The sequence below is a fragment of the Staurois parvus genome, unplaced genomic scaffold, assembly GCF_062004578.1.
Source record: "Staurois parvus isolate SC_StPar_1 unplaced genomic scaffold, SC_StPar_1.0 ptg000454l, whole genome shotgun sequence".
NCBI classification, from domain to species: domain Eukaryota; kingdom Metazoa; phylum Chordata; class Amphibia; order Anura; family Ranidae; genus Staurois; species Staurois parvus.
In genome coordinates this window covers 4,510,856-4,582,944 of record NW_028318250.1, presented here as the reverse complement: position 1 = coordinate 4,582,944, position 72,089 = coordinate 4,510,856, and the positions used below count along the sequence as shown (strand labels likewise).

The window sequence follows — 72,089 nt, the reverse complement described above, 5'->3', positions numbered from 1 at the left end:
TGTACACATGTGAGTAATAAAACTTCATTTTTGTAATATTTTTTCTGCTAAACGTAAAAGAGGGCATCATAAAACTAGTACGATATTTGACACTGTTTTTTATAAAATAATGCATCAATATCTGATATGATGGATGTAGTAGTAATTCTCAATGACTTCTCAAGGTGCTCATCAGATATTTTGGTTCTAATATTGCCCTTTATGTGCTTCATCCTTGAAAATAGTTGCTTGCAAATAAGTGTTGCCGAAAACGTATGATATGAAAAAGGCGTGATTGTGAAGAGTGGGATATTTTTCTTTGGGAAGATAAAACCTATAAAAGTCTAGTAAAGGACTCAAATTTTTCTTCAGCCGCTTGTTTGCTAAGTGTAAACACATTTTTACAAAAAAAGTTTTAAAAAAATCAATATTTTTAAGTAAGTTTGCGATTTTGTGTTGGGCTGCATTCATAGCCATCTTGGACCGGAGATTGGACACCTCTGCTTTAAATATTCATAATGCAGATTTACTGTGAATTCTCCTACTAGTGGCAGATGTGCCAGTGACAGCTAGTGGCAGAAGGGAGAACTGACAGCTAAACCGCATTAGGGGTAACTGAACAAGAAGAAACTACAAATTAGTACTGGCTGGTTACAGCAATGCAGATTAGATTTGGGAGGCACTACTGTATATGGCAGGGTGGCTACAAGTGGTAATTTAGTTTTACAGTGCAATTGTCCCATAATTGTCTTTGTCCAGACTTTGGCTCCAATTTTGACTTTTTTTTATATAGTATTGGTTGATGTAGCCAGTTCTGCCCCCTGGGAAGGGTACTTCGGCAGTGTCTTCCAGGGAGTTCCCATAGGAAAACAGCAATGAGAACTTGGGGAAAAAGTTTTTTTGTTTTCTTTTTATTGTTCATATTTTGCCATTGTTTCAGCAACATACAGTAAGTGTAGAGTGCATAATGATGCTCTTGTCAGTGGTGTCACTATGCCAGGGTCCGGCATGTGGTGAAAACGAGTTGATAAATTACTGTGAGGGGCTGGGAATGACCCAGCTGTCTTGGTCCAAGTTGGAACCAATGACAGAATACATGGAAGGTTGAGGCTCCTTAAGAACAACTAGGCTGCAAGTTGAATGGAAGGACCTACAAGGTGATATTTTCTGAAATATTACCTGTGCCATGCGCAACTCAGGAATGACAGTGGGAGATAAGAGAACTAAATGCATGTCTAAAGACCTGGTGTAAGAGAGAAGGATTTGGGTTTCTAGAGCACTGGGCTGACTTTTCGTTTGGGTGCAACCTATATGCTAGAGATGGTTTGCACCTAAATGGAAGGGGTCTGCTGTGCTGGGAGAGAGGTTTATGGGGAGGCTGGAGGAGTATTTAAACTAGGATCAAGGGGGGAGGGAGAATTAGATTATAATGGAGTAGACAGATCAGACAGGGGTCAGTTCTTATTGGTGGGTGGAATGGGAAAAGATGGGGGGAGGGCTATGACAGATGATAAGAAGGTTCCCATGTTACAAACAACCATTGGAATTGGTACCATTTGTAAGAAAATACAAAATATGCTAAATATATGTGCACAAGGTGTCAATGAATTCAAGTGTTTGTTCACCAATGCCAGAAGTCTGCCAAGCAAAATAGGTGAGTTGGAAGCTTTGGTGCAAGAAGAGAACTATGATTTAATTGGTATTGCTGAATCTTGGCTTCATTCTTCACATAACTGGGACATTGCTATTCCTGGCTATGTTCTCTTTTGGTGAGACAGGGTAAAAAGGAAAGGTAGTGGTATCTGTCTCTATGTGAGAAGTGATCTCAGAGCGAGTGTGAAAGAGGACCTAGTTGATGGAGAGTGTGATGAGGCTGAAGCATTATGGGTGGAACTGCACATAGGAGTGTGTACTACAAAGGTTTTGGAGTTTGTTATAGGCCTCTGAGTGTTAATGACGAAGTGGAGGCTCAGCTTCTTGCACAGACAGGGGTGGACTGACCATTTGGAAACTCGGGCACTGCCCGAGGGCCCGGGGTTAGTAGGGGGCCCCATGAGATGCCCCTGGTCCCTTTTTCATAGGCTTTTTTGAGTTTGGGCAAGGACACAGGGGTCCCATGATCCCCTATTGCCTGGGGGCCCCATGAGTTGTCAGTCCGCCCCTGTGCACAGATCAAAAGGGCTGCAAGGGCTGCAAGGGCTGAGACAGTGATAATAGTGAGGGATTTTAATTACCCGAAAATTCAGTAATGGTACTGCAGGAACAGTTTAAGGGCAAAAATGTTTACATCTACTACAGGAAAATGTTATGGTACAGTTCATAGAGGCCCTAATTAGGAATGATGCTTTGCTGGACCTGGTAATCTCAAACCATGCAGAGCTTATTACGAATTTTTATATAAAAGAACATCTGGGTAACAGTGACCATTACATGATTTTGTTTATTGTTAGCTGTAAACAGCAAGCACATATGAGAAAAATAAAAACACTCAATTTTAAGAGAGCTAATTTTCCAAGGCTGAGAGCTGCTCTCCGAGACTTAGACTGGGAGGGAATATTGGCATCGATGAACACAACACAGAAATGGGAGTTCTTCAAAAAGAATGTGAACACACTGAAAAATATATTCCCATGGATAGTGATGTATTTTGGCTTTGTGCTGCCCTAGACAATACTAAAATTGGGCGCCCCCCCCCCAAGACTAAAGTCAGGCACCCCCCACCATCTGAATTTGTCCCACGCCAGCCATGGTATACCATTTGGTGCCAAATTATGGTACCTAAAAATCTCCATAGGCAACATTTTAAAAGCCTTTACAAGTTACCAGTTTAGAGTTACGCAGGAGGCCTGGTGCTAGAATTTTTACTCTCACTCTGACATTCATGGCAGGACCTCACATGTGTGGTGCGATCTCCATTTACATATGCGTGAGGGACCTATGTGCGTGTGAGCATGGGGGTGCTTTAATTTTTTTTTGCTATTTTATTATTTCTTTATTTAAATTTTTTTGTACACTGTACCTTTAACTTTTTTTTTTTTTGATCAACTTTATTTCTATTACAAGGGATGAACAATATCCCTTGTGATAACATGGGCCTTGACAGTTCCTGTTTATGGACAGATCTAGGGTCTATTAAACCCCAAATCTCTCCTCTGGCCTCCCAATGCATGCAATCAGACACAGATCATTCTGATCGTTTGGGACTTCATGGTAGAGCCTGGTAAAGGCATTGGTGGCAGGATGGTGAGGGACACCATTCTGCTGTCTGTAAAAGTAATCCAGTGGCTTGTTAACCCCAGATTACGTTTATCTTGTGCAAAATGAGAGAAAGAGATAGAGAGTGAGAGAGAGAGGGAGAGAGAGGAGGAGAAGAGAGAGAGGGGAGAAGAGAGAGAGGGGGAGAAGAGAAAGAGGGAGGGGGGAGAGAAAGCCGGGGGAGAAGAGAGAGGGGGGAGAGAGAGGGGGGAGAAGAGAGAGAGAGGGGGGACAAGAGAAAGAGGGGGGGGAGAGAGAGGAGGGAGAAGAGAGAGAGGGTGGGAAGAGAGAGAGGGGGGAGAAGAGAGAGGGGGTGGGAAGAGAGAGAGGGGGTAGAGAGAGAGGGGGAAAGAGAGAGAGGGGAGGGAGAGCGAGGGGGAGAGAAGGGAAGAGAGAGGGGAAGAGACAGAGAGGGAGGAGAAGAGAGGTGGGGGAGAGAGAGAAGGTGGTAGAAGAGAGAGAGAGAGGGGGGTAGAAGAGAGAGTGGGGGAAGAAGAGAGGGGGGAGAGAGAGGGGGAAGAAGAGAGAGAGGGGAGGAGAAGAGAGAGGGGAGGAGAAGAGAGAGAGAGAGGAGAGAGAGAGGGGGGAGAAGAAAGAGAGAGGGGGAGCGAGAGAGGGAGACTCTATTTGACAAGTAATGGAGTACGTGGTGTCTGCGGCTGCACTGATACCTGACATGCAGCGATGGTCTCCTCTCCTGCACAACCTCTTCGCGGTCAGCTGACCTCTAGGCTCCGCCCTCTGGCCCTATGCAGTGAATGGAATAGATGGCCGGCTGGCTGCAGAGAGGCTGGGTGGGCGGAGCATAGCTGCGATGGTCAGCCCTGGCCTGGGCTTCCTGCCAGATCCTATTGATGTCAGTGGGGGCAGCAGGGAATCAGTGCTCTGGGAAGGCACAGAGAGGGTAAGACAGCCAGCTTTCCATAAATTCAGGATGGCATAAGCTGAGCCCACCTTCCCCTGCTCAAGACTTACTGAGCCTGCCCCCCTGCCTAAACCCTGCCTTCCGCCTGAGCTGTGCCGAGCTCTCCCGACCTGCCAAGCCCTGGTCCCTTGTCCCTTTTGCCTGGGGTCGGTGCTGCCCCCCCTGAAAACTGCCACCCTAGGCAAACACCTTGTTTGCCTCATGGCAAATATGTCCCTGCCCATGAACAACAAGCTTAAAAGGCTAAAAATCAAACCTATGTGGCTTACGGCCAAAGTTAAGAAAGCTATAGATAATAAGAAAAGAGCTTTTATAAAATATAAAAATGAAGGAATGCTATTATCATTTAAACATTACACAGAATATAACAAAGTATGCAAAAAGGAAGTATGCAAAAAGGAAATAAAAATTGAAAATGAATGACAGATTGCAAAAGATAGCAGGACAAACCCCCAAAAATTCTTCAGATATATTGATAGTCAAAAGGTCAGGCCCGAGCATGTAGGCCCTTTACAAAACAATCAGGAGTGATTGACTGGGGACAAAGAGAAGGCAAATTTATTAAATACCTTCTTCAGCTCTGTGTATACAAAGGAGCATGGGGGAGCTCTTGTCCATAATGGGCATGGTATTGACACAGCCCCAGATGATCCACATTGGCTCACAATTGATATGATCCATAAATATTTAGACAGAATAAAGGTGAATAAAGCACCTGAACTGGATGGCATACACCCACGGGTCCTTAACCACCTCAATACCGGGCACTTTTACCCCCTTCCTGCCCAGACCAATTTTCAGCTTTCAGCGCTCTCATACTTTGAATGATAATTACCCAGTCATGCAACACTGTACAAAATTAATTTTTTGTCCTTTTTTTCACACAAATAGAGATTTATTTTTATGGTATTTAATTAGCATTGGGTTTTTTTTTTGCACTGTAAATGAAAAAAAACTGAAACATTTGAAAAAAAAAGCATTTTTCTTTGTTTCTGTTATAAAATTTTGCAAACAAGTAATTTTTCTTCATAAATGTGGGCCAAAACGTATACTGCTATATTGCTTTGGTAAAAATAATCCCAATCAGTGTGTATTATTTGGTCTGTGTGGAGTCTACAAGCTATGGTACCAATCATTGAAAATTGATCAAACCTTATGTACTGACGGCCTATCTCATTTCTTGACACACAAACAAGCCAAAACAGTACAAAAAATCTCCCCAAATTACCCCTTTTTGGAAAGTAGACATTCCAAGGAATTTAGTAAGATGCATGGTGAGTTTTTTTAACCTGTAATTTTTTCCCCACAATTCTTTGGAAAATGAAGAAAATAAATAAAATTAGTTTTTTTTTCACACAACTGTTATATTAACAGGTTATTCCTCTCACACATCATATGCATACTTGCAGCTTCACCCCAAAATACATTCTGCTGCACCATATGTGTAAGACCTTTCCACAGCCTGGCCACATACAGAGGCCCAACATCCATGTAACACCTACAGGCGTTCTGGAGGCATAAATTACACATCTTATTTCCTGACTACCGATCACATTTTTTAAGGCTCTGGAGCACCAGGACAATAGAATTACCCACACAATTACCCCATTTTGGAAAAAAAACACCCCAATGTATATTCTATGAGGCATAATGAGTCTTTTGAACATGTCATTTTTTTCCACAAGTTTTCAGAAAATGTGGAAAGAAAATGAAAATGTATTTCTTTTACACAAAGTTGTCCATTTATAAGATATTTCTAACACATAGCATGTACATACCAAAAATTACACCCCAAAATACATTCTGCTACTCCTCCTGAGTATGGGGATACCACATGTGAAAGACTTTTCCACAGCCTGGCCAACATCCAAGTAGGACCTACAGGCATTCTGGAGGCATAAATTACACATCTCATTTCCTGACTACCTATCACAATTTTGAAAGCCCTGGAGCACCAGGACTATGGAATTACCCTTGGATGCCTGCCTATCTTCTGAGAGTGCTGCTCTGCTTGTAGTCGCCACTGCGCTACTGGTGGGTACCTGCTCCTCCTCAGATCTCCTGAATCTCTTTGTTTGGACTCTCTCCTCCTCAGAATCCGTTGCTGACCCACTGCTTTCAATTGGCTCATACTCAGAATCTGAGTCTGACAAAGAGAGTTTCCCACTACTCTCGTCCGTCATACTCTAGAAAGCCTCCTGGCTGGTGTATAATCACTGGTACAGATGTTGATTTGACACTGGTACACTGTGACAGATATTGAGCACTGGTAAACTGTGACAGATGTGGCTTTGACCCTGGTAAGCTGTGACAGATGTTGATCACCGGTACAGAAGTGGATGAGCACTGGTACACTGTGACAGATGTGGATCACTCGTGCAGATGTGAATTTTACACTGGTACACCGTGACAGATGTGGATCATTGGTACAGATGTGGATGACCACTGGTACAGCGTGATGGATGTGGATCACTGATACTGTGTGACAGATGTAGATCACTGGCACTGTGACAGATGTGGATCACAAATGTGGATCATGGGTACTGTGATAGATGTGGATCACAGATGTGGATCACGGGTACGGTGACAGATGTGGATCATGAGTACAGTGACAGATGTGGATCATGGTACGGTGACAGATGTGGATCACTGGCACTGTGACAGATGTGGATCACTGGTACTGTGACAGATGTGGATAACAGGCTCTGTGACAGATGTGGATAATGGGTACTGTGACAGATGTGGATCACGGGTATGGTGTCAGATGTGGATCACGAGTACTATGACAGATGTGGATCACTGGCACTGTGACAGATGTGACTCATAGGTACTGTGGCAGATGTGGATCACTGGCACTGTAACAGATGTGGATCACAGATGTGGATCACGGGTACTGTGACAGATGTGGATCACTGGTACTGTGACAGATGTGGATCACGGCTACGGTGATAGATGTGGATCATTGGTATGGTGACAGATGTGGCTCACGGGTACTGTGAGCCTTTCAACTGAATGGCGGCTTTGTTGACATCACATGACGACTGTGATTGGACACAGCCATCATGTGATCAGAAGGGCCAATCAGAGGGCCCTTCTGCCGAGCAGTGTTGTGCTGTGTTCAAGGGACACAGGCACACCGAGAATGCGCAGCTGCGCGTCCACAAGGCCGCGCTTGTGCGCATGTTCTGAAGGATATTCCTGAACGTCTGCTCAGAACAACGAAGCTCCCGCCTGTCCATTTATGTGCAGTGGCCAGGTGGGAAGCGGTTAAAGAATTGAGCTCTGTCATTTCAAAGCCATTGTTTCTAATTTTTAGGGACTCTTTAATGACTGGTGTAGACCACTGGATTGGTGTAAGACCAATGTGGTGCCTATATTTAAAAAGGGGTCAAAATCTTTACCAGTTATAGACCTGTTAGTCTATCATCTATAGTTGGGAAGATACTGGAGAGTTTAATAAAAGACCACATAGATGAGTTCTTGCTGGAAAAAAATATCTTAAGCAACAGACAGCATGGATTCATGAAAGACAGAAGTTGTCAAACAAATCTGATTTCTTTTTATGAGGAGGTGAGCAGAACCTTGAACAGAAGGGTGGCGGTGGACATGGTATACTTGGATTTTGCAAAAGCGTTTGACACAGTTCCCCACACACGGCTAATGTGCAAAGTAAATTCTACAGGCTTGGAAAAATCCGTATGTAAATGGATAGAAAACTGACTAAAAGATTGTATTCAAAGAGTAGTAGTTAATGATTCATACTCTGAATGGTCTAGGGTTGTCACTGGTGTACCCCAAGGTTCAGTGTTGGGACCCTTACTTTTTAATATATTTATAAACAATATAGGGTCTGGGATTCAAAATACTATTTTAGTCTTTGCAGATGACACCAAGCTGTGCAGTGGAATAATGTTCTTACAGGATGTCTCCAACTTTGATAAATATAAGGTTATGCACTTGGGGGCTAAGAATATGCATGCATCATACATACTGGGGGGGGTACAACTGGGGGAATCAATAGTGGAGAAGGATCTGGGAGTTCTGGTAGATCACAAGCTTAATGATGGCATGCAATGCCAAGCTGCGGTTTCTAAAGCAAGAAAAATCCTCTCTTGTATTAAAAGAGGTATAGACTCCAGAGAGAGAGATATCATATTACCCCTGTACAAATCATTAGTAAGACCTCATCTGGAATATGCAGTTCAATTTTCAGCACTAAATCACAAAAAGAACATTGGGGAACTGGAGAAAGTACAGAGAAGGTCAACCAAACTGATACGAGGCATGGAGGAGCTCAGCTATGAGGAAAAATTAGAGGAACTGCATTTATTCTCTGTTGAGGACAGGAGATTAAGGGGGGATATGATCAACATGTATAAATACATCAGCGATTCATATAGTGAACTCAGTGTAGAGGTCATCACAGAGGACAAGGGGGCACTCTTTATGTATGGAGGAAAAGAGATTTAATCTCCAAATACGGAAAGGTTTCTTCACAGTAAAAGCTGTGAAAATGTGGAATAGACTCCCTCAAACGTTGGTTCTGGCCAGCTCAGTGGATTGCTTTATAAAAGTCCTGGATTCTTTCCTAGATACACAGAATATAACTGGATACTAACATTTATAGGTAAAGTTGATACAGGGAATATCCGATTGTTTCTCGGGGATCAGGAAGGAATTTTTTCCCTTGCTGGGAGCAAATTGGATCATGCTTTGCTGGGTGTTTTTTGCCTTCCTCTGGATCAACCGTGGGTGTAGGATTATAAGTTTTTGGTTTTTTTTATGGTTGAACTGGATGGACTTTTGTCTTTTTTTTAGCCAGACTAACTATGTAACTTTATGTAACTATGGAGGTGTTGGGGGTGCGAACCACTCAGGTGACACCCGCCAGAGGGGTGACACCATTCCGAGGACGGTGACGAGCTGCAGGGTTTTTATTTAGACTGAAAGTAGCAGAACAAAGTTCTGCCACCTCCAGCACTAGCCCTGTGTTTTCTTCAGGCTCTCACTAGCTGCTGTCACTTCTAAATACTTCTAAAGTCCATCTTTTGCATTTAAAAGTGATAGAACAACTTTCTGGGCGGTGCGGCTGCACTGAATCCTCAGCTGAGCTGGTGTGATGTTGGGGCACTGGGTGCCCAGCGTGGCAGGCGGCCCCCCCATCCAAGCCTGTTGCCAGGTTGCCCACCGCGATTGCCGGCACCCACAAAATCTTCCCTGTGGCCATTCCTATCCAAGCTGATCCCATAACATCACTGAATGCTGATGCAGGGAGGGCATCTATCCAGGCGTTGTCTGCTGCATGCAGTTGCCGTAACCTGACTCATAGCACCTTCCCTGCGGGGCTGCGGCCATCCTATCAAGATCCTGATTCCAACTAACCATTCAAGTCAGTTCCAGTTCCATCCAGATGCCCCTACCCCCCTCACCCCCCTTCTCTTTCCCACCCCCCCTTTCTCTCATCCCCTCTCTCTTTCACCCCCCCTCTCACACACCCCTCTCTCTCTCTAACCCCTCCTCTCACCCCACCTCTTTCCAGCCTCCCTCTCTCCTTTCATTTCTCTCCTTTTTTATCTCCCCCATCTCTTTCTCCTTCCTATTCCTATCTATATCCTATACCTAACGTATGTGTTGGGGGGGAATGGGTGACACCATGTTTCACAACACCAGGTGACATCAACCCTAATGAAGCCTCTGGCTTATGTTGCTGAAGCTATAGTAATGAATAAACAATAACAAAGGAAACAAAACAGGGCACCACATGATTGTATGGTTAAAAGCAATACTTTAATTCCATTTCTCACATACATCTGAAAGACCTGTAGACTGCTCCAGCTGCTATGAGGAAGGCTTTGGCCGAAACGCGTTATCTATTATGGATCATAGATTTTCCATTGTATACCAATAAAGATTCTTTGAAGAAGTGACCGAGTTGCCAGCTATATTACTATATACGTCAGACTGCTCCATGTGCCAGAGTGGTGGTGCGATATAACAGCTCACAGCAATCTAGAAGGACTGATAGCACTGCATAGCACAAGCAGAGACCAGCTGCAAGATGATAGATGAGTGATACAACATGTTTCAGAGGCCCTGCCTCCTTTTTCAAATGCTCTTCAACCACTACCACTGCTAGCTCCACCTTGTGTAATGACTTCAGCACAAGCTTTGTTTTTTTTAAAAGCCTGTGCTCACATGTGATTTATCCTTGTACGTATGCTAGTAGATGCACAACTACTTATAATAAATCTGCGGTTGCACTATGGAATGCTTGCTTATGGCTTGCATAGCTTAATGCAAGCCACAAAATTTCCACTCGCCTGCTTGCATTTGGCGAGTGGAACTAACGTGGGGGCAAGTGTGTCCACTATACTCACCCAGCTCTCCTCCCCCAGGTCATCCCTTCCTGAGTAGGTGATTGCCCCCAGATGTTCCTGGCTCCTCTCCATAGCCCTGCCTTCCTGTCCCGAGTAGGTGATTGCACCAGAATGTTCCTGGCTCCTCCTGGAGGCCTCACCTCCCTGTCCTGGCTCCCGAGTAGGCAATTGCCTCCAGAATGTTCCTGCTCCTCTCGGTGGCACCACTTCTCCAGCCCAGCTCCCAAATATGGTGATTGCCCCAGGTGTTCCTGGCTCCATCCCCAGTCTCACCCCGGCGACATTGCCTTCCCATCCCAGCTCCCGAGTTTGATGGCTGCCCCCAGGTGTTCCTGGCTCCTCCCAGTTGGTGGAGTGCTCACCTCCTAGCAGCTCATCTGACTCATTGTCCCTATCTCCCTGTCCTCCTCTCCAGGGAAGGATGCTGGGGATATGAGGACAGTCAAAATCTCTGAGGATCTGACCTTCCTCTCCAGTACCCAGGATTGTCCTCTACTAGGGTGCAGCACTGTGGATGGGGAAGGACCAGGAGTTTCTCCAGCCTGTCAAGGCTGAGGATCTGGGCATGGTGCTGCAATGACCAAAGGCAGGAAAAGCCAGTAAGTGCACCCACCAGTCTATCCACTGTGTCCTGGGAGGTGTGAAGGGGAGTAGAGGACATGGCTGTGGGGGGTGGGGGTGTGAAGGGGGGTAGAGGACATGGCTATGGAGGGTGGGGGTGTGAAGGGGAGTAGTGGACATGGTTATGGGGAATGTGAAGGGGGGTAGAGGATATGGGGGTGGGGGTGTGTGAAGGGGGTAGAGAATATGGCTGTGGGCGGTGGTGTTGTGTGAACTGAATTTTCCTTTGCTTTATGTTAATAATTGGCAAACTTCAGATGGGCCTGGACATGTGATGACTTGAACAGGGGAACCTTCCGTGCAATGCATGATTTGAAACCATGACGGCGTAGTGTTCTACCGACAGTGACCTTTGAAACTGTGGTCCCAGCTCTCGTCATGTCATTGACCAGCTCCTCCCTTGTAGTTCTGGGCTGATTCCTCACTTTTCTTATCATCAGTGATACCCCACGAGGTGAGATCTTGCATGGAGCCCCAGTCCGAGGGAGACTGACAGTCGTCTTTAGCCTCTTCCATTTTCTAACAATTGCTCCAACAGTTGATCTATTTTCACCAAGCTGCTTGCCAATTGCCCCGTAGCCCTTTCCAGCCATGTGGAGGTCCACAATTTTGTCTCTGGTGTCTTTTGACAGCTCTTTGGTCTTGCCCATGGTAGTAGTTGGCGTCTGACTGACTGTGGGGTGGACAGGTGTCTTTAAAGAGCTCAGACAGGTGCTACTAAGTTAGATTAATGAGTGGAGTAGAGGTGGACTTTTTAAAGGCACAGTAACAGGTCTTTGAGAGACAGAATTCTTGCTGTTTCTCAGGTGTTCAAATACTTATGTTCAGCAGTGCAAGACAAATAAATTCTTTAAAAATCATACAATGTGATTTCCTGAATTTTTTTTTAAATTCTGTCTCTCGGAGTGGGAATGCACCTACAATGTGAATTTCAGACCCCTCCATGATTTCTAAGAGGGAGAACTTGCAAAATCACAGGGTGTTCAAATACTTCTGTTCCTCACTGTAGGTGGCGGCTTCCATCAGCATCTATGTTTATATATTTATTCATTCTCATTTTTTATTTTTTGCATCACTTTGAAATAGTGGTGTAACCCTTTGAGTTGCCATTGTTTCTATTGTATTTGGATTTATGATGTTAATACACATATTACATTCATTTTTTGGATAAAAATATGATCCTTTGTGTTGAGATACATGCAACTAAAGTACATTTAATTTAGAAACACAGCGCAACATTTGTATTTTATTTAATTTGGGTTCAGCACTGGTATTATGTGTTGTTTGTGAGTGCAGATGTGGGAGTTTTTTAATTTGATTTTTATTTGATGCTGAGCACCAAACACAGTTTTTCTATCTTTTAGTTATGAGAAGGATTTACCCGTATTGTGGCAAAGGGCAGAGATTGGGCTGGCTTGGGTCTCTTTAACCACTTGCCCTCCGGAAGATTTATCCCCCTTCCTGACCAGGCCATTTTTTTGCTATTCAGCACTGTGCTATTTCATGCAACTGTGTACCCAAATGAAATATATGTCCTTTTTTCACACAAATAGAGCTTTCTTTTGGTGGAATTTGACCACCCTGTGATATAAACAAAAAAAACTGAACATTTTGAAAAAAAAAAGCTGTTTTCTACTTTCGGTTATAAAAACTATCCATTAAACTGAAATGTCTTTGGTAAAAAAAAATCCCATTACGTGTATATTAATTGGTTTGTGTGAAATTTATAGCATCTACAAACTATGGTATACATACTGGAATTTGTGCAGCTTTTACCTTCTGAGTGCCAATTACATTTCTTGAGGTGCTAAATTGCCAGGGCAGTACAAATCCCCCCATTAACCCTTTTTGGAAAGTAGATACCCCAAGGAATGTACTGAGAGGCATGTTGAGTCCATGGAAGATTTTGTTTTTTTTGCCACAAATTTTTTGAAAATTAAATTTTTTTTTGCACAAAGTTGTCACGTAAATTATATATTGCTCACGTATACCGTGGAATAACACCCCAGAACACATTCTGCTATTTCTCCCGAGCAGGGGCGGACTGACCATTTGTGCACTCAGGCACTGCCCAGGGGCCCAGGGTCAGTAGGGGGCCCCATGAGATGCCCCTAGTACCTTTCATATGCTTTTTTGGGTATGGTTTGAGTGTGAGTGAGGACACAGGGGCCCCATGATCCCCTATTGCCGGGTGCCCCATGAGTTGTCAGTCCGCCCCTGCTCCTGAGTATGGGTATACCACATATGAGAGACTTTTTGGCAGCTTAGCCACATACCGGCCCCCAAAATCCAATGACCACCTTTAGGCTTTCAAAAGGCATATCTCTTCATATCACTTTCTCACTACCTATCACAGTTTTGGAGGCCCTCAAATGCCAGGATAGTAAAAACACCCCCTTAAATTACTCCTTTTTTGAACGTTGACACCCCATGGAATTTGATAAGAGGCATGGTGAGTATTTTTCAGATATCATTTTTGTCACAGGGTTTTGAAGAAAACGGAAAATAAAAAATAAATTTTTATTTTCTTTCTTCATTGTCCAAAAACATGTGGCAACAAATGAGATCTGCAAAATACTCACCATGCCCCTTAGCAAATACCTAGGAGTGTCTACTTTCCAAAAAGGGGTCATTTTGGGGTGTGATTCTACTATCCTGGCATTTCAGGGCCAACATTAAAAGCTTATGCCACACATCACCCACTCTTCTAACCACTTGAAGAACAAGTCTTTTCTGACTTTTTTTTTTCTAGAAAATTACTTTGAACCCCCAAACATTATATATTTTTTAAAGCAATTGCCCTAGAGAAAAAAATGGTGGGTGTTGCAATGTCATACAGTATTTGTACAGTGATTTTTCAAATGCTTTTTTTTAAAAAAAATACCCTTTTTTGATTCTTAATGCACAAAAACACAATATATTGGCCAATTGTTTGATTAGGTTTAAAAGATGATGTTACACAGAGTAAATAGATACCAAACGTGACACGCTTTAAAATTGCACACGCCCATGCAACGGTGACAAACTACATACATTTTTAATATCAATAGGCAATGCTTTAAAAGCCTTTACAAGTCACCACTTATTCAGGAGGTATAGTGCTAGAATTACTTCCCTTGATCTGACGTTCATGGTGATACCTCACATGCATGGTGCAATCTCTGTTTACATAACGACACAGGACCGACACTTGCGTTCGTCTGTCTGCACAAGCACGGGAAGGGGGGGGGGGATTTATTTATTTATTTGTTTTATTTTTACACTATCCCTTACTTTGCTTTTTTTTCATCACTTTTATTGTTATCACAGGGAATGTGATAGCAAAAGGCAATAACAGGTACTATTTTCTGAGAAATCTGAGGTCTGTTAGACTCTAGATCTCTTCCCTGCCCTTAAAGCATCTGATCACACCAAGATCGGTGTGGTCAGATGCTTTCCCAATTTAAAAATGGCGCTGTTAATATCCAGAGAAATGGAAATGATGAAATGCTCATAGTTTCCGGTTTCTTACACCATAGAGATGGTTGGAGCCATTCTGGTCTCCGATCAGCTTTATAGTCAGCCGGCAGAACTGTTGGCTGCATTCTCGGATTCCCTTGTGGGGCAGGAGAGTCCAAGAAAACCGTGGAAGTTGTTGTTGGGGGAACGTCCCATCCTGCTGCTTGTAAAAATGATCCAGCAGCTAATTAGCCTCTAGGATTGCTTTCACATGAAAGCCAACAACCAGCTGAAAAAAACTATACCAGATTGATGTATATAGCTGCAGGCATCATCCCGGTATAACCACCCAAATTCCAGCAACATACCAGTACATTGCTGGTCCATGCTGGGCATATATGTAACAGCGAAGAACATGGGCATAATATGAATTAGGTTCCTGGACCAATATGACCACAATTCATTTATTTTTGTAATGCCCATTTGGAGCGTTAGGCCCAAAAAAGTTTTAAATTCAGAAACCATGATAGGTTTCCATGCAAGATGTCTGGCAAGAGCTGCATTTGGGTGGGCAGTGATGTATTGTTCTGCGTATAAATTGCTTTGGCCCACAATCAGTTGATACAAATCTTCCCTGAATAACAGCAGAGGGGCTAAATGCTAGTGCTGGCAGTGAACGGGGCTGATCCTGCTAACACTGCATTTTTGGGGACACTATACAAAGTAGGCACTAGTATAGTTCTGTTTGTGATCAATATTTTGATCCGTACAAGCACTATACTAGTAATGGCGTTGAACAGCAACCTATAGCGTGAGTGCGATAGTGTGTGGGCAATCTAAGGCTAGCTGACTGTGGCTGGGAGGGGTGCTAATTGACCCTGATGCTATCTGATGTCGCTAGTGGCACTAATACAGTGATCAGTGAAAAATGTTATATACTGACACTCTACAAATGCACTGACTGGGTGACATGGTGATCAAAGGATTAACAGGGGCGATCAAAGGGTTAAATGTGCTAATCTAACATGTGTGTGTGTGAAATGTAGGGCTTTTACTCACAGTGCCATGTTCTCTCTTCTCTCCCTGGACTGACAGGGGGGGCAATGGGGGGTGCAGGCACGCTCTGACCCCGAAATAGACAGTGAGGTAAGGGTACATCACTTTACTCAGAGCCACCGCTCACTTGCACATTGCAGACAGGCTGTCGCGAAGTAGTTTAAAAAAAACAACCCTTAAAAAAATTTTTTTTAAATCTCAATACAGTATTTTTTATTTTAATTTTGAAATATTTTTTCATCATTTTTTTTTTTACTTTTTTTACTTTTATCAGAGTAGTACAATGTTCCCATAGTAACATTGTACTACTCTGAGGGGGCGGTGAGCAGAGATTTTTTTATCTTTATTAATTGACTGTCATGAATGGGTTAAGTTCATGACAGTTCAAAATAATAGTGATCTGTGATTGGCTAGAGCTGGTCACATGGCACAAGGTGCTGTGATTGGTCTCATGTACCATATGAAAGCTGTGAGCCAATCACAGCTCACCAGGAAGAGAAGCAGAGCTGTTATGAATCAGATAGATTCTTAACAGCTTTGCTAAGATTGTGATCATGTGATCTCCAGGTCCCATTCACCAGGATCTTCATTCTGCTTTGTCCGGTTGACACAGCTGTTGCAGGTGGGGAGCGCTGCACTGTCTGCGCTGCCCTGTGTTAGTACAGCCAGAGCGATGTACCGGTGCCTGTAGCTGCCGCCTGTCCGCAGTACACTGAGGGCGGGCAGGCTGCAAGTGGTTAAAGAATGTTGGCAATAGAGAAATAAAGAGTGGACAAACATATCTATCTCCTTGGGTTCACATGCTCAGACAAACATATCTATATCATTGGGATCACATGTTCATCTTTTTTTAACTTCTCAACTGCTATCTTTGGCTGTTGGGAGTGAACAAAGTAAGCCCTGTGTATTATCCAAGTCATGACATGGAGCTTACATGGGGATGAGGATCCTACCTCAGCTCATGTAACAGTTCTGAGCAGGGGCGGACTGACCATTTGGAAACTCGGGCACTGCCCGAGGGCCCGGGGTCAGTAGGGGGCCCCATGAGATGCCCCTGGTACCTTTTTCATAGGCTTTTTTGAGTTTAAGCAAGGACACAGGGGCCCCATGATCCCCTATTGCCCGGGGGCCCCATGAGTTGTCAGTCTGCCCCTGGTTCTGAGTGCTTGAGCAGCCAAGTACAAGAGCTGTTACATGGAAGGAAGAGGAGTGAGTCACATGCTCCTTCATATCCCAAAGTATCAGGTATTTTTCTGTACTCCAGGCAAGGGTAAGGCATGCCATAGGTTATGCGATTTTCTTTCCTGCAACCACAGGAAAGGAAATTGTTCAATTCCCTCATAAACACAGTCAGTGTTGATGGGGGAATCCCTCTGACGGACCTATTGTGTTCTCCTGGTGTGTGTCTGTGAGGCGGGAAGCTGTCCCTGCTGGGAGAACACAATGATTACTGCTAGTGGCTATAGTGGCTGGCAACAATTGCATGCTAAAAATTCTACGTGCTGGTTTGCCGAGTTGGGTGCAGCCAGCCAGCCATAGATGGATCAAATGTTGGCTGGTCTCTTCTGAACCAGTTGAGATTTGATCTATCTATGGCCAGTTTAAGTTGTGTGTGTGCGTCTTGGGAGGACAGCAGTTAATTTAACATTTTAATTTGCCCTGCATAGGCAAAGCATGGATTCATATTCATGAAAACGTTGACGCATTCCTAAAGTCTGACAGGAGGCACAGTTATGATATTGTGTCTGTTTATTCTGAGCAAAGGTATAACAAACCTTTGATTGACATTGGTATTTTCCCTCCATACTATCTCTAGGCTGTTCTTACTGTTTGTTGGCAAGAAGGAAATGTGATTCATACCTACAGTACAATATGGTACAGTGAAATCCTCAATATCTAACCCGCGCGGCTGTGTGATTCATAGTCCTACACTTAAAATACTTTGCTTTACTAGAACTGAAACATTTTGGTTATTTGTGAAGTGATGAAGGCTGGTATGCAGTAACAATTTCTGTTTTCTTAGTCAAACATATAATTTAAATTCCTATGTCATTTTTAGGATACCTTTATTGAACACTGGGTAGACTGTTTTAAATGGTGAATTACTGTTTTACAGTCAGTGTTAGCACATGAGTTAACACAATCAATTTTATTCAATGATGTAAAGTGCAGAATCCCATAGTAACCAATTCCTATTATTCTTTCAGTGACTTGACTTCAGAAAAAGCCCAATTGCTATGAGTTGCTGCCTTTGCCTTACTTTTATTTTTTTTTAATTAAATAATTATGGCACCTGCCATGACAGAAGTTTAGGTGCACATTTCACAGTAGGTGAGAAACCTCCTTGTCTTTTTTAATTTTTTTTCAGGAGAAACTGTAATGGTTTACTGTCAGTGTATTTTTATGAAAAGTGTAAAGGCTGATGTTTGATATTACTGTATAAAATATTTAGGTTTCCAATATTCATTTATTGCAAGAAGGCCTATGACAACTGACTTGCAAAGAATACAGGACATTTGAGTAAGAAAGTCCAATCCCCTATATATAACTTGTTGCAGCCTCGGAATTTACCAGTAAAAATGCTTACATCTTAGGAAAAGAGTGTGCCTGCTTTTAAGGTCTACAGCAGCTGCTTTCTGTGGGACTTCACAAAGCTCCATCTGCAGGATCCAAGTGGCAAAATAATTTTTTTTCTTACCGTAAATCTGTTTTATGGATTCCTTTGAGGGCAGGCCTTAGTTTTGTGAAAAAGATGTATCAAGGGCAATTGCAAGAACCACAGATGGGTTGGACATGTGTCTCTCAATGGACTCCAATAAATAGGTTTTAGGGCCTTCTTCTTTTAGGGTTTTCTCTCTCATCCATTGAGGGACACAGGAATTCAGATACAGTTGAGACATCCAAAAGCAGTCCAACTGAGGGGTGGACAACAGCCACTAACATGATCACAAGAAGGAACTTGGAACTGTCTGTAATTCAGGACCACCTGAAGAATCAATGATTAAAAGTGAACCAGATGAGGAGAAGACCCTTATACGACAGGGGAAGCTGCCATTGATTGAAAGAAGGCAACAGAGGACCAACCTGATGCTCAAGACAGATAGTGAGCACCACCTGAGGGGAATAACCCCATCTGATGGAGCACTAAGCCTGAACCAGTGAGAGGCGGTGAGCCAAACAAATCAAAAGCAGGTTAAAAAATATAATTAACATATGCTGTATTGGAAAAAAAACTCAAATCAACAGAGAAAAACACTGAAGATGAACAGGTCCCAGAGAGAATCTAGGAGAAAAACAACTGCACAAGAAAAGGCAAACTAATCTGCACAACATGGCCCAAGCCTTGCACTTCCTAACCTTTAAAATGAAGAGAAGAAAAGTTCCAAGATAAGGAGGAGGAGGGCAACCAATCTCAATAACAAGATATCCCAAAAATGATAGAATAATCACTGCACATAGCCAGTAAAGATTGCTAAGTGACTCCTCAGACTGGAAACTTAGGTGTATGGTCCCGCAAATTCAGCTTGACTGAAAGGGGTAGGATGTACTACAGGCTCTAAAGATAGATGCAATCAGTGAGCGCTTCTAATAATAGCAGCTATAGCACATAAGGTAACCAAAAATTAAACCTCATAAACATGTATATAGAAAGTGCAGCGCTGAATCAAATATGTATACTGCACTGAAATATGCTATATTCAATATGTTCACAAAATCATATGGATAAAAGTACCACAATAGAATATTAAAAACAAATAAATAAATAAAAGGTGACAGTTCGTGTTGAGTGAATTATTCAGGAGTTGCTAGTGACTTTCTGATCCTGTGGTCTGGTGACAAATAGTGAAAATGCGCACTCACCAGATGCGTACTTTCAATACGCCTGTGATACATAAACCAGAGGTCCCCCTCATGGGATGGGATGGACGAGCTGTGCCGTCTTAGCGGACTCTCCTTCCTCTGGGTGTAGGGCAGCCAAACCGTTGTTTTTCTCTAGGAACTGGACTGGGTACTGGGCAGCTTACATCATGGCTTGCGTCATCCTTAGGGTGGTATCATGTGTCACAGACTCCTGATGCCTGGGCTCTGGAATGGATGTGAGGCTCACCAGGGAGCCAGCAAAAAATAGCCCTTAGTGTAGTAGTTTAAAATTGTTGTTGATTAATCCACATGGTAAAATAACTCAAGTATAAATAAAAACATGTGAAAACAGATTACTGACCAATGTGCAAATGGATGTCACAGCATACAGGCCCCTTTAACGCGTTTCGTCCGATAGTACTTCATCAGAAAGGCATGGCCATCACGCCAGAGCCGTGCATCATGTATTTATATGCTCTCTGTGTTAATACATTCATTGTAGGCATGTGTTACTAAACCCACAACAGTAAAATCAGTCTGTATATGCAGTAAATCAAGCTTGTTATACTCACTGTGGAACCTAAGAGGTTTATTCTCTGCATTGTGTAAAAAGGATATTTGATCCTGTCTTCTCTGACCCCCCCCCTTTCTTCCAGTGTCCCCTAAATATCTCCTGATAGAACACAGGTTTGGAGTCACTCTGCACATGCTCAGTTTGGTGTGTATTGCTAGAGATTTTTTTTTTCTTGGGAGGGTGCATGTGATCAGCACAGGGCCAATCAGCACTGTCCATGCAGAGGGTCAGGGGTCCTGCATCCACATGGGGAAGAATGAAAACTCCTCCTACAAGCTTTAACCAGTGCACTGCTGGACACTGATAGAAGTCACAAGACTGCTGTATACTGCTGATGAGAAAAAATATTTAGCAGTTTATATTTGCTAAAATAATTGCATTCCCATGTTCTATGTACTGTGGGAGACCAGATAGAGTGAATGCAGGCTCCTGGGTTAGTAACACTTTAAATGTACGAGATGGCATGGCTATGGTATTAGTCATAGCCAAGGTCTGAGTGAGCTGTCAGTGTTGACAGTGTGACAACTAAGTATTACAATGTTGCAAACCATAAGAAACAATAAAATAAAGAACAATCGCAAGGATGAAATCAAAAGGTAAATAGTGAGGCAGGTAGCCCATAGACTAAATACACATTCACTGTATATTGGCTAGAAGGTGCAGCTTGAACTAGTCATGGGTGAGGACCAGGGGCGGACTGACAACTCATGGGGCCCCCGGGCAATAGGGGATCATGGGGCCCCTGTGTCCTTGCCCAAACTCAAAAAGCCTATGTAAAAGGTACCAGGGGCATCTCATGGGGCCCCCTACTGACCCCGGGCCCTCGGGCGGCGCCCGAGTTTCCAAATGGTCAGTCCGCCCCTGGTGAGGACTGAGACACTGTGAAGACAAAAGAGAATAGGCAAGCGGAACCTCCATAGTGTAGTATTCAGGTATTAGAAATATTTATTGGAAACAAAATATTATGCACTCACAAAAAAGGGAGAATATTCAGAGCAGGACAAGTATGAGCTGCTGCTTCTAAAGCTCAAGCCTCTGTGGGATGACGCTGCTACAGCCATGAGCATGGGGCAGAGGACCACTGTCAGTTCAGGAGCCGCCACTGTGAAAGGACACTTGGGTGCTAGAGGGATCTGGAGTCCAGATGGATGAGCCAACAGATGGTGGAAGCTAAAGCCTGGATGGAGGAGAAGCCTGACACCACTGGAGGAGTGCTAAAGGATAGCAACACATTTCAAAGCATACTGCTTCTTTGCTTTGAAAGATTTTGAGAAGCAGAAGACTGCTGGCACTTCTCAGACAGGAGGATTTGAGGAATGTATCATATACTTGCAGAATTTGGACTGGACGTAGTTGTCCAGTCTATACAAATATACACTGCTCAAAAAAATTAAAGGAACACTTTGAAAACACACCAGATCTCAATGGGGAAAAATATCATGTTGGATATCTATACTGATATGGACTGGGTAATGTGTTAGGAACGTAAGGATGTGACATCGTTTGATGGAAATTAAAATTATCAACCTACAGAGGACAGAATTCAAAAACACCCAGAAAATCAAGTGAAAAAATGATGCAGCAGACTAGTCCATTTTGCTGAAATTTCATTGCAGCAACTCAAAATGGTCCTCAGTAGTTTGAATGGCCCTGTTGGATTTTAGACACATATAATACTTCTTTTAGTGTCTTGAGGCGATTATGAATGAAAGAGCCGTTGAAATAAAAAATAAAGTGTGATTTTATTCTATCACACAATGGCTTAAAATAACAATGTAAAGCGTATCATGAACAGTTCCATGTAGATAAAACTACTGTAGAAATATCAAGCAGAAGTTTAAAGAAAAAGTCACCATTTTTGTTATAGATGTCCGGCCATGTGCTGTTCTGTCCTTCATGCTCTCCTTGTCCTTCTTGAGACTTTATGAAGAAGCCGGAAGTAGACGGAAGTGACGATCTTGTATTCAGCATGCAGCTGTTCCAGCTATTCAGAAGATTCTCAGACGTGTGTGTGTCAGTGTCAGTGTTAGTGTGTCACCCTCAACTGTCCCTAATGGACCTTTTATATAGGTAGGAACAAGCGTCATACCTAGCGATCTTAATACCTTTTATGGAAATGATTACTGCTTAGCAAAGCAGTTTCATAGAAGAGAGTGGACGCTATATATGTGATGTTTGATGGACAGGTACAGATGCTGATGTACATAATACTATTAGCTAATGATGTAACCTCAGCTATTCATATTTAAAGGATAATATAACTTAAGAACATATCTTTACAACATATCAATGTATAATCACTAATCTATATATGTATCAATATTAGAAACGTATACTAAATACACACAGATACTATAAAAAAAATACATTATGTAATAGTGAGTACCTTTGACATTTTACTAGAGACATCTAACCAGCTATACCTAAATATAGTATACTCAGCCTTCAGCTGGTTTAGCTAACTCCTGTCTTATTTTACTGTCTCAGCTTTACTTATTCATATTTTTCAGTCTCAGTTATATCTGAAGAATTGTAATACTACCATTTGTCAAAAGACCATTCACACATTTTAATATTAATTATGATTAATCATAAAAACCAAATATTTTGCAAGCTTGCCATCAGGATAAGTGCCGAATCATAAATTTGATTTCTTACAGGCCCCCACGTGCTTGTATGCATGTCTGACAACATAGGGGCATGCTCCTATTGGGACGACAGATGGTGTCCTGGGGTGTTTCCTCCTAGATCTGGACCAGAGCATCAATGAGCTCTTGGACAGTCTGAGGTGCAACCTGGCGGCGTCGGATGGACCGAAACATGATATCCCAGATGTGTTCTATTGCATTTAGGTCAGGCAAACGTGGGGGCCATTCAATAGTATCAATTCCTTCATCTTCCAGGAACTGCCTGCATACTCTCACCACATGAGGCCGGGCATTGTCATGCACCAGGAGGAACCCAGCACCCACTGCACCAGTGTAGGGTCTGAAATTGAGTCCAAGGATTTCATCCCGATACCCAATTGCAGTCAGGGTGCCATTGTCTAGCCTGTAGAGGTCTGTGAGTCTCTCCATGGATATGCCTCCACAGACCATCACTGACCCACCACCAAAATGGTCATGCTGAAAGATGCTACAGGCAGCATACAATTCTCCACGGCTTCTCCAGACCCTTTCACATCTGTGCTCAGGGTAAACCTGCTCTCATTTGTGCAACACACAGGGCGCCAGTGGCTGACCTGCCAATTCTGGTGTTCAATGGCAAATGCCAATCAAGCTCTATGGTGCTGGGCAGTGAGCACAGGGCCCACTAGAGGACGTTGAGCCCTCAGGCCACCCTCATGGAGTCTGTTTCTAATTGTTTGGTCAGAGACATTCACACCAGTGGCAAATTGCACAAGTAGCACATTGAACGGCAAACCTTCTGGCAATGGTACATATTGCTGTGCCATCCTGGAGGATTAAGACTGCCTGTGCAACCTCTGTAGGGTCCAGGTATCACCTCATGCTACCAGTAGTGACACTGACACTAGCCAAATGTAAAACTAGTGAAAAACAGTCAGAAAAGATGAGTAGGAAAAAAATGCCAGTGGCCTCCACCTGTGAAACCTTTCCCGTTTTGGGGGTTGTCTCACTGTTGCCCATCTAGTGCACCTGTTGTAAATTTTATTAACACCACAGCAGCAGAAACTGATTAACAACCCCCTCTGCTACCTATCTGACCAGATCAATATCTCAGGAGTTTAATTGACTTAATGTCTTAATGTTATACTGAGCAGTGTACTCTGTGGTCTCTGAGATAGCATAAACAGGATGTAAAATGCTCCTTGATCTGCTACCCAACTGACATTGCTTCCCTTTTTTGTAACAGGACAAAAAGCAGAACTCATGAGTCACAGGTGCTACACATGCATATTTCATTCCATTTCTGAACTCTGGTGACCCAATCTAGTAAAAGATTTTGAAAGAAAGCCTAAAAGATTAGACCAGCCACAACCAAATCCCAGTGTGGAATAGTGGAGAGGGAGCATAATCCCCTAGTGGATCTACTCTCATCTAGACTAGTTGTACTGTATGTTACCACTCTGTGTGTTCTCCATAGTTCTCCATACATTTCTATGAATTTTAGGTAAACTAGCTCTAAACTAGATGTAACCCCAATAAATAAATTCTAAAATAAACTCTAACAAATTAAGTAGTTTCATTTATTTAACTTTTTTAAATATACAAGTTTTATTGTATGGATTCCAGGGTCTGTTGTGTATGTAATATCTGTGCATATATTTTGCAACATGCCAGACCTTTATTGAAAATTGAATTTACTTCTGTTATGTGCACATTTATACAAAACAGAAGAGGCAACACAAATAAAGAATGTATATAGATTTTAGCACACATCTGTAGTATTGTATGTTAAAAAAAATGTAGTGTAGGTGAAAATAGAAGGGGCATCCACATAATGTGTACATGCATATGTATAGAATGCATACGAAAAAAGACTCTTGGCACACTGAATAAGTTAGAATCTATTGGTTGCTAGGGGCAACAAGTCTTTTTTTTTAATAGTTTTAATACATAAGATAAGACCTTTTTATGTTCTGAATACAATTACAATCTTTTTTATGTGCCTATTCATTGAATATTAAAAAAACAAGTTTCTTCTAAAGTATTATATCCAGGGCTTTTTTCAGCAGGAAAGCGGGGGTACGCAGTTAAGGCACCTCCAGCACTGATTGTACAGTCAGGTTCATAAATATTGGGACATCGACACAATTCTAGCATTTTTGGCTCTATACACCACCACAATGGATTTGAAATGAAACGAACAAGATGTGCTTTAACTGCAGACTGTCAGCTTTAATTTGAGGGTATTTACATCCAAATCAGGTGAACGGTGTAGGAATTACAACAGTTTGCATATGTGCCTCCCACTTGTTAAGGGACCAAAAGTAATGGGACAGAATAATAATCATAAATCAAACTTTCACTTTTTAATACTTGGTTGCAAATCCTTTTCAGTCAATTACAGCCTGAAGTCTGGAATGCATAGACATCACCAGACACTGGGTTTCATCCCTGGTGATGCTCTGCCAGGCCTCTACTGCAACTGTCTTCAGTTCCTGCTTGTTCTTGGGGCATTTTCCCTTCAGTTTTGTCTTCAGCAAGTGAAATGCATGCTCAATCGGATTCAGGTCAGGTGATTGACTTGGCCAATGCATAACATTCCACTCCTTTCCCTTAAAAAACTCTTTGGTTGCTTTTGCAGTATGCTTTGGGTCATTGTCCATCTGCACTGTGAAGCGGAGTCCAATGAGTTCTGAAGCATTTGGCTGAATATGAGCAGATAATATTGCCCGAAACACTTCAGAATTCATCCTGCTGCTTTTGTCAGCAGTCACATCATCAATAAATACAAGAGAACCAGTTCCATTGGCAGCCATACATGCCCACGCCATGACACTACCACCACCATGCTTCACTGATGAGGTGGTATGCTTAGGATCATGAGCAGTTCCTTTCCTTCTCCATACTCTTCTCTTCCCATCACTCTGGTACAAGTTGATCTTGGTCTCATCTGTCCATAGGATGTTGTTCCAGAACTGTGAAGGCTTTTTTAGATGTCGTTTGGCAAACTCTAATCTGGCCTTCCTGTTTTTGAGGCTCAACAATGGTTTACATCTTGTGGTGAACCCTCTGTATTCACTCTGGTGAAGTCTTCTCTTGATTGTTGACTTTGACACACATACACCTACCTCCTGGAGAGTGTTCTTGATCTGGCCAACTGTTGTGAAGGGTGTTTTCTTCACCAGGGAAAGAATTCTTCAGTCATCCACCACAGTTGTTTTCCGTGGTCTTCCAGGTCTTTTGGTGTTGCTGAGCTCACCGGTGCTTTCCTTCTTTTAAAGAATGTTCCAAACAGTTGTTTTGGCCACGCCTGTTGTTTTTGCTGTCTTTCTGGGTTTGTTTTGTTTTTTCAGCCTAATGATGGCTTGCTTCACTGATAGTGACAGCTCTTTGGATCTCATCTTGAAAGTTGACAGGAACAGATTCCAAATGCAAATATCACACTTGAAATGAACTCTGGACCTTTTATCTGCTCATTGTAATTGGGATAATGAGGGAATAACACACACCTGGCCATGGAACAGCTGAGAAGCCAATTGTCCCATTACTTTTGGTCCCATAACAAGTGGGAGGCACATATGCAAACTGTTGTAATTCCTACACCGTTCACCTGATTTGGATGTAAATACCCTCAAATTAAAGCTGACAGTTAAAGCACATCTTGTTTGTTTCATTTCAAATCCATTGTGGTGGTGTATAGAGCCAAAAATTTTAGATTTATGTTGATGTCCCAATATTTATGGACCTGACTGTATGTAATGGCAAGGGCTGCTGGGGTGTGCTTTAGGGTCTGTTGATGATGGCTGCAGGGGGATCTATTGTCACTGGAGGTCTTTTGTTGCTGGTAGGAGATCTATTGTTGCTGGGGGGTAGGTCTTATGTTGCTGGGTGGTCAGTTGTAGGTGGGAGGGATCTACTGTTGAGTGAGGGTATCTATTGATGCTGGTTGCAGGGAGATCTGTTGTTGCAGAGGGGGCTAAATGGTTAGCACTTACTCCTAGCAGTACCTGCCTGGAGTTTACATGTTCTCCCTGTGCCTGTGTGGGTTTCCTCTGGGTACCCCCAGTTTCCTCCCACCCTACAAAGACATGCTGGTAGGTTAATTGGATCCTGTCTAAATTGGCTAAAGTGTGTGTATGATTGTAAGTTAGGGACCTTAGATTGTATGCCCCTTCAGGGTTAGGGACTGATGTAAATGTACAATAAACAGTATATGTAAAAAAGCTGCATAAATTGACCGTGCTATATAAGTACCTGTAATAAATAAATAAACAACAGCAGCATATAAAAAATATGTTACAGAATGAACAAAAATTTAAGAAATGGATAAAGAATTTTTAGACTAATGTTTACAAGTCACCTGGCAATGGATAACATTGCTGAAATAAATCTAAAGGAAACTATGCTTTCTGGCTGGGTAAACATTTTATGCAATGGTTACTCCTACTTTTTTTTATAACTATGCCTTTAACAATAATCAGCTCCAATGGCCTTGGAACAGGAGGACAAGAAACCTAAAATTTTTTCTTTGGTTCATGGACATGGGCATTTGCAGGTGTTTTATATGCCTTGCCAACATTTCCCAGCACTTTTTCTGATCCTGGAGAGCCACAGATGATGTATACAGTCTGTGATACAAGTGTTGCATGCAGACATACTCTTGTAAACACCAATGCTTCTTCCACATTCGAGAAATGCATTGTACATGCACGTGTGGGTAAACACCATTGCACCAAAGCATCAGCATTTACAAGAGTATTGCTGTGGACAGGGCCATGGCTAAGGGGGTACCACCAGTCCTCCTGTACGGGGCTCAGGCCAGCAGGAGGGCCCAGGCAGTTGGGTTAATCACATGTGAGCAGGGAGGGTGATTGGAACGTGCTCATGGGGGGGCAGCTGAAATCTGTCTTCTTCTTCTCTCCCTCCCGCTGGCTTTCAGCTGTTGCAGAGAGCCATGCAAGAAATTGGATCAAGTAATTGCCCCCCCCCCCCGCCACACCCATCACCCTCCCTGTACACCATATGCTTCCCCCTGCTGCCCAGGCCCCCCACCGCCACAGTGCTTCTGGCTTCCCTCCTCTCCTTCCCACCAACAGCTACAAGCACACATTAAGATCCTTGAGGATGGAGAGTGCCATATGTGGCAGTGTCACATTTACAGCCCCTTCTTCACGCGAAATCAACACAACATCGATACCAATCATTTGCTGTATTCATTCCTAACTGAAGTACAGTAAACTGTTTTTTGTTGTTTTTTTTTGGGAGGGGGCCCCTGTCAGGTTGGCTGTATGGGTTACCCTTATTTCTAACAGCAGCCCTGGCTGTGGACAACCATTCACTTGTATGGCTGGCTGTACATGGCTCCCCAGGCCCAAATAAAGTGCCAGGAAATTTACATTAGGCATAAAAAAAGGTCTACAAATGTTCATGTGCATGAACCCTAAAAATACACACAAAAATGTATAACAAGATCAATTGTAAAAGATCAATTGTAAAATACACAAAAGCAAATTAGAGAAATTATAATAATGGTTAAAACACAGTCAGCAATGTACATTAAAAATAGTCATTTTACAAAGTATAGGTGTAAAAAGACTCAAAATAACAATAACAGGTGCAAATTACAAAACCGTGAATAAAATTACCTTTAAAAGGTCCTCCCCACACCCTTTGACCCTGTGTGACTGACTATTTGATCTTAATAAGTGCATTTCTTATGAAAGACATACCTTTTTTCTTAGAAATTCATTAAAAAGGTTCAGTGCAATCTGACCACTTAGGCTTGATCATATGAGCTCGGTATTGCATTAGGCTTCATGTTTTTTAAGGTATAGTTACGTTTTTTTTGCTAAAATTGGGGTCTTAATGTGTAGTCCGGATCTTGTAGGACGATATAATGTCATGAATTTATTTATGGATATGGTGATATTTATGTATGCTCCATGGGTATGTTTTTATGGGAGGTTTTCAGCCCTGCGTTACGTGTTTTGTTTGAAGTGTTTGTGTATGCTGAAACTTCTGTTTAATAAAATCTGACAAAAAAAATAAAACAATGGATAATAAATTATAACTTTTGGTTAATAAAATCTGATAAAAAATAAAAACAATGGATAATATATTATAACTTTTGGTTAATAAAATCTGATAAAAATAAAAACATTGGATAATATATTATAAGAGGAAAGTACGGCTCTGTCCAAACAAGCTTACAGCCCAAAGCATTCCCATAGTGTACGTATCTCAAAGAGAGAGAGTTCTTATACAAAGCCTTTATTTGTCTAGATAAAAATACTTTCTTTTTACCTTGGGGGTTATTTAGAAAAGATAATGCAAAGAAAACTGGCGCAAAATTGGAAGTCTGTAGCAAATAGATTCTTTGTTCAATAAAAAAAAGATATAAAAGACATGAAGGGTGAGCAACAGCCCAAATCAGTGTTTTATTTGAATATGTTCTGCAATTTCTTCTGCGGTTCAACCTGTGACTAATTGGCAATAATTAGCAGGGCTGGACTACAAAATGCATTACCTTGTTGATTGGGACTGTGGAACTTTAGTATTTGTTCTGAACAAAGTATTGTGGCAGATTGCACAGCAGTGTAGTTTGTGAAGTCAAGGTATTTTTAATTTGTGGTATTAATGCTACCTCTTTATGTAATTTTTGATTCATTGAGAGCTACAAGTCATCTGCTGTGGCAGCCAATTCTATATGTAGTTCATTCATTCAAAGAACTCTGTCTTGCACAGATATGATGTTTTCAGATTATGATAGAGGGCATAGAGAGAAGATCCATGGCTTGCTCTCATGGTGGGGATGAGGGGAGGTGCTGTACTGTAACATGTTACATTCTAAATATGTGTCTAACATGTTACAAAAGGGAACTTATCCTTTAAAGCTGTGGTGCTTTACCAGATCTATAGATGTTCACACTAGTGCCTAAAAATGTAGGTTCTAGTCAGGGGCGGACTGACAACTCATGGGGCCCCTGGGCAATAAGGGATCATGGGGCCCCTGTGTCCTTGCCCAAACTCAAAAAAGCCTATGAAAAAGGTACCAGGGGCATCTCATGGGGCCCCCTATTGACCCCAAGCCCTTGGGCAGTGCCCAAGTTTCCAAATGGTCTGTCTGCTCCTGGTTCTAGTATGAATGAGCCCTAATGGTAACCTGTCACTCACAAGTAAGAGTGGCTTACTCTGCACAATTAGTTAAAAGCTAAAATGGTAGTAATTCTACTATACTTTGTACAGTTAGGGCTTGTTTACATAAGTGTTAGCCCTCTGAAGTGTGATCTGTGATGGATTGCTTTTTAGAGGGTGGTTGACAGGCAGTGAGGAGGTGTTTGCTCTCCCATGACCTGCTTCTAACCCCTGAAAACCTATATCACTGTACTGGAGCCTTGTGTATGGTGCATGGGGGCTAGGTACTTATTTTAATTTTTTTTTTTTTTTCTCAGCCTGTATAGCTCCCTGTTGGTTGTAATGGTTAGTCTTTTTGCCTGAAACCCAAATGAACTGAATGTTGACTGATGGGCTTACTTTCCTCCTACAGAGACTTAACTTTTTAAATCATGATCTTCTATGCAGATGGTCTTGCCTATTTTATGACTGAATTTAAAGCGGCGCTCCACCCAAAAGGGGAAGTTCCACTTTAGGAACTGCTCCCCATTAAGGATTGGTACCTTTGGGGAGCAGGTACCTGAATTTGACAGGTACCTGCTCCCACTTCCGGTCCGATCGCCTATGTGATCGGAAACGGAAGGTGTCCTCCCTCCCTGTAGTCTTTTGGGACATGTGACAGGTCCCAGAAGACTACAGGACCATTCATGAAGTGCAGCGCTACTCGTGCATGCGCAGTGGGTACCTGGATGTGAAGCCACAATCTATCACAGCCGGGTGCCCACACTGAAGATACCGGCCTCCTGGAATACAGGACGGCCAGTGAAACAAGCTGCGGGGGACACGCCACAGGATCGTGGAACAGGTGAGCGGCTGTTTTTTTGTTTTGTTTTTTTTAAAAGTTGGCAGCCACAGTTTTTGTAGCTGCTGACTTTTATTTTTTGATAGGTCAAGTGGAAGTTCCAGAGGCGGACTGGCCATTTGGAAACTCGGGCACTGCCTGGGGTCAGTAGGGGGCCCCATGAGATGCCCCTGGTACCTTTTTCATAGGCTTTTTTGGGTGTGAGCAAGGACACAGGGGCCCCATGAGTTGTCAGTCCACACCTGAGTGGAACTCCGCTTTAAGGTCTTCTCTGGAGTTTGCTTGAGGTGTACATAAGAGACCTGTATACTGGAAAGGACTTGTGTGAACACTAGCTGTGTTTCACGATCTGGCTTTACACCTGGTGGAATGTTTTTTGTTTTTTTGTTTTTTTGTTTTTTTGTCCATGCAAAATCTATGACTTGGCCATATGTAGGGAAACTGCTGAGATGGAATGCTGGGCTGATACTTAAATTGGCATAAAGTAGTTGCCAGGTGTGTGTGTGTGTGTGTGTGTGTGTGTGTGTGTGTGTGTGCGTGTGTGTGTGTGTGTGACACACACACACCCCTCCAAAAAAATTAAATGCATCAGATCTCATTGGGGAAAAATATGCTGAATATCTATACTGATGTGAACTGGGTAATGTGTTAGGAACATAAGGATGCCCCATCGTTTGATGGAAATGAAAATTATCAACCTACAGATGACTGAATTCAAAGACGCCCAAAAAATCAAAGGGAAAAAATTATGCAGCAAGCTATTCCATTTTTGCTGAAATTTCATTGCAGCAACTCAGAATGGCACTCAGTAGTTTGTATGCCCCCCACATGCTTGTATATATGCCTGACAAAGTGGGGCATGCTCCTAATGAGATGACAGATGGTGTCCTGGGGTATTTAATCACTGAGCTCTTGGACAGTCTGAGGTGCAACCTGGCGGTGTTGGATGGACTGCAACCTGATATCCCAGAGGTGTTCTATTGGATTTAGGTCAGGCAAGCGTGGGGGCCATTCAATGGTATCAATTCCTTCATCCTTTAGGAACTGACTGCATACTTTCGCCACATGAGTCTGGGCATTGTCATGCACAAGGAGGAACCCAGGGCCCACTGCACCATCGTAGGGTCTGACAATGGGTCCAAGGATTTCATCCCAATACCTAATGGCAGTCAGGGTGCCATTGTCTAACCTGTAGAGGTCTGAGCTTCCCTCCATGGATATGCCTCCCCAGACCATCACTGACCCACCACCAAAACAGTAATGCTGAAAGATGTTCTAGGCAGTATAATGTTCTCCAGACCCTTTCATGTCTGTCATATGTGCTCAGGGTGAACCTGCTCTCATCTGTGAAAAGCACAGGGTGGCAGACCTGCCAATTCTGGCGTTCAATGGCAAATGCCAATTGAGCTCTATTGTGCCGAGCAGTGAGCACAGGGCCCACTGGAGGACGTTGGGCCCTCAGGCCACCCTCATGAAGTTTTTCTGATTTGGTCAGAGATAACCCCCTCTGCTACTTAACTGACCAGATCAATATCCCAGGAGTTTAAATGACTTAATGCTATACTCTGATTAAAGAGTGTCCCTTTAATTTTTTTTGAGCAGTGTGTATATATAATGTGTGTGCTGTCAGGAGTGATTAACATTTTGGTTGGCTAGTTAATCTAAATTTGTCAGTAACTGGAATCGAAACCGTTTTTCAGATGGTGACTATGACCAACTTAAGTGGACATTTTAAAGGATAAATTCACCTTTTGTAACATATTACACCCATATTCAGGGTGCAACATGTTACGAATGGACCACTCACTGCTGTGACCGCTAGCAGGGGATCTTCTCCCCCCTGTGACAATTTAAAAAAAAAAAAAAAAAACTGCGGGGCCCTGCCCACATCATTCATGAAGGATTCTGTGAATGATTGAACTACAATTCCCGACAGCCTTTGCTGCTGTCAGCTTGTAGTCCTCAATGAACTACCACAGAGCCGTGGAGTGCTGTGGTAGTTCATTGATTCTTGTCAGTATATCTGCTTGCTTGTACATCCTGTACGGGCAAGCAGATACAGTGACAGGTCAGAGGAAGACCTCCATGGCATCAGCAATCTGGCTCCATAAACGAAAAAATTTTAATATGCACATTTTACCTGCATAAAAAGTACATTTATTATTTTTTTAAGAAGGTGAACTTGTCCTTTTTTAGGGTGCGAACTATGGAAGCTGATTTTATAAGGGGGTAATTATTTTTTTTTCTGTCACATAAGATTATATGTATTAACATTTATTTTGCATGTTATTTACCTGTAAATGGTACCCCTGTGTTAGAATGAGACTGTTTATGGCTGCTGTCATCTTTTGATCTGATGTAAGCTGGCTTGGAGCTGTCACTCAAGGCATGCTCTATAGCAGTGGCGGCCCATGCATTTCACACCTAGGCCTTCTGTGATGTCCTACCTGTAACACACAGTACAGCCATAGAACACTGTGGCAGAGCCATGTTGCACTGGTAATGATGGTGATCACAACACCGGGGACGGACTGACAACTCATGGGGGCCCCCGGGCAATAGGGGATTATGGGGCCCCTGTGTCCTTGCCCACACTTAAAAAAGGTACCAGGGGCATTTCATGGGGCCCCCTACTGACCCCGGGCCCTTGGGCAGTGCTCGAATGGTCAGTCCGCCCTGCACAACACACAATGGGGAGTCTGGGGACTCTGACTATTCTATCCAGATTAGTGTGTCACTCATTAACTGTGAAGCCTGGCCGCTTGCCTGTACACAACTACTAGCCACCAGGATTACTCCTGCTGCGCCCTCTCAGCCTCCACCTTGGGCTGTAGCTCCGGCTGTTACTGAGGGACCAGAGCGGCTCTACATAAGAATCAATCTGCTAGGAAAGGCATAGAGTAGGCGGCCAGCCAGAACTAAAACTTGTGTGGGAGTATCTGCCTGTGTCCAAAAATGGTGGGGGGGGGGGGGGAGTTTAGTCCCGCATCTCCACTCTCTGACCAACCATCCAATCAAAGGACATGTATAGCGCTACTCTCATGAGGGCCACTGTTTCTCAGTCCCCATAAGCTCTGCACAGCCAGGCAACATGCATTTTCCACACTTGCATCCACAGTCAGTGAACAGTCCATGAATTTGGGGTTTTTGTTATTTTATTAGGAGGAAATAACTTTGATAAGGTAATAGGGATTATGGGATGCCCAACTTATTCCTATGCACTGATCTGGTCAACGTCTTTCCTATTTACAGAAACAGATCCTGGACTGTTCTTTTCCTTGAAAGCCACCAGTCTTTACGGTTCAGTAGCAGCAACCCCTTAAGGGCTAGGAACTCTCAGTCCCTCAAAGTTAGCTTAGATTGTTGCAACTGCATACAGAGATACCTCCTCTTCACTGTCTAACTGCTTCCGGCTCCACAGCCTGCAGACACTACCAACCCTCCTGGCTGCACTGAAGGACAAGAATAAAGGATATTAAGCACAGTGCTGTCCTTTGAGGGCTTGCTACATGCAGTCTCACCCTTTGTGAATCCCAGGGTGTGCGGATGTGCTCTGTAACACCCTTGCTGTAATGTCGGCTGCAGAATGATAAAACCAACACAAGATGGCAGTGTCCTGCAAATTCAGCGGCGTTCACACTTGGCAGAGCAGCCCCATGGACCTTGTCTTTTTCCCAAAGGAGATGGCGTGCGGGCGAGGGCAGATATATAGAGAAGCTTAAGAGACTGGACAGGAAGTGAGAGGGGAGAGAAGAAGCAGAGATAGAGTTGTGCTGGCTGCCAGAGAACCAGACCAGGATGCAAAGTTAGAGAGAGGAGAGGCAAGGTGGAGCTGCTGACGTTGCCACCTTGTTCAGCGAAAGTCTGCTAGCAGGTGACCCAGAGCGCGGTGACCGGATGGAATGCTGCATGTGAGGCCGGAGGATCTGTGGGGGGGCCCCCCATTAGCTGAGAGAGCCAGCTAGAACCTTCTGGGTACCACAGATCTGGTTTGAGTCCCATACACCGGTTAACCAAGAGAACACTGACTTTCTCCTAATAGATGCTACTTTACTTGTACACAGAGATGTGGACATTGCATTCAGTTAACACATGTTGCAGCCTAGTTCCCATAGCCACTACTGTTGAACACATTTGCAGCACAGTCTGATCATCAGAGCTGACCGCAGTGCACACCTTCTACAGGCCAGATCACATCAGTGCTCTCCTAACCATTGGCCTATCCTCTTAAAGAAACTTACTACATTGCCATTGGTTATCGCATCCCAGACTGGAGTTGCCCTATTGCCAGTCTGACACTTTAATGCACTGGGAAAAGGGCAGCTTTGGGCAAATAAAGGAGACAACCCTCAAGTCAGAAGTGCCACTCAAAGGGAAAGTCCTTGTCCTTTCGTCTTCCTCGTGCCCCCCCCTTTGTGTTAATCCTGTCAGGCATGGTCACCTATATAAGTCTACTTGTGCACCATCTGGGCCCTAGTGAGCGCACAGAAGTATCCTCCACTGCGTAAAGGGACATTGACTACCCTGATCGAAGCTTTTTTTTTTTTTTTTTTTTTTATTGCTTACTGGAGTTAACACCACCTCAGGTTGGAGGTATTAGGTTAACTTCTTAAAAGCAGGCCCGCTAACGCTGAGTTTTGGCTGTATGTATTGTTTCTTTGCTCAGAGTTGCTAAGAGTAGTCAATGCCATTCCATATATCGGTACCATTTTGTACTGATTATCCAAGCTTACATTGACGTTTAATATAGACTTCATATCGGTTTATTCTAATTTGTGTATGACTACTTTTCTGGTTGTAATCTTGTGTAGTGTAAGCAGTGGATGGGCTTTCAGAGAGGGGTCCAGTATGACAGGGAGCCCAAAAATAACTCCTTTTGTCCTGTTCCCAGGCTTTGAATTTGTTCATGCTGTATTGCTGAATGAACCCTCCTGAGCCAGCCCCCTTAGACCTAGGAGACCCCTCCCCAGGTCACCGACAGTCTCCTCAGCATTCCATCTTCCACCCACTCCCCTTGCCAGCCTGACTTTCCCATATTTATTGGTTGATCTCACCCGTCTACCAGGGTCTCCAAACCTGGGACTGGTCAGACTCCCATAAACATACAGACAAGGTCTCATTGAATCTCTCTGACAGCTGTACCCTCTTCGCAGATGTGGCAGCCCAGCTTCTCTCTAGCACTGCAGTGAACATTCACAGCAGGCACCTCTCCTGGTGCCTTTTTTTTTTTTTTTTCCCCCCATGATGAGCACTTTGTTTAACCACTTGCCGTCCGGAGCACTTTTGACATTTCTTACATGAATGTGTAAATCTGCTCCCTTTTTTCTAGCAAAAAAAAGTACTTGTAGCCCCATATATCATAATTTCTGAAAGCAAATGCCTTGTAGAAAAAAATAGTGGCTGTTGCATATTTTTACGGTACACATTTGCACAGCCATTTTTATTAAATGCAAATTTTCAGGAATAAAATACTTAAATGAATTTTAGTACACACTATTTTTTTTTTGTGTAAAATATTCAAAATATGTCAAGTAAATAGATGCCATACATGTAACTCTGTGCAATGTTACGGTTATGCAGAACTGTATTTGGCCACAAGATGACAGTGTTCTGCAACTCGGTTATCACACAACCCATACAGGAATGCTAGGGATGCTGGAACTTGTATGATGTAAGCAGGATTCTTTTGTCCAGATAATCTGAAACTGAACTACACAGCCTAGGAGAACTGGAAAAGGGGCAGGAGCATACAAAAAAAAAAGTCTTGGAACAAGGAAGTAGATGGAAGAAACTGTGTTGGAGGCCAAATGTGCGGCCTCAAGGAGGCTACATCCCTATTGTGCACCAACATATGGGCCCCAACCAGCCAGCAGAAGAGTTTTTTTTTTTTTTGTTTTTTTTTTTTTTTGTTTTTTTTTTTGTGTTTGGGGTATCTTATGAAAATTTACTTGCCTAAATTCTGGCGAGTTAAACCCTGACTCATTAGCTCCCAAGCTGAGAAAATTTCCCCAAGTGAGCGAAGGTATAAATCCTGCAGGACGGGTGGGAGTGGCATAAAGTGGTACTGTATTGTATTTTGAGATTTTGGGAAGACTCAGCCAGTTTTTGTTTTTTGCCGTTCAAGTGACATTACTACAAGATAAACATTTTGATCCCGTATACATGTGTACATGTTTATCCTTTGTGTGAAACCCAGGGAGTCACCTGGCCAAGGTATTTCGGTGGTGTCAGTAGGGGCAACTCTCTTCTCGGGGCTCAGTAGTGCAGAGTACCCAGAATACTCAACGGCTCCTGAGGCGGTAGAGCTATACATGTCAAGATTTATAATTACGCACACCTGTGAAATAGTGACAAACTACAGTACCAAAAATTATGCTCTGCTAGAATTATTGCTCTCTAACATTTGCAGCAATACCTCACGTGTGGTGCAATTTTTTATTTTTTTATTTTTTTTAATTTTACCTGTGCGTGCAGGGGACCTACATGCAGTGAGAAGAAATACCCTAAAAATAGGGGAATCCTGGGGTGTCACCCGAACTAGTGTCCCCATCGGTAGATTTCCCCCAACCCAAAATTTGGGATTTTCTTTCACTTTCTAATCCCTCTCCACTTTATCAGGAAAAAAGTTTTTTGTTTTTTTTTTTTTCTTTGTTACTTTAACCACTTGCCTATTGGGTACTTTTACCCCCTTCATGCCCAGTCTAAGTTCAGCACTCACACGTTGAATGACGATTGCCCGGTCATGCAACATTGTAACTGTATGATTTATTTTTTTGTATGTAATCGCCACTGGGTGTTTAAATTTATGCACCTAAAAACAAGGTGGGGTGGATTAAATAATGGGAGTATGGTAATGATACACTAGACATTGTTTACAGGTCACATACAGTGAAAGGATGGAAATGGAAGGAGCTTAATGTACAAATGGTGGATTTTAATTGTTCATTACTACTGAACTGCATTGGTACTGGCTTTTTGTTTTGTTTTTTTTTCCCCCATAACAGTGTGAGAAAGCATGGCTTATGTTTACTAGCCAGGAAGTGAGAGACAGCAGCCTTTGTTAACATTCTGAGATGTTGCCCAATGAGTGGTACGGAGCCATTCTCATTGGCTCTGTACCTTTTTTGCCTGTGACCCGCTGTGGCCTATCACTGTGTGATTACAGGAATGTGTGGGTGTGCACAGGGGTGGACTGACGACTCATGGAGCCCCTGGGCAATAGGGGATCATGGGGCCCCTGTGTCCCCACCCACACCCAAAAAGCCTATGAAAAAGCCAATGAAAGGTACCAGGGGCATCTCATGGGGCCCCCTACTAACCCCGGGCCCTTGGGCAGTGCCTGAGTGCTTGAATGGCCAGTCCACCCCTGGGTGTGCACAACAGTGCAGTTCTGAAGGATGTACCTGCTGAACTACAGCTTTTGGTACACTATGCATAGTTTAGGCCAAACTGTTTTTGGGATTTCTCTTGGATTCTACATACACTACAAATAAAAGTTCTACATTTAACACATAGCCAAAAAGGTGTACAATCAGGAATTGTTTTAATCTCCCTGCAACTAATATTTGTGTTTATTTTTTTAATGAGAAAATGTAACCCTCTAAACTGTTGACATAAATCAATGCTGACAGACGGTTTGGTGCCTTCTCGCTGTCCCATGCCAGTTCTTGTAGCACAGATGGCTAGGACATTTTTGAGGTTCAGGAAAGTGACAAATCTATGTCTACATGGATGGGAAAATTTTATTGGCATCTAGGTGTCACTCCTGCTTTAGAAGCTTGCTCTGTTCTTTTCAAATGCTAATTAAAGAACATGTCTAATACTGACTGCTGAAAGGAATACTGTATCTTTAATACCACAGAATTAAACTATATAATCGTACTACTTTCATAGGTTATATCACATCTCTGCTACTGGGTGTCCAGTGTGCTCCTGTACTTTTTTTTTTTTTTTTTTTTTTTTTTTTTTAAGGGGTGGGCTCCCTCAGGTCCATCTGCCCTTGGTCTATCCATTAAATACACGCGCTTCCACCAAGAGGGCTCTTAAAATTGGAGCGTTAGGAACTACAGCATACTGGGGTGCCATGATGAGGCTCTGCAGCTTACATATGTATTTGGAAATGTGTGCTAACTAAACCCCTGTTTTTAACGCATACTGTTAGACAGGTTTAATTTGGTGGAGCTGGGAATTTTTTCTTCTTGACATCCATCGCCCTTCCATGTGCTCCTTGCTGTGAAGGCCAGTTGGAGACTGAGGCAGTGCCCATTTTGTGTACTGGTAAAACTACCCTACATTTTATGTTACATCCACATCCTTAGATTGTACACCCCTTGAGGGTTAGGGACTGATGTGAATGTAATATGTGTGTGTGTGTGTGTGTGTGTGTGTGTGTGTGTGTAAAGCGCTGCTAAATTGACGGCGCTATACAAGTACCTGAAATAAATAAATACATTTTACATTTATTACACTTGTTTTCTTTTTCCTGTGTAGTGACTGATTTTATTTATTTATTTTTTCGCTTTCCTCCAGCATACATGAACATGGCATCAGCTGGCTTAAGCGGAGAGCTGAAGTGCTCAGTCTGCCTCAGTATCTACACAAATCCTGTAATGCTAACCTGTGGCCATAACTTCTGTGAGAACTGCATTGTTAATGTTTTGGATCAACAAAGGAGATCAAGAATTTACTCTTGTCCTGAATGCAGAAGACAGTATAAAAGTCGTCCTGTTCTGCAGAAGAACTTAAAGCTGAGAAATATTGTTGACCGCTATCTCTCTAGTTGTCAGAGCCCTCATGGAGAAGAGTCTTTTTGTACATACTGTTCAGCTTCCCCAATGCCTGCGATTAAAACCTGTGTACACTGTGAAACCTCCTTGTGCTGTCTCCATCTGGACAAACACCGACAAACTTTCAATCATCATATATATACTGATCCTACTTCTCTAGGGCCCAATAAATGCTGTGACCATAATGAACTGATCAAGTATTTTTGTATTCAAGATTCGTCTCCCCTGTGTCCTAAGTGCACCATGAATGTCACACATAAAGGTCATGATCTAGAGCTACTCAGTGAAGCAGGTGACAAAAAGAGACTTGGCTTGTGTGATTTTGTAAAAAAACTGGCAGTGAAAACTCAGGATGCTGAAAATCTGCCCTGCAGAGTAGAATCCTACAAAAAGAGCACACTAGAAAAAGCAGGTGTATTGAAAGACAGGGTTGTCGGTCTCTTTGGTGGCATTCGAGAAGTACTAGATAACCTGGAAAATGAAGTTCTAGCTGAGATTAACCAGCAGGAAAAGGAGATTTCCTGGCAATGCTCCCAAGAAATCCAGCGGATTGATGCAGAAATAAGTACACTATACAAAAGAAAAATCCAAATTCAACAGACTTGTAAAATTACAGATCACTTGACTCTTCTGAAACAAGATGATTTTGATACTGATCTGAAGCCAATTCGAATTCGTGTTGACAATTTGGATGAGGAGATGATCGCTGTGACCACAATGAGAGCTCTCTGTAGACTAATGGAAGTAATTCCTCATGTGAAGAATGAATGTGGATTTCATATAGAAGATGCCTCTGATCTGATACTGAATGTTAATACAGCAGACCCTACCATTGCTCTTTCCTATGACTTGAAAGAAGCATCAGGCCCCTACAACAAACAGCGAGTGCGACCTCATCTTCCAGAAAGATTCTATTGTCAGCAGGTTCTAGGCACAAAAAAGATCACTTCAGGTAAACATTACTGGGAAATAAAAGCTAGTGAAGATGGTGACTGGTCTATAGGTGTGACCTATAACAGTGTTTGCAAAAGTGGATATGGTTCCCAGATGGGCAAAAATGATAAATCCTGGTGTGTTAGCTGGAGCGATTTATACGATGAACTTTATGCAGAACATGATTATGAACGAGAAGATTTATTTTATCACTTTACACATGAGCTTGGTGTATACTTGGATTATGAAGGTGGACATGTGTCTTTTTATGAGCTGTCTGACCCAATTGAACACTTGCACACATTTTATCATTCTTTTACACAGCCCCTTTATTTTGGCATGTATGCAGATCTAGGCACAGCCATCAAAATTTGCAGATAAGTTATTGAATCAGAGTGTGTGTTGTAGAGTTGAGTGATATTTAAGTTAAAATTATATTTAACTATAATCTATAAAAATGTGTGGTTTTAAAAACTAGATAAATGTTAAATAAAGTTGTGATAACTCAGTTACTGTATTATGTTTTTGTTTCCTTATGCTAAAGTTGTAACCAGACAGTGGGGTTGATTTATTGAAGGAGTAGACTGTTCCCTTAGCAAAGTGTTTACGGAGCTTGGGATTTAAAGTGTGTTTTAAACCACAAAACAAATGTAATTACAACTTGAACCTTTTTAGCAGTGGTAGATTCATTAATTTTCTTTCTTACACCTGGTGATCAACCAGTGGAGTAGATTTACTAAAACTGGAGCATTCAGAATCTGGTGCAGCTGTGCATGGCAACCATTCAGCTTCTAGCCTCCGCTTGCTCAATTAAACTTTTGGCAATAAAACCTGGAAGCTGGTGCAGGTATAGCTATGTAAAACATTACAAAAGTGCCTGTACTGTTTAAACTCCAGTAATAACTGTCTTGCCCTGCACATACTATCCAAAAATGAAAAAATTGTAACTGCTTAAAAGTGTTTGGCAGGAGGTAAACTTTAATTTATTCATCGCATATGTAAAGTCAGTCCTAACATCTGCTAGTGCATCTAACACTGCCCCTCTGATCAGACTGGCCATGCTGCTTATCCAAAGTAGAGACACACTGAATCTGTTAACTGACCGGAGCACCAGATACTTGGTACATTATTTGATATTCAAAGTAATCCACAACTTCACCTTTTATTAAGTTCAGTAAATCTTCACTTTGCCAAGTAACCAGTTTCTATTAATCCATGCCCCTTGTTGCTGAGCATTGTCCGAGGACAATCTGTTTCTGCCTTGACACATTTTGTAGGTGATTGGATTAAAAAGTGCCTGAGGAAGCTTTCTAGATGAGTGGTGAAACGTCTTCAACATAACAGAATGAGTCCAGTTGTGTGTGATTAAAATACTACTGGCTTTACCCAAACATGTTATGGTGAAATGGGCTTAACGAAGGCACCTGCTTGTCTCATTTTGATCACAAAAAAAAGGCCAGTGGGCAAAGACCTGAAAATTCCTTTTTGTATACCAGGCAAACTCTCCATTCTGATTGGCCCAATAGCCTGAAGAAGAAAGTAAGTTGGTGGGGCCTGACATCACTTGAGGCTAAGATTGTGAAGGCAAAGGCCCATTTTTATGCAGGTATCTAGGGTATAGTACAGATGGTGAATACATTAAAATTGGATCAATTAGTTGGCTGAGGAAGCCGTAAAGTTGACCCAGGAAACAGTAAGGATGGCTACATCATTTAGATTATAAACAACATATTCATTACAGTTTATTTACTTTTAAGATGAGATTTATATAAATTTCTAATGATCCTTTCTAATCTGAAACAACTTTTTTGTTGTTGGTTGTTGTTGTTGGGTTTTTTTTTTTTTTTTTTTTAAGTATTGCTGGATGAGAGTGCAGCTTCATGGGACTGATTCATTGTTGCACAACCTCCTAACTTAGGTCTACATTTTTCTTTATAAAATCCTTCCTGTAGTCTACACAAAGTCAAAGCTGGGTGCTGATAATTTGACTGGACAGAATGGTCAGAATTTGTGGCTCTTTGGCCAGCTGTATTGGGCTAATCTATAGATGTTCATAGAAAACCATGCTATTGGCAATATGTTAAACAATAGGCCTATCGGGGCTTTTCCCAAGCAAAGTAGAATTTTTTTTTTATGGTTGTTACCAAGCTGAAACCCAGGTTAATCATGTAAAGCTATGGAATACCAAAGGTGAAATGGCTATCAATGTCTTTCAACGACAGACTCAGCAATTGTGAACCGTATGATGGGGTCATGCTACCCTAATGAATACTCTAATGTAGGTAAAGAAATTTGGTAAGAAGAAAAACTCAACTTTTTTTTTTTTCATTGGAAAAAGATGCAAATGCTACTGGGAGTTTCTTTGCCTCCCCTGGTCTTCCCCCACACTTTCTGTACATACACTTTTTTAGACTCCATGACATAATTATTCTCTTTGCTTCTATATGCAATGCTGAACATGCAAATACATTGCCTTACATCAATACGAAGAGCTTTAAGAGTCCTTAGCCCTGATACAACCAGTGGGCTGGCACTTGGGAGGAGTTATGCAAATATCAAATGCTTTGATCAGTGAATGTTCATAACACCCACATGCTGAGCCTTCATGATTAAAAGCTGAAATCTAATGAATAAAATGGTTGTTCAGGGATGGACTGACTGGAGATGAAAGAGCAAGATGATGCTGAATGATACCGTGCTATAGCCAAATGACGGCTGCAGCATGGTTCTCTTGCTTTGCGAGGGCATTTATGGACATCCTCCCAGAACTCTCTTCCCATGTGTCCCCTAGAGCAGGGGTGGGCAACTATGGCCCTCCAGCTGTTGAACTACAAGTCCCATCATGCCTCTGCCTTTTGGGAGTCATGCTTGTAACTGTCAGTTTTGCAATGCCTCATGGGACTTGTAGTTCTACAACAGCTGGAGGGCCACAGTTGCCCACCCCTGCCCTAGAGCACTCTGTTACCGCCATGTATTTTGGACACAGCTGTTCACAGATCGTAGTAAAGGGCCAATCACAGATCATTGCATGCAAACAGACTTGCCAGTTATTGGACGGCTTTTCCCCACATGCTGTCTGTGTGAGGAAGAGACAGCCAATACCTGGAAGGCTGTCTGCACTTTGTTTACACTGATAAATTAGTACCCTGTGTATCAGTGCAGCCCTATCAGTGTCCAGTAGTGCAGCCTCATCATCACACACCAGTGAAGAAGGAAAATTACTTTGTTTCTGTTTTATAAAATCTAACAAATAAGAAAAAGGCGTATGGTTTTTTTTTTTTTTTTTTTTTTGTTTTTTTTTTCTTTTGTTTAGCAAAAAAATAAAAAAAACCCAGTGGTGATTAAATACCACTGAAAGAAAGCTCTGTCTCCATAAAAAAGAGAAATATCATTTAGGTACAGTGTCATGACTGTGCCGTTGCCATTCAAAGTGTGGCAGTGCTGAAAATTGGCCTGGGCAAGAAGGGGGTGAAAGTGCCCAGTACTGAAGTGGTTAAATTGTATATTATCATAAATATTAAAATGCAAACACATCAAAACCTGAAGAAGTGGGAAATTAGGTGTTCAAAATGGTTCCTGCAAGACTGCTTTAAAGTTCACCGCTGGTATTTAATCTCCATGGGTCACAAGTCATCTATATTTCTGGAATTGGCAGAAGATTAGGTGGGTGCTGTAGCCAACTGGAAATGGGTAAAGTCATAAATATATATCACCAGCACATCACAGATCTTGAAAATGTTGCCGAAGCTTGTATTCAATTGATCACATCACAGCAGTAAAGTGCAATGTCTCTGAGCCATGCTGGACCCCTTTGTCAGGCACAGGGTCGGACTAACAACTCATGGGGCCCCTGTGTCCTTGCCCATACTCAAAAAAAGTATAAAAAAGGTACCAGGGGCATTTCATGGGGCCCCCTACTGACCCCGGCCCTCGGGCAGTGCCTGAGTGCTCGAATGGTCAGTCCGCCCCTGGTCAGGCATGTGACAAGGTACATAACACCGTGTACAAACACTTTAAAGTACGATCCACCAATCAAAATTGTAAATGGCTTGTAAGAGATGGGTAAAGGAGTGGAGTGACCACATTTTTCCCCAGAGATGAGCTTTAAATGTTCCACACAAACTGGATTATAGAGGGAAATGTATGAGCTGCCATTGTAGATCTCCTTCTTGGGCAATTGAAGAATATAGATGGAAGTTAGCCCTCATAATCCTGCTTTCTTTGAAATGGCCACATAATTTAATTTGTAATGAAATGCAACTTTTTTTTTCCCCATCTTGTAAGACATTTTGACATTTGTATAGTGAGCTAAGTTTCATGGTAAATTGTACAACATAAGACCTACCTTCTAAAAAAGTAGTAGATTGTATGATTAGTTTGCTAAGTGTTATTCTGGAGGATCTCCATTTATCATTTTCCTTAGGCCAACTCCTTAGAGTAAACTAAAATGTGTACTGTGCAAATACTTTAAATGACCCAAAAAGAATGTACCTATTTTTCTGTTGAGTACAGTAGAACTTTTCTTAATACTTCCTTCTATATTCAATTTTCTTAAAGTGAATAAAGCTCAAAATCCTTCTAATAGCTTTTATTTCCATACACACATGCATTGGGAACACTACACATTCTACCAACTGTGTGTGTGAGTCAACCAACTTCTGGCACCTGTGAACAGGTATTCCAGCCCAGGCTGATTGGACTACATTCCACAGTTCTTCTCTATTTCTTGGTTTTGCCTCAGAAACGGCATTTTTGATGTCACCCCACAAGTTTTCTATTGGATTAAGATCCGGGGATTGGGCTGGCCACTCCATAACGTCAATCTTGTTGGTCTGGAACCAAGATGTTGCACGTTTACTGGTGTGTTTGGGGTCGTTGTCTTGTTGGAACATCCATTTCAAGGGCATTTCCTTTGTAGTGGTTCAAGCAGGGCCTGACATGTTTGGGTGTCCAGTGCGCTCCTATACCCTTTTTAAGGAGGGGGTGGGCTTCCTAAGGTCCACCTGCCCTTGGTCTGTTAAATACGTGTGCCTCTACTATGGGGGCTCTCAAAATTTGTAGAGTTAGTTACTACAGAATATCGAGGTGACATGACGAGGCTCTGTAGGTTACGCATGTATTTGCAAATGTGTGCTAAATAAATCCCTGTTTTTAATCCATACTGTTAGACAGGTTCATTCAGTTTTTTTGCAAGCTGTGCTGAGAATTTCTCTTTTCTCCCTACGTCTTCCAGGACAGCCATCTGAGACCTTGGGCTCCTCCCTCCGGGTCAGGAAACACACCATCCCCCATGCCTTTAAAAGGCGGGCCTCCGGGCCTCATATCCAGTTTTTTTTGTGTTTCCTGAGCCGGAAGGATGCACGCCGTAGGAGCCAGGGTGATCCTCGCACCCTCAGGAAGGCTGGCCTGGAAGGGTGTGGTGCGGTCTGTACCTCCGTCCCTGGTGCCTTCCACGTGGTGGGGCTGGCATCTGGTGGTGTCCTTCAGGCCCAGGTGGGTAACCGGCGCTGCCGCATGTCACTGGGGCTCGCCCCGATCGTGGCCTCTCCTCTGACCCGGCATTCAGTTGAATGTGCAGGGGAGAGGCGGGACTTCCGGTTGGGCGCGGCCTTGCGTTCCAGCAACCGGAAGTAGCAGGGTGGATGCGCTCCACAGGCCGGAAGTCCGCCGGTGACGTCAGCGCCGGGCGCCGGAGCCGGCTCCGATCTCCAAGAGGCGCAGGCACCACCAGGGGAATTAAAAGCCGGTGGGCGTGCGGAGCGGCGGCGCTGTCTACACGCCAGGGGGATGATGGAAGCAGGACCTTCTCAGGCTGACCCAGGTCCCGGTACCGGCTCCTCCCAGGTAAGCTTGGGGAGGCTCCCCTTTATGCTATATTCCTGGGGGGGGGTGTTTTTTGGAGGTCCCTTAAGTCCCCGAGGTTGTGGGTGTTAGGGTATGCTGCAATTTTTCCACAGTACTGGATGCAGTGGGGGTCCTGGGATTTTGTTCCTTTCAAGTGCCTAGTTCTGTTTGTTTTTTGTCATTTCTTCTTTAGACTAAAACACAGGACAGGACCCCGGTACAGGCCCCAAAGAGGAGATGTGCAGTGTGTGCGGCCAAGTTAGGCGCAGGTAGTGAGAAGCCTTTATGCCGCAACTGCATTGATGGTCTTGTCAGAGACGAATCTTTTACTACATGCCATAAAGTTTTGTCCTCTATTAAAGAGGATATGTCGGCAACTTTTCAGGCGTTAGGTCCCTTCTGGATAGGGTTCAGTCTCCTTTGGAGATTGGTTCGCAGTCTGCATTGGGGATCATGCCCCCCCGGCAGGTAGTTCCGGATGAGGAGGAAGACGTTCCTCGATCTCGGACATCCTCCCAGTTAGGTTCAGGGTCCGAGGAGGAGGAAGCCCCCACCTCTTCGGGCTCTAAGTATAGGTTGGCCCTAGAAGAGGTGGACGAGCTTTTGAAAGCTATTTATGAAACTCTGGAGATAGAGGAGGAAGAAGTGACCTTGTCGAAGCATGATCTCATGTATCAGGGGCTTCATGCTAAAAAAGCCAGAGTTTTTCCGGTCCATAGTTCCTTGGTTGAAACTATCAGACAGGAGTGGGAAAGCCCGGAGAGGAGGCCCTTCTTTTCCGGTGCCCTAAAGAGGAGATTCCCCTTTGACGAGGACCCCTCACAACCCTGGAATAAAGTTCCAAAATTAGACGCCCCTTTGTCCAGGATTTCAAAAAGGACGGATCTGGCCTTTGAGGACATGGGGGCCTTGAAGGACCCTATGGACAAGAGGGGGGAAGTTTTGTTGCAAGAGCCTGGGAATCCTCTTCAGTCAGTTTGAAGCCAGCCCTGTCGGCGACTTGTGTGGCCAGAAATTTGGAGTGCTGGTTAGCCCAACTACAGAATCACCTAGCTGCGGGAACCTCGAGGCAGCAGATCCTAAAATCACTTCCGTTGCTTCTGAAAGCGGCGGGGTTTTTGGCAGACGCCTCGGCAGAATCGGTCAAGCTTGCGGCCAGGTCCTCAGCCCTGGTTAACTCCGCTAGGCGAGCTTTGTGGCTAAAGACCTGGGCGGGGGATTCAGCGTCCAAGTTGCGTTTATGCGCTTTACCATTTTCGGGGGATAACCTTTTTGGCCCAGGCCTGGAGGAGGCTCTTGAGCGTACGGCAGATAGGAAGAGGGCCTTTCCGGAGAGCAGAAAAAAGGTCTTTCCTAGGAAACCCTTTCGGCCTAGAACCCAAGTGCTTCCGAATAGAGAAGTTCAGCCAAAGAAGCATTGGACAGGGCATAAAAACAGAGGCCGGGGAGGGATATTATTCAATCCTCCTCAGGGATCCTCCAAGCCCCAATGACTTGGATGGCCCGGTAGGGGGAAGGTTGGGGTCCTTTCTCCCTCAGTGGGCTTCTATATCCCCGAGCCCCTTCATTTGGAGCCTGATTCAGGGAGGCTACCGGATAGAGTTCGGGGACTGCCCTCCAAACAGGTTCTTAGTTACAGATCTTCCCAGGGACCGCAGGAAGTCTCAGGCGTTATGCGGTCTTATAGGGGAATTGGTGGACCAGAAAGTTCTGGTGCAGGTGCCTCAGAACGAGCGGGGTTCAGGGTGTTACTCTCACGTCTTTGTGGTGGGAAAGCCTTCAGGAAAATTCAGGTTAATCCTGAATCTACGCTCCCTAAATCAGGCTCTAACATACAAGCGCTTCAGGATGGAGTCGTTATATTCGGTAAAGAATATACTGTTCCGGGGGTGCTTCATGGCCACAGTGGACTTGAGAGATGCCTATTTTCACATTCCCATCCACCAGGCAAGTCAGAAGTTCCTGAGGTTGGCCATAAGGATGGGGTCGCAGACCTTCCATTGGCAGTTTCGGGCCTTGCCCTTCGGTCTAGCGTCAGCTCCCAGGATCTTTACAAAGGTTTTAGCAGAAGCTTTGGTTCCTCTGAGGCTGAGATCAATCTTGGTGGTTCCTTACCTGGACGACTTGCTTCTGGTGGCCGGGTCTCGGCAACAGTTGCTCGAGCACCTAGCAGTAGTTCAGAACCTCCTGCAAGGTCTGGGCTGGCTTATCAACAGGGAAAAGTCGTCTTTGGTACCTGCACAGAGGGTGGTTTACCTAGGGTACGAGATCTCTTCTGTAGAGGAAAAGATTTTTCTGCCACGGGAAAAGTTCGAGAAGATGAATCGAGTGTTGTTAGGGTTGCAGTGCAACCTGACGGTTTCGGTGAGGGAGATCGCAGGGGCAGTGGGTCTTATGACATCCTGCTTTCCGGCGGTTCCGTGGGCAAGATTTCACCAGAGACCGCTCCAGGCCTTCTTGTTGAAGGAATGGGACGGAAATGTCTCAGAGCTGGAGCGGCAGGTCCGGCTTCCGTCCAGAGTCAAGAGATCTCTGTGGTGGTGGCGAACGAAGAGAAACTTGACCAGGGGTCTGGATTGGAGGCCATCGGATCCACTCATTGTAACCACAGACGCCAGCAGTTTTGGTTGGGGGGCTCATCTACAAGGGAGAACGGCCCAGGGGAGGTGGTCCCAGGAGGACTCCTTGAAGCCCTCAAATCAGCGGGAGCTGTTGGCGGTCGGGAAAGCCTTGGAGGTTTTTCAGGCAGGCTTGAGGGGCCTTCATGTTCAGGTTCGTTCAGACAACATGGCAACGGTAGCGTATGTGAACAAACAGGGGGGGACAAGGAGTCCTTCGCTGCAGAGGATCGCGGGCAATATTCTGACCTGGGCAGAACAGAACCTGCGTTCAATTTCGGCGGTACACTTAAAAGGTTCTCAGAATTCGCTTGCGGATTTCCTGAGCCGAAGGCCACTCTCCCACGACGATTGGTCGCTCAACCAAGAGGTGTTTCAGGAGTTGGTGTCCAGGTGGGGGAAACCGGAAGTGGATCTCTTTGCGTCACGGGAGAACAGGAAGGTCGACCAGTTCTTTACCCTAAACTCGCGAGAGCGGAGCTTGGGGATAGACGCTCTGTCGACCACCTGGGATTTCGGGCTGGCCTATGCGTTCCCTCCAATCAGGCTGATTCCAGCGGTCCTGCAAAAATTTTTAGAGGAAAGGTCGGATCTACTCTTGATCGCTCCTTTCTGGCCGAGAAGGCCATGGTTTTCCCTACTGAACAGGCTGGCGTCAGCTTGCCCATATCCCTTGCCGGAAAGGGCAGATCTGATTGCGCAGGGTCCGCTTTTGCATCCGCGAATCAAGACGTTGCGATTGACGGCCTGGTTCTTGAGGAACAGATCCTCAGAGCCAGGGGGTTCTCGGATCATGTAATAAAGACTTTGGTGGGCTGTCGCAAGCCGGTAACCAGAGCCATTTATTCCAAGGTCTGGAAAAGATTTGCCTCGTGGTGTTCGGACCGACCAGGGCCCCTGGACATTCCGATGGTTTTGGATTTTTTTCAGGAGGGGGCAGATAGAGGACTCTCGATCAGCACCTTGAAAGTACAGGCTTCTGCTTTGAGTATTTTTTTGCAGTGCTCTTTGCAACAAAATCCCTTTGTAATTGATTTTTTTTAGATCCCTCTCCAGGGCTAGGCCTGCTAAGGTGGGAGGTTGTCCGAGTTGGGATCTGTCTCTGGTCCTAAGGGCTTTGGTTCGAGAACCTTTTGAGCCTTTAGAGGAGTCAGCTTTCAAGTTTTTGACCTTAAAGGTAGTTTTTTTGGTAGCAATCGCATCGGCCCGTAGGGTGAGTGAGCTTCAGGCGCTCTCAATTAGGGAGCCTTACTTGACCATTCTTAAGGACAGGGTGGTGCTTAGGACTGATCCGGGATTCCTTCCTAAAGTATCCTCTTCTTTTCACAGGTCGCAGGATATTGTTCTGCCGACCTTTTGTTCTTCCTCTGAAGGTAAAGAGGAAGACAGCCTAGGTTTGCTGGATGTAAAGAGGAGTCTTGTAATTTATTTAGACAGGTCCAGGGAATTTAGGAAATCTGATTCCCTTTTTGTTTTTGTTTTGTTTTCAGGGCAGAGAAAGGGGTTAGCAGCATCTAAAGCCACGATAGGCAGGTGGATTAGGCTGGCTATTGGGGAATCTTACAAGGTTTTGGGGATTCCACCTCCTTTTGTTAAGGCCCACTCAACTAGATCCTTGGCAGCGTCCTGGGCGGAGAGAGCCGGGGCTTCGCCGGAGGAGATCTGTAAGGCAGCCACTTGGTCGAGGTTTTCCACCTTCGTGAAGCATTATCGCTTGGATATCCTGTCAGATAAGGAACAGGCGTTCGGACGCAAGGTCCTCCAGGCGGTGGACCCACCCTAAGGGGGTAAGTTCTCGTTTATCGTCTCAGATGGCTGTCCTGGAAGACGTAGGGAGAAAACCAGAGTTAGACTTACCGGTAACTCCTTTTCTACGAGTCTTCCAGGACAGCCGGTAATTCCCACCCTTCTAATGTACAACCGAGAGAGTTAAGGTTGACTGCATGAAAATTGTATTTACCTATATTTGTGTCTTTCAGTGGCTTCCGCTAGTTCTCTTTTAATAACTGGATATGAGGCCCGCCTTTTAAAGGCATGGGGGATGGTGTGTTTCCTGACCCGGAGGGAGGAGCCCAAGGTCTCAGATGGCTGTCCTGGAAGACTCGTAGAAAAGGAGTTACCGGTAAGTCTAACTCTGGTTTTTTGTTTGACATGCGTCACCCTTCCATGTGCTGCTTGCTGTGAAGGCCAGTTATAGACTGGGGCAGGGGCCATTTTTTTGTATATCTGATCTGTTCGCATTTGCAGGTTATTATTATTTTATTATTTTTGTAGCAGTTCAAGCAGTCCCTGACAGCCAGGTGCTCTTTTTTTTTTCCCGTGAGTTGCACTAGGTACCTATAAATTTGGCGGCCAAAATGTCCAACGAAAGGTACTCTAGTGAAAAGGCCTACAAGATTCTGAGCATATCAGATGAGAGTGAAGGGGAAGCCTAACTGACAGAATCTGCCTCAGCATACAAACCTGTAGACAGCAGCGGCATCCTGACAGCTCAGATGATGGAGTAGAGGTCCCTGCTAAGGTCAGGCATACCTGACCCCGTTCCAAGGTTGCTGAGATGTTACAATTGCATGATGATTTTCATATGCAACAGAGTGCCAGTACAAGTACCACTCAACCTTTTGGTGAACTGGCGAGCACCAGCGGCCTAGTAATTCTGGTCTTATACATACCAGCACTGCAGTATCACTTGGTGATGTGGCTAGTCCCATAAGTGCAGTACAAGCTGGTGTGGTGACTAGCACAAGTAGTGTCCCACAAACACCAAAAATTCGCACACAGGCCCATATAGCCTCTAGTGTCCTTCCGGATGTGCTTGCAAATCCTGATTGGCAGCCCACAAATACTGTAGCACCCGTACTTCCCCCCCCCCCCCCCCCCCCATATTCATTGTGCAACCCAGAATTCAGGTTGAAACAACAAATTTAACTACTCCCCTTGATTTTTTGGAGCTGTTTTTCACAGAAGATCTGTATGCATTAATTGTGGATCAAAGCAATTTATATGCCCAACAGTTTATCGCCGCCAACCCAAATTCAACCCTTGCCAGACCATTTGTATGGAAACCTATTACGAATTTAAAGGTTTTTTTGGGCCTAACCCTCAACATGAATATTCCTAAAAAAAAAAAATAAAAAAAAATGAATTGCGTTTTTTTTGGTCCACAGACCCAATAAATCATATGCCCATGTTCTCTGTTGCCATGGCCAGACATAGATATGAGAATATAATGCAACTTATGCATTTCAACGACAATACACTGTCATCCTCGGGGTAACCCTAAATTTGACCGGCTCCACAAAATTCAGCCCCTCGTAATTCACCTTTTAACCAAAAATTTGCAGAGGTCTATACTCCCCAGCAAAACATCTGTGTTGATGAGTCCCTCATTAGTTTTTCTGGCCGCCTTACATTCAAACAATTTCTCCTCAACAAGCGTGCCAGATATGGGGTCAAGATGTATAAGACCTGTGAGAAGGCAACACGCTATACATGTACATTTTGGATTTACGAGGGAAAAAGGGTCACGTGGAGCCCCCACGGATGCCCAGACTACGTGGGGAGCAGTGGCAAGATAGTTTGGGACTTGGTGTCATCCTATTTCCATAAGGAGTACCACTTATACATGGACAATTTTTATTCAAGTGAGCCACTATTTAGGAATTTATACAATCTTGGAATTGGCACATGTGTGACTGTGTGACCTAATTGGCGGGGCTTCCCCCAATGGCTTGTCAATACCCGTCTTAGAAAGGGGGGAAAAAGCCTGCTTGAGAAATGAGGAATTGCTTGCAGTAAAGTGGAAGAACAAACAGGATATTTCGCTCTGTCTTCCATTCACGCAGACACGACCATCCAAATTTCCATGGCAGCTGGTGTTGTTGAGAAGTCCCTCTGTGTCCACAACTATAACCTTAACATGGGGGGTGGACTTCAATGACCAGATGATGAAGCTGTACTTAGTTTCCCAAAAAGACAGACGCTGGTACAAAAGTGTCTATTTATTTCAGTTGGCTCTAGAACACTTTTGTGCTTTACGTACTGGATGTAGTGGTTCCTTCCTATAATTCCAGGAAGAGATCAGCACGGCCCTTTTGCATCCAGACGGTGCTATGGCCCAAACCCCCAACCCAGATGCAGTTAGCCGGCTGCATGAGGGGCATTTTCCCAATGCCCTTCCTGGTACCTCAACCCAAAAGACTCCCCAAAAAAGATGTCTGTCTGTCAGGATTTTTGGTTGATATTCGGTCATCATTTAAAATACACCTAGGATAACAATGATAGACTCTTCATTTCTTTGTAAGTGGGCAAACGTACAAAATTTTCGGGGGATCAAATAATTATTTTCCCCACTGTACTTGTCCGAATCCCTCCCCAAAAAGTCACTCCCCATGAAAGGGAAAACCGGCCACCAGTGTTTTGCATGGCAGTTCTGCTGACCAACTCTTTAGCCACAAAACCCTGCACAATTGTATTGATAAGAGGGCCATGCAAGAAATTTGCTGAATCGAACCCTTGGGAACATCAACCACAAAATATAAAGCACATGGAACATCCTCCAAATCCTCGGCTGAATACTCCCCCTACACCAAAAGCCTTCTAAGCATTCGCTTGACATGGTTCGAAAGACACTGGCAAATGCCAATAGCTGCCACTGCTGACTGTGTGGCAGAACCTGCCAAGAAGAAGGAGGCCTTAAGAAGAGATTCCAGCTTCTTATCCACTGGATCCTTGAAGACCTGAACATCATCCACAGGATGAAACGGCCACATCCACCACAGGTATATCCCATTTCCTAACAAATTTTTCTTCCATGGCATACAAAAAAGAAAACCTCTTTGTCGGAACAAAAACCCTGTCTGGATGATCCCATTCAGCATACATAACCTGTTCCAGGAGAGGATGCACTGGAAATGCCTGAGTACCCTGCAGAGGTTTCAAAGAGCCCAGAGAAGAATAAGTAACCTCAGAGGTTTCTGTTGGGAGTAGCCTGAACCCAGAGTGTACCATATTAGTGAGGTCCTCTGAGATTGAGAGACAGCAATTGCCTGCTTCTATTCAGGCTGTGACCCCTCCGATAGAGATTCTACTGCCTGACCTTCTTTCAGCTCCTCATCCTCTGGTTCCACCCATTCCTGCTCTAAGATTAGTGGCTCTAGTGACAGGAACCTCTCCCACTTCTTGGTCCCCTGTAAAACAGATGCATGTGTGCGCGTGCCCGCAGAATGCACAAGCACACCCTATCGTGCATGCACCTTGCGGCCAGCGGTCAGCCGCAGTCCTAGAGACCTCTACTCCCTCTAGTGGCCCCCTTATGGTAAACACAGGCAGACGTAATGGCATTGGTCCACAGTGAGGACTCCCCCTGGTGGAACAACGGCCCATTAGCAGAATGACACCTCTTTTTTCCTCGAAAACTTCAGGTTTTTTGGGGGAGAATAAAGAGGTAGCTTATCAGTCCCGCCACAGGCCTCTGACAACCACCAGGCACCAAACTTCACTCATTATGGCAGGCAATTTCATATTGGCTCTCAAGGACTCGGTCTCCATAGAGGTAGGGCCCCTGCTCAGACCTGTACAGCACTCTACTGGAAAAAATGCCTTGGTCAGTCTTTCACAGCACAAAGTTCCGTTACACAGGGTCCAGTGCTGTAAGGCTGCATTACAGGCAAAACCCAGAGGAATCTTCTCCTTATCCAGCGAGGCTCGGGTACCATCCATTTTGGCTAAGCAGCTTTCCGAATGGATCCGATTAAAGTCCATGATTCCCCAGGGAAGCCATATAGACCTTAGGTATGCTTCTTGGAGCACAAGTAACACTTTCAGTGACCATCCACCTTACTGACACTGGCTAAAAAACTGAAGTACTTCCTGTGTAGGAGGGGTTATTGTCAAGGTCCTACCTTTCCCCAGAGGTTATGCTGCTCCATGTGCTGGCATCCATCTTAGGTTTCTGCAAAGCATGGTGGGAGCCTTTTATGCTTTCAGGCCTCTGCGGTCCATCCCCCAGAGGGGTGTGGTTGATCACATTTAAGCCTGTTGTCTGCACTTGCACTTTGCATTCGTGTCCTGTATGATTGTGTTGCAGCAAGCTCTTGTTCTACTCTCGTGGCTCTCCTGGAAACCAACTCGGCTTTGACTAAGACTATTCTCAGCCTTATCCCTTTATCTGACCTCCCGTTGCTGAACCCGGCTCGTGACCTGTGTATTCTTGCCTACCGTCCTGTACTGTCTGTCCCGCTGTTATTGACCCGGCCTGTCCGACTACGCTATCGTTTTCCATCTGGTTCCCACCAGCTATACGCCATTGGCGGCGGCCATTACTACAGCTGGGGTTACTCGGGGGCCGTGACCTGGTCCCTGGCTGTGTCAAGTCTATCTCCACCATCAGGGGCCCTGGTGAAAGGCAGCCTGGGGCTTAGACTCCGCGCCCTGAGGGACTCCGGTCTGTGGGTGGTGGTTGTCGTCAGTCAGTGCGTGACCCTACCATTAGGCCTGCCTGTCCATTCCACCGCTCCTGCCCTGACAGTTATATAGGGGAGGACTTCCTTTCTGATTGGTTGGCCAGTGCCCATTCACCTATAGGTGGCATATAACCCGCATAGTCATGAATAGCCTGTTCTGTGATGTAAAATAAATAAATTGGGTTTATGTACTACTAACCAGTCTGCTGTTTGCTTTAAGTTACTGAATCTTAGTTGTATGCAGGGTATCCATATGTGTGCTCCCAGTAAGAATACAGTATCCATTTGCTTAACCTTGTGTGTCAGTCGAGGCAAAAGAACAGAGAACCCAATGTACCAAGCAGCTCCTGTGTAGCATTACATGTATGTTCTAGGAATAGTGTTACTGATCTCACTTTCCTTAAGTGCAGAAAACAAGCTTATTCCGAATATTATCATTCTAGCAAACTACTAGCAGGAGCCTCTTTCCAGTAGGAAAGTGGAATGCGTTTTGGAATGCGTGAATTTAAATAGAAGATGTCCAGGCCACCTCAGCTGATTCCTTTAGGATGCAGTAACAGCTGCTCTGTTGCAAAGATTGGAGTAGAACTGATTTGTCCCTTTCTAAGTATTGTTGAAGAGTTTCCACATTTTAGAACATCTGATCTGTTATTGGAAACCTTGAGTTTATTAAAGAACTTCTCTTAGGAAAGAGTTTTATGGTGAATGGGATAAGCAATGTATCCATTCAAGACTGTTAAAAAAAATGCTGGATAGTGCTTCATCAGGAAAGGGATTGGTGGGAAAGTGTTATGTAAAGGCTTGCTGTGGCCTCACAGGCCTTGTGTTCTACTGGTGCACATGGCAAAGAAAGATACATGGGGTCTTGAGCATGGGAAGCATACTTTTTTTTTTTTTTTTTTTTGATGTGACAGATGGGGCAGAATAGTAGTACAATTGTGTAGTATAAAGAAGCCTTGGCAGCAGCTTGTGTCCAGACTTTATGAAGCTGGTATAGCAGTCATAATGGTGATTAGGAACTGGCACCACTGTCCATCGACAGTGCATGGACTGCAATGAATGAGCAGCTCATATTTGTTTACGGACTGCTCAAAAGACCAGCCCTTTTGAGATGCCAGATGATGAATGAACATACACATGATAAAGATTCAGCTAGCTGAATCATTCATAATTTTGGACAGCCTCTATATATATGAAACTAACAAACTAGGCAGGTTTTTTTAAAAAAATGCATATATTTCATCTTCTAATGGGAACATATTTCTATTTAGGACCACTGTAGAACAATCAGTCCAATGCCTATTGTAATCAATAGACTCTCTAAAATGCTCTGGAGAGACCAACCTAACTCCATAAGGCAGCTGTGATGTGACTAGAAATAATATTTCACATACTTTCAGCTTGATTATACAAGAATTGTAGGAAACACAGCAATCTGTCAGTGAAGAGGGGGCTGCCAGTGATCATGCATACATCTCAGGAATGCATTGGCATTTCTCCCTTCTAGCATTGACAGATTAGTTTTCTAGTCCTCTATTCATATTCCCAAGAAGATTCTGCAGCAATGAATAACTTGCCAGATTGTATCCAGCAGTCAAGCGGTGATTTTTAATCACAGGTCTTCTTGCCAAGCAACCACCTCAGGATTGTGCTGAGGCAGTCACTGTGGAAGCCTATACTTCTAACTAGTGAAATAAACTATTCCAGTAGATGTGTGGGAGGACAAAACTTCTGAAAATCAAACAAAGATTGGCTTCAACTTGTAGTAATAAAAGGAATCTTTGAAAAATAAAATTTGGGCCACATGTACAACTAACATTCATTACAGGCAGGTAAGGGTTTATACACAGTGACATTTATTTTGTAGTAGTCAGAAGCATATGAAAAAGCACCACAAGCACAACTACCATGCAACGGTATATGTTTTTTAAAGACCATTGATTCTTAGTCTGTTACTGTAACAGTCCAGCTTCATATACCCTAATAAATATCTTTTTCCTTTTTTTTTATCAGCCAAGTGCTGCAGAAAAGGTTAAATATCTCTGTTCTGCCAGCACAAAGGAAAGTCAGATTGTATCCTTCCCCACCAGTACTCCTGTAGTCTGACGCACCCTCCTGAACACTGCTGTAATCAATATTGCTCTTGGTCCCTGAGCAGGATTGTTGATTAAGCAATAGGAAACCTCTTTAATCTGAGAGGAAATACCCTCTTAGAGAGTTTTTAGACTTTTAAGCAGTTTCTAAAGGGTAACATTTTGAAATTAACCACTTCCCATCCACCCTATAGCAGATATACTGCTACAGGGCGGCATGGGTGTGCAAAATTGTGCAAAATTGTGTGTGTGTGTGTGTGTGTGTGTGTGTGTGTGTGTGTGTGTGATTTTTAATTTCTGGGTAGGGGGCTCGCGCCGGCATTCGCAGCCATGGCTGTCAATCATCGGGTCCCGGTTTGCCTGATTGCCGAGGATCTCTGATGGGGGGCGGGGGAGAGAACTGTTAGTAAACTAAACAGTTCTCCTCCCTGTCAGCTCATGCACACTGCCATGCAAAGCAGAGTGCTTACAGTGAAGCACACAAGTTGCAGCCCCATAGTAAAACACACACAGCACACAGTTAACCCTTTGATCACCCCACATGTTAACCCCTTCCTGCCCAGTGCCATTAGTACAGTGTCAGTGCTTTTTATTAGCACTGATCACTGTATTGGTGACACTGGAGATGTCAGTGACACCAAGTCAGTTCCCCCCTGTGTGTCCGAATGCCCGCCGTAATTCTGCAGTCCTGCTATAAGTCGCTGATCACCCCCATTACTAGTAAAAATTAAAAAAAAAAAATCCCAGTATATATATCGCCATTTGTAAATGCCAGGATCATGGGGCCCCTGTGTCCTTGCCCACACTCAAAACACACCCAAAAAAGCCTATAAAAGGTACCAGGGGCATTTAATGGGGCCCCCTAATAACCCCAGGCCCTCGGGCGGTGCCCGAGAGCTCGAATGGTCACTCCGTCCCTGGTAAGCGCTATACCTTTTGCATAAACCAATTAATTTACACGTATTGGGATTTGTTTTTAGCAAAAACATGTAGCAGAATACATTTTGGCCTAAATGTATGACGAAACTTGATGAAAAAAATTTTACTGGACATGTTTAATAGCAAAAAGTAAAAAAATATAGTTTTTTTTCTCAAAATTGTTTTTTTTTTTTTTTTATAGCGCAAGAAAAAAAACCAACGTACAGGCAATGAAACGCCACCAAAAGAAAGCTCAATTCGTGGGGAAAAAAATGATGTAAATTTCATTTGGGTGCAGAGTTGCTTGGACACCTTACCAGATTCTCAATCCTCTACCCCTCTGTGTCTGTTTTGGTGTCTCTAAGGAAATAATATGGGTGGTAATTAGTCAATCCAGACCCCTTTTTGAGTGCATGGTCAGTAATTTCAGGAGTGAATTTGCAAAACCTGCAAACTGAAACTCAGTCCTAAAAGGTTAGAAACACTGTGCCCCATTATGAAAAATGTTGGCCGCCCCAGGGCACGTTTGATTTAGAGATAATTGACCAATTGACCAACTGTTGGAAAAGGGTGACAGAGGAAGACCCTAAGTGGATGCATTAAGTGAGGGAGGAGCAGTGTAGAATTATGGTTATGACAAAGGTAATACCACAGACTAACAGTACCAAGTGTATCTTTTTCCAACCTGAAGAGACAGATCTGCCTCTTCCATATGTACAGGGACATACCACGGGTGAATATAGACAAGGGACAAGCCCTGATGTCTCTACCCATAGACAGTGGGAATTTAGCTCAGACCTACTTCCCAAAGCAGATGCGAGTAGCCCGTCAATGCCAAATCTTACCAAACATGTTCATACTAATACCCTTAGTTTTGACACTCTCAGTGCTAGCAGTAGGATAGAAGCTGGGGGCACAGCAACAACTAATGGGTGCACAGATCAGGTGTTCACTTCAACCCAGAAGGACCCCAGTGCCAGTAATCAGACTCTTACCCTATCCTTCAATATACCCATGCAAATGCCCCTAAGGGAACAATTAATAGGGGGACACCGAACTCTAGTCTACACTCCCTTCAGCACAACTGATTTGGGGAATATGGAAAAAGTTGAATTTTATCTGACAACTATTACAGAGGGGGTGAAAACAGCTGGCAAGAAGCCCACAAATCTCAGCAAGACAACAGAAGTTCTTCAACAGCCCAATGAAAGTCCAGGACAGTTTTATGAGAGACTATGTTCAGTTTTTAGACTATATACCTCGTTTGACCCTGAAGCAGCTGACAATCAGATGTTTTTTAACACTGCTTTTGTTAGTCTAAGAGGGATATTAAGAGGAAAATTGCAAGAGTAAAAAGGGTTCCCCGGTATCAATATTTCACAATTGTTAGGAATAGCTACGAAAGTGTTTGTCAATTGGAATTTAGAAACAAGAAGAAATAGGATTGGAGAATAAGGTGGACATGTTAGCAGAAGCTCTGACGGAGAGATCCAAAAGGACCAGGGAACGTTTAGACGGAAGGAGGCCAAGAAAGTGGAAAAAAAAGGAAATTATGTACCAAGGCTGGGAAAAGATCAGTGTGCATATTACAAACAGGAGGGGCATTGGAAGTGAGAGGGTCCCCAAAAAGGGAGATGAGGACAGAACCCCATGTGAAGGGAGCCACAAGAGGGACAGGTTCATAATGGATAATATAAAAGGAACAGGCAAGAAGACAAATATGCAAACTTTGTGGGGCTACCAGGCTCTATGTATCCAGATGAGGATAAGTACTAAGACCGACCGGATTCCATCCCGCTAGGCCCCCGGGAGCCCATGGTCACTGCTACAACTACTGTGGGAGGCAGGCTATAAGGTATCCAGGAAAAAGGCTCAGTTGTGCCATGAGACTGTAAAATACCTGGGATTTAAAGTATCACAATGTCAAAGACAGTTGGGCGAGGGCAGGAAAGAAAATGTTTGCCAAATCCCTACACCAACAACCAGGCATCAAGTGCGTGAATTCCTGGGAGCAGCCAGATTCTGCCAGATCTGAATACCAGACTTTGCCACAAAAGCCAAGCCCTTCTATGAATTTACAAAGGGGGAGAGAGGGAACCGTTCCTATGGGAAAGACAACAAGACCAAACATTCCAAGACATTAAGACTTCCTTAATGCAAGCCCCCACCATCGGCCTACCGGACAGTAAAAAACCCTATTATCTGAATGTCAGGGAGAAGCAGGGGATAGCAGTGGGAGTGTTGACACAATACCTGGGGTCATGGCAACGCCCATTGGTGTACCTTTCGAAACAACTGCACACTGTAGCTCAAGGATGACTACCTTGCCTGTGGGCTATCGCAGCAACAGCCCTCTTGGTGGCCGAAGCTGATAAGTTGTCACTGGGTCAAGAGATCTATGTCCGCGTTGCACACCACAGTCAGGCATTGATGGATTATAAGGGAAATCACTGGTTCACTAACAGCCGGATGGTCAAATACCAGGCCATGCTGTGTGAAAATCCTCAAATCCATTTAGAGACTGTTAACACCCTGAACCCCGCCACCCTGCTCCCTACCTCAAAGGAACCCCTAATACATAACTGCCTCCAGGTAATGGATGAAATTTACGTAAGTCGGCCAGACTTGAGAGTCAGCCCCTTGGGAAAGCGAGACGTTGAATATTACACTGATGGCAGAAGCCTTACCACAGGGAACTTCTGCACAGAAAGCGGAACTGACTGCCCTGACCTGAGCATTACAACTAGCTGCAGGCCTAAGACTGAATGTTTATGTGAACTCTAAGTATGCTTTCCTGACTCTTCATGCTCATGGAGCTCTGTATAAGGAAAGAGGACTCCTCATATCCGGGGGAAAGAGCATCAAGTATGGGACAGAAATACTAGAATGTTTGGAAGCTGTATGGGCCCCCTCTGAAGTTGCAGTGATACACTGTAAGCATCATCAAAAGGGAGACTCCCAGGTGGCCAAAGGCAACAGAAAATCAGATCAAGCAGCCAGGGAGGCAGCACTCCAGTGGTCTCCACAACAGATTATGGCCCCTCTGTTCTCAGTACTACTCTCTGAATAGGACGCAATCTATACAAAGGCAGAACAAGAATGTATAGAGACTGAACCTGGAAAGTACAGGGAAAACCTGTGGTATCAGTGACAGGATGGAAGAATTAATGGTCGACTTCACTGTTATGCCCCCCTCAGGAGGATATAAATATCTACTGGTGGCCGTCTGCACCTATTCAGGTTGGGTGGAAGTCTGCCCTACACGAACTGAAACTACCAGAGAAGTGGTCAAATGCCTAATACATGAGATTATCCCCAGATATGGAATTCCCTCCTCCATAGGCTCAGACAATGGTCCTGTCTTTGTTCACAAATGTTTTCAGGAATTAGCAACTGCACTTAAGATTACTTGGAAACTACACACTGCATACAGGCCTCAAAGGTCTGGAAAAGTGGAGAGAATGAACCGCACCCTAAAGTTACTACTGGCAAAACTCTGTCAGAAAACCCAAATGAAGTGGATTTTCATGCTGCCCATTGCCTTGCTGAGAATCCGGAGTATGCTAACAAAGAGGACAAATTTGTCCCCTTTTGAAGTACTATATGGTAGGCCCCCACCCATCATTAGATGCATCAAGGGAGACTTACACCAGATAGGAGGGGTGGTGAACCGTGAACTGTTACAGAAATTGGGGGAGAATATGCAGTATATAAGGAAATGGTTTCAAGAGAAACTCCCAATAAGCCTGTCCAACCCCATCCACTCTTTTGCACCGGGAGATGCAGTGTGGGTAAAAGAGTGGAGCGTAACCCCTTTAGGGCCCAGATGGAGAGGTCCTTATACTGTTCTGCTATCTACTCTCACAGACATTAAGGTGGCTGAGGTGACCCCTGGCTACATCACTCCAGGGCAAAGCGAGCTGCTGATCACACAGATTCCTGGCTGAGTAAAGCAGACCCTAAAAACCCCTTGAAGCTGAAGCTGACCAGAGAAATCAGAAGGAAGAACTTCAGCCCTGCTCTCCACACACCCAGAAGCTGTTGAGTCAACGAACAGCGGAAGAAAGGGATACATCTGATATCTGTTAGAACAGTGGTTCTCAACCTTCCTAATGCCGTGACCCTTTAATATAGTTCCTCATGTTGTGGTGACCCCCAACCATAAAATTATTTTCGTTGCTACTTTATAACTGTAATTCTGCTATTATTATGAATTGTAATGTAAATATCTGATATGCAGGATGTATTTTCATTGTTACAAATTGAACATAATTAAAGCATAGTGATTAATCACAAAAGCAATATGTAATTATATATTGTGAAATATTTCTTTCTAATTACAAATAAACAAAATTTTGTCTTGAAGCATGGTGTAGCATGGGTAACAGTCTTAATATAACAACAGTAAACTACATTGCTACATTTTGCAACAGTATGCGTAAAAAGCCAACGTCAGTGCGAAGGTTGAGGTTGCTTCTTTCTCACCAGATCAAAATTCTCGGGACAGTCTTTGCAAGAGCACAACGAAGATCATCTTCCACAACAAGTCTACTTCTGTATTTAGACTTGATAACCAACAAGCTGGAAAACCCTGTTTCACAAAGATATGTTGTTGGAAATGGAAGAAGAAGGCGCAACACAGTCCCAGACAGGATATGACTGCAAACACTTGATCCAGAATTTTGTAACTGGCGTTGTAGAGAAATCAGTTCTCTCTGCATCGCTGTTAATAAGTTCAATGAACTCCTCTTGTGCTGTCTGAGGAACATCTTCAACTTTGACTGTGAATGGACTTCTGGCAAGTGCAAATGGAGTGTCAGGTAGATTTGGAAAGTACGATGAAATTTCGTCTGCAAGCATGTGCAAGTGTTCTTTCACAGAAATTATCATAGTAATCCTTTTGTCTGGTTCAATGTCATGTTCCTCAAAGAAAGAAGATAAGGTAGGCAACATGTAAATTTTATTTTCATCCAATTTTTTTTGCCAAAGCTGAAGTTTCATTTGGAATGATCGGATCTTTTCAGACAAATCGAGGCATGTTGCATTTGGTCCTTGCAGTGATAAATTTAACTCATTCAAGATGGCAAAGATGGCAACCAAGTAAGCTATTTTCTGCAGTTCACTTTTATTGCTGAAAAGTGCTTTGAACTGCGGTCTTGCTTTCTGATTAAAAAACGTTTTGAGTTCATCACGAAGCTCAAAAACACGTTTTAAAACTTTTCCTCTCGACAACCATCTCACTTCAGTGTGAAATAGCAGAGCATTGTTCGGCGCATCCAACTCATTGCACAGTTGCGAAAACAGTTGACTGTTTAAAGTGATCGCCTTTACAAAATTGACAGAACTTATGACTCTTTTCATTACTTCTTGTAACTCTTGTGGCAGCTTCTTTGTTGCTAATATTTGCCGATGAATCATACAGTGAGTTCTGATGACTTTTGGTCCTAGCATAGCTGGAGCACTATCTGTACAAATGCCACAAACCTTTTCCCAAGAGATCCTATGCTCTTTCAGAAATGAACCAACTGTGTCAAATACATCACGTGCAGTAGTTGTCGTTTCAAGAGGTTTGCAAAAAAGAAACTCCTCTTTAAAGTCACCATCATTAATATACGTCACGTAAACAAGTAAGTGTGAACAGTTTGCAATGTCTGTAGATTCATCAAGCTGGATACTAAATATTGGAAGTGGAGCAGATTTAATTTCCTGAATTACCTGATTAAGAATATTAGCATACATGTCATCTATTCTTCTGCGGACAGTGTCATTAGATAAGGAAATTGCATTCAATTTCATAACAAATTTGTCTCCGATCATGGTGTGAGGTTTCATAGATTCTGAGTGCCATCAAATATGAAGCTTCAACTGCTGCTATGTTTTGTTTGTGGTACTTGCCACCAGTGTCAAGTCTGGCTTTCTTGAGTCCATCAGCTTTGCTTCTAAAATAGTTGGTATCTTTGCGCCGGCAAAGCTTGGATGCTTGTTATCAAAATGGCGTTTTAGTTTGTTCGGCTTCATAGATTCAGCTGATAGAACTTAACAACAAATAACACATTGTGGTTTCTGAATTCCTGCTGTAATTATTGAGGTAAAACCATACTATAGAAAATCCTCACTATATTTTCTTTTCTTAACATTCTTCTCTACATGATCCATTGTCATGGGATGGTTTGCTAATGAAAATAATATATAACAATAGCTTTAATAATACAAAAGATGATACATAGGTCAGTCAATACAGTTCATTAAAGTTTCCTATGATTTGCCATTCTCTGTGTTGTTTTTTTTACATACCTGTTACTATCACAAGGGGGCAGTATTCACATCAACCACAGCTGAATATAAAAAGACAGATCAGCATCCAGATTAAGTTTCCATGGTACAGATATTTTTTTTTGCAGTAGTTGATGATTTTACAGTAGCTGATTTTACATTTACCCAGTAATTATAATTCATGAAGTGTCGATTTACCTCCAATGCTGCTGCTTTTAACAGAGTAGCTGCTTTCAACATAGCAGCTGCTTTCTACACAGTAGCTGCTCTTTACACATGTGTGACTGGTCCACATAACTACATTATGGCGTCAACTCTGTCACATACACCTGTATTCGTACGGGGAGTATGTGATGGGGTTCGTGTGATGATGTCATCACGCCGGGTACTCGTACGTGGGCATATCTGCATGTGGGCGGACCCGCCTGTAGACGGATAGAGGAGCGGTGTCTCAGTTCCTAAGACCATCGGAAATATGTGTTTTCCGATGGTCTTGGGCGACCCCTGTGAAAGGGTCTTTCGACCCCCGGGTTGAGAACCGCTGTGCTAAAAGGAAGACCTCCAGCTCTGCTTCAGTCACACCCGGAAGCTGACTGGTCAACCCACAGCGGAAGATGGGAATATACACCAATATGATGCCTGATAAAAATGTTTTAATGAAATTGCTGTTAGGCATAATAATAACCCTGGCTAGAACCAGAGCCAAGACTATTAGAGTAGGATCCATAACCACTAGGATGTTACTATAGCATTCTCATTATCAATGTGAAGGCACAATAACTGACATTTTGTGTACATAATGAAACAACTTATTCAACGTGCACTGTAGGGAACCAGGTATGACCTCATCTATGAAGCTATGTTAAGTGATGCTTTGTTTCTGCTCAAGTTGTTTGCTGCAAAGAACTGGCTGATACCTGTAGTGCACAGCTTCATACAGATTGTTTTCTCTCTCAACTCACTCCCCCCTCCCAACATCCTGTATTTTTCTGTCTGAAACTAGAGAGATAAGATGCATAAGTGTGAAACCGCAAATGCAGACCCAGGATTAGCAGGACTGCCCTTAGCCCCTTAATGCCTTGGGTGGTTAGTGGTCAATTGGTGATGCTTTATTTCACTCAAATTTTCGCTACGATAGCATCAAAGGGGGGAATGTGGCAGCACCCAAGTATTGCAGAGTTCCCCTTTAAACTTTAACATTTTTAGCAGCCTCTGTTTGCAAAAACAAGGTCGCCATCTCACTTTCCCCCTCCCTTATTTCCTGTGAAGTAATGTATTCCAGTGTGTAGCTGGTATTCTTATCTGTAGCTGAAGATAAATTATCTAGCAAGGCCATGTTCTGAATTGCTTAGTTTTTCGAATGTACAGAAAGTGAAAGAGTAAATATACGCATTGTGACATAATTTCTAATATGTATACTCTGTGAGATGTTTCTCAAGCCACTTAGCTTGCAGACACTAGTCCTTGCTGAGTCTCAACCAGCGCTGGTTAATAAATGGTTTGTTTTCCTCAAGTTTGTGTCCAGAGTTTTACCTGATATTCCCAAAGTTGCTACTACACTGCACCACAAAGCAGTGTGCTGTGGTTCATAAAGGTCAATGAAATGGTGACCTTCAAATAAAGTTTAAAAAAAAAAAGGTAAACAGTTTGATGTGTTGTAACAATACATAACACCACCCCTTCACAGCCTGTACCAGTCAGGGGCGGACTGACAACCCATGGGGCCCCCAGGCAATAGGGGATCATGGGGCCCCTGTGTCCTTGCCCAAACTCAAAAAAGCCTATGAAAAAGGTACCGGGGCATCTCATGGGGCCCCCTACTGACCCCAGGTCCTCAGGGCAGTGCCCGAGTTTCCAAATGATCAGTCCGCCCCTGGTACCAGTATAAAATTCTTGTATGTTCCTCCAGAGAAAACAGTAAGGGCCCATTCACAGCAGCGGGAGCATATCATGCTCTGTGTAACTTGCACCCACTGGTGTAAATGTGCCCTTACTGTTTTCTCAGGTGGAATGTGCAACAGTTTTATACTGGAACCATCTCCTATGTCTTTTAGTAACTGCTTTCCCGCCGCCCTATAGTAGAACTACTGCAGGGCAGCAGGCCTGCACAAAATCACATACATATATGGGACTTGCATTTCCGGGTAGGGAGCTCGCGCGCCGCTCTACCCAGGCCGCCATTGGTGGCTAGGGATGTCAATCACCGGATCCCGGCTGGAGATTCCCCGCCTAAACCTGCCGTTGAAAGCTGACAGGGGAGAGACCTGTGTGTGAACACAGGTCTTTCTCCTGCCAGTAAGGACATGCTGCTTTGTATTTCTCTGCACAGCAGAGAAATACAAAGCAGCATGTCTCCCTAGTAAAACACACACAGCACGTAATGTAAAACAGCACTCAGTTAACCCTTTGATCACCACAGATGTTAACCCCTTCCTGCCCAGTGTCATTAGTACAGTGTCAGTGCTTTTTATTAGCACTGATCACTGTATTAGTGTCATTGAGATGTCAGTGGCAGTTAGTCAGTTCCCACCCAGTGTCAGAAATCCTGCAGTCCTGCTATAAGTCGCTGATCGCCACCATTATAATAAAAATAAAAATCCCAGTATATATACCTCCATTTGTAGACACAATAACTTTCATGTAAACCAATTAATTTACATAGCATATAATAAAGTGCAGCTAGAGACACAATCCTCACCTACACACCGCTGTGCTGCCCATTCCCTAGAAGGAGGACCCCTCCTCCTATGCGCATCCTATGCGCATCTGGTAAGTGCGCATTTTTACCGGTTTTCCCAAGCACCATTACTTTGATCTTCTGGCTCACTCGAATGTTATTACCACATTTACCCACGGACTTATTCATATTTAAATGACTCATCATTCAGCATTGCACTTTATTATATGCTTTGTATTTGAAGGTTTTGTTTGGTTGCCTTGAGGTGCTAGCTGCTACACTGGGAAGCGCTCACTATATTTATTTCATTACAATTAATTTACATGTATTGGAATTTTTTTTTTACAAAGACATGTAGCAGAATACTTTTTGGCCTAAATTTATGAAGAAATTTTGATTTTTTTTATTTTGCCGGATGTGTTTTATAGCAAAAAGTAAAAAATATTGTTTTTTTTTCAAAATTGTTGGTCTTTTTTGTTTATTGCGCAAAAAATAAAAATAAAAATTACATACATTTCATTTAGGTACAGCGTTGCATGACCTCGCTATTATTAGTTAAAGTAACGCAGTGTTGTATCGCAAAAAATGGCCAGGTCAGGAGGGCAAGTGGTTGCACTGTATGTGGTGGTGTAAGGTTGGTCTTCCTATATGATCTTTTCAACGTTGAACCTCATGGTGCATTTTGTACACAATGAAGCAAACTCCAGCATTGCTAAAATATTTGAAGCAGACGTATTTCTCCCAAGAGCCTGTAAAATCACAAGTATATACAAGTTGTCATAATGACTGCATATGCTTATGCTAAGCAACTGACTTTGGATTTGATTACAGTATAAAATGATTGCACTTTTCTCCCATTAACCTTATACATGAATCATCACACTGCAGGAGGGTTTGCGGTATGTATATAGTGTTTGATTACAGCATTAGAAAAATGGACTGGATGATTGCCATCCTGCACAAAGGTGTTCGGCTATTAGTATAAAGAATCATCTATGGTGATTAGTCGCAGTACTACAATATGTGTGACACAATATTCTCCAGCTCATATGGTGACACAGAACTGTGGAATGTGTACAAAGACACTAGAACGGACGTCTAGCTGTATATGGCCTTGACACTTGATACAAATTAAAAACTTACACTGCAAGGGTTACATACAGTATGTATAGTTACTATACATATATAGTTACATACAGTATCTACTAAGTGGTTGTAAACCACCGTGCAGGGGTGTGGTGACACAAATTTTTTTCATGTGTCTGGTTTTTTCACTGTAGGAAAGCAGAGTATTTTAGATGACTGGCTGGTCCTTTGGCCAGACTATGGACAAATGACTTGTGCTGCAATGCTGTGTGAGGTAGACTGGTCATTTTAATTTTGATTTTTTTTTGGGGTTTACAACCACTTTCCCGCCACCCTATAGCAGAAATACTGCTACAGGGCAACAGCGGCGCGTGAAATCACGTATATATGATTGATTTTGCACATCCTTGCCACCCTGACAATAAAAAATCCCCTGCGCAGTTTAAGGTTAAACCTCTTGTCCTCTAATTTCATTGAGTTTCCCCGTGTATTCTTACACTTCCTGAGACTGAGTAATTTATTCCCTATGATAGAATCAGCATTAAGATATTTGTATATCGCTGTCATATCTCTTCTCTAGAGAGAATAAGGTTAATGTTTGTAGTTATTCCTCAGAAACAATTGAGTACTGTCCGTGATACTTTTTTTATTTGCACTAACATACAATTTTGAGGACAAGCTTTCGGGGAATGTCCCCTTCTTCAAGGTCCAAGCAGTACTGAAGAAGGGGACATTCTTCTGTTCTGCGCTTTTTTAAACATTGGTACCATGTTGGCCCTTTGCCAATCAGCTGGTACCATTCCTGTCAGAATTCTGTATATAAAAATTAGGAATAACGGCCTGGCTAAAACCTGACTGAGTTATTTGAGGACTCTCAGGTGTAAGCCATCTAGTTATTTATTTATGTTAAGCTTTTCAAGTCTTTTCGGATAATGGTTGACCCCCGGTTCACATATATGCGGTCGTGCGGGCTGCGTTCTGCACGGGCATGAGAGCCCATTCATTTGAATGAACTCCCGTGCCTGTGACATGCAGGGAAGAAGTCCCTGCACTTCTTTGGAAAACGCAGCCCGCACGGGAACCTCGGTTTCCAGCACGGTTGCGTTTTCCAGTGCGGGCAGCGTGCCATTAGAACTAATGGCACCCGCCCGCGGGTCCGCATTTCTCTGTGCGGTTGGTGCGGCTGCACGGATTTTCGTACGGATCTGCAGCGGCACCACCCACACAAATGTGAACCTAGCGTTAATGCTAAACTATTTTTAAGAACCAGAAAAATCAGTTTTACTTACTCAATCTGCTCCTGCAGGCTCACACCGTGCTACTAGACTGATCCCCAGAGTCCTTTCTTCCCTATGCTTTGGCAGGTGCAGGTCCTCTGACATCATCAAGTACAATGCAGGACATATGGACGCAGAGGTGCAGTACATCAGAGCATAGTGAAGAAGAGGAAAGCGCTGGCTGTCAGGGAGGGGAACTCAGGTAAGTATAACTGCTTTTTTCCAGTACCCTAGATCCAGCATTTAACCCTTGCAGTACATGGGCAGCCTCCTGAGAAGGAAGATTTTTCCTTTCTCTGGAAATAGGCTTTAACACCTATATTGCCAGCAAAAATATTTCAGTTATTTTTGATAGCACAGGGAAGGGTCAGAGCCTCTTTCAGATATGTAAGCACATGCATTCGTCATAGCAGCCAGGGATGCAGGAACTAACCTTGCAAAGGAGGCAAAGTATCCAAAGAGAATGTAGAGGCAGAGAAAAACAGAAGGGAAAGGTGCCAGTCACTCACTACACAGGCCTATTCTACCCCAGATATGCACCCCAAAAAATCAACAGAAGGTGCTCCCAGTCTTAGCCCAATGACTGGAAATGCAACCAGGAAAGGCTGAACCTGGTCGGGTGCCTCTGAATAATAGTAGGTAAGTGGTAGGTTAGCTCCCCACACTTGATGTAAAATCTCTAACTAAAATGGCACAGGAGTGGAATCTCACAAGATTTGGGATCCTTAAAGTGGTTGTAAACCTCAGACATGAAATATGAACAAAGAAAATCTCTTTATAGTGTGTATCAATCCAGAGCACTGTGTCATTTCTGTTCACTGCCTTGTTCCTCTGTTATCTGCATGAGTCACTTCTGGTAAGTTCTCCTGACACCAAGAGGGGAGGGAGTTCCAGCACATAGCCTGTGGTTGACAGCCTCAGCTCTGTTCCTGTGGGCTGTGTGAAGGGAGGAGTTTCTCTTCAACACTCAGAGCTCTCCTTGCTGAGCTCTGTAGTGTGTAATTTCAGCTCTCTGCCTCCTTTTTTTCTGAACTCTCAGACAGGCTTCTCCAGAAAAAAGAAGGCTGCAGATAAACAGGTACAACTTATGTAGGAGGATTTGTTTCATCCCTGTGTATCACCCAAGGTCATTCTTCTCACTGGGTATATGTAAGGGTTTACAACCACTTCAAATTTCCTAGGAGGCCACAATGAGGCTAAGTGACGTCACTGGCACCTAGGAGGCAGGCCCGAATCTGGGGTCTAAGGTAAGAACTTCTTTCTAATAATGATAGGGGTTGGATGGGCATTAGGTGATGGTCATTGCATCCTATCCTATGAATATACAGTATATGTATTTTTGCCCTAAATATTTATCTGCAACTTGTCAGAGGTGCAACATTTCCGGGGTGCAGGTCTGTCCACAGGGACAATTTTTCATCCTTAAAACTTAGCGGAAAGAATTTAACTTTTTTTTTTGCTGCTTTACTTGCTCATTACAATGTATAACTAAGTGAAGAGAAGATATTCTTTTTTTTTTTAGGGAGGGGAGGGAGAGTTGGAGTTTGACAAAGAAACACAGAAACACAAATTAATACATTGGTTTATTTTTCTGCATCGGCTCTAGCTGAGTGTAGTTTAGCAGAACTCCTGAATATGCCAAATGTACTGTTAATTAAAGAAAAAAAAGAAAACACAGTAGGAAAAAACGTGTGACAGTCGTGTTACTGATGCTGCTCTAGAAAGTTTATATAGCGCAGAACATTGTGTATCTCCACCCTTGATTTATTAACTTGTGCATAGAGAAGTTAAAAATATTTTTCCTAGTCAGAAAGAAACATTTCTGCAGCTCGTACAATTATTCAGTTTAGATACTGTGTGAACCAAAATAAAGACAGAGCTGGAGAAGTTAATATGTAAACTGGAAATGTTTAAAGTATAATTAAAAGTCACATTTTTTTTTTAATTATGGATGGAGTGAAGAGGGATTAGAACCCCTGACAGGTTTTTACTGCTGTCTACATCCCTGTTAGGCCTGGTTCACACCATTGCATTTTTTAGTGCATTTTGTGTTTTCCAGAAATGCACTACAGTCCATTTAACCACTTGCCTACCGGGCACTTTTACTCCCTTCCTGCCCAGGCCAATATGCAGCTTTCAGCACTGTTGCACTTTGAATGACAATTGTGTGGTCATGCAACACTGTACCGAAATTACATTTTTTTAATTTTTTTGCTCTCTTTTAAAGGATAAGTTCACCTTTTGGACAAAAATAATAAATGCACATTTTTGTTGCAGGTAAAAAAAATGTGCAATTATTATTTTTGTCCATTGGAGCCTGGAAAGCATTGCACCAGCGATCAGTAGATTGCTGATGCCATGCAGGTCTCCTGCAGACCTGTCAGAATATCTGCTTGGCTGTACTGGATGTACGAGCAAGCAGATATTCTGAC

At 43.5% G+C, this 72,089-nt stretch overlaps 1 protein-coding gene and 2 pseudogenes across 1 annotated transcript; 2 read left to right on the top strand and 1 right to left on the bottom strand.

Moving 5' to 3' along the window:
• Window positions 1-39,228: 39,228 nt before the first annotated feature.
• On the top strand, window positions 39,229-40,816 carry LOC149452949 (tripartite motif-containing protein 75-like). The gene is made up of 2 exons (XM_089688763.1): window positions 39,229-39,518; window positions 39,603-40,816. The coding sequence occupies exons 1-2, from the start codon at window positions 39,229-39,231 to the stop codon at window positions 40,786-40,788; spliced, it is 1,476 nt and encodes a 491-aa protein (XP_089544889.1). The 3' UTR covers window positions 40,789-40,816.
• An 18,155-nt stretch (window positions 40,817-58,971) lies between these two features.
• On the top strand, window positions 58,972-61,414 carry LOC149452948 (uncharacterized; annotated as a pseudogene).
• A 1,382-nt stretch (window positions 61,415-62,796) lies between these two features.
• LOC149452947 (zinc finger BED domain-containing protein 5-like) lies at window positions 62,797-67,483 on the bottom strand (annotated as a pseudogene).
• Window positions 67,484-72,089: the final 4,606 nt, after the last annotated feature.

Coding starts and splice junctions, on each gene's coding strand:
- LOC149452949 (XM_089688763.1), top strand. CDS start 39,229: ATGGCATCAGCTGGCTTAAGCGGAGAGCTGAAGTGCTCAGTCTGCCTC. Junction 39,519..39,602: donor TGTACATACTGTTCAGCTTC/CCCAATGCCTGC, acceptor ACAAACTTTCAA/TCATCATATATATACTGATC.